A 72,089-nucleotide genomic window follows, 5' to 3' on the forward strand; every position below is an offset into this window, starting at 1 on the left:
ATAAAGTGAAGACTATTCGTTTGTCATGATGGTCACAGTATCGTGTTGTCCTTGTAAGTAATGACAAATTCAGTCGAAGATTGAAAAATAATTATTCTGCCCCAGTGTACGATACCAATAATATCTAGATTCAATCCATATTCCTTTATTTGAAAGCAAATTCAAGGGCATACCTACTTATTTATTTAAATCGATGGATTTTCGTGAAGAATCCAATATGATATCGTTAGTACGATGCCAAAGAAACAAAATGAAATGCGTAAACTACGTGAGTTTTATTACAGAAATCATATCATACCAAAATATCAATAAGTGATCAGTCGTAGTTTATAGCGCTAGTAAAATGATAAGTTTATCCGTAATTGACTTTCTGTAACTTTTTGATGAATTAGTAGATTATAGATCGTTATTAAGCGATTACAAGACTGTCATACTTCAGAATAGAAATTTTTCTGTTATATATAAATTTGTACACGCTGATAAGTTAATCTTCTTATACATAGAAGGGAACTAAAGGCCACCATGACGAAGGTTGATTACCGATCAGGTGTCAACGTTTAATAGAAATCGATCGCAAAATGAAATTTCTTCAGTGTTTACTTTTGCACATTCATTGTACTATCGCATATCATATCACAATCTGGCTATGATAATTAATATAATTGTTATTCTCTAACATAATAACAAATTTCTCCATTCATTTCTCAAATTGCAATTTCTTAGAAATAGTCAGTAATGGACGTGAATTGAAAAGACTATAATCTAATTATTAATTCATCAGTAATAAAACTGTCTGTAGCCCTTCGGGATATTATTCTTGATTAGTTTATTTTAGAATTAGGTATTTGTTATTGTGCTTCCTTAAATCAACTTCTATTCATTTGTGAGTGTTCTACAATTCGGTTTACCGCCATTCTCAAATACCGTTCAGGCGTTCAAGACGTGATTGTTGATTGTGTTATTTAAAGAATTTTTATTATCACAAGATAATTCGATAGGACTACTGGTTAAAAGATACAAGTATGGTTATGGTGCGCCATCGGTCTGAGTAGAATATGTCCTTTTGATACGGTAACGTGATATGATCCAACATGGACTTGGGACTTTTATAAATTCCGTTCTAGATTTCATTACTCATGCCTTTAGTTCTTTGCAAATACTTTGGAATACCGCATTGGTTAAAGCTAATCCATAGCAACAACTGACTCATTGGAGCTGTTCGAACCTGGCTTTGCATCGATGCAAGTTAGAGCTAGCTATAAATTCTTATGCTTACATCCTTAGTAGTGAAAATAGGATACTTTAAGCAAATTGTGTAATAAAATAACTCTAAAGTGATGAGGACAAGTTGATTACGCCAATTTAGTAAGTCAATGAATGCGATTTGGACATGACATGCAACATGCAGTAAAATGGTAACTAATAGAGACATACTATATAAGTTGTACCTAACCACGATGAAAATCAGTCTGTGAACTACTGTTTAGGCATGATAGCCAAAATGCTCAATAGAAATAATGACAGTTTGCCTATCATTGCAACTAAATGTTCAATTGTGAGGCAGATAATGTACCTATTTATGGGTTCCCTTGAGGTCTGATAATAAATAATTATAAGTAGAGGTGAAAGTCAGTAGCAATGCTGAGTCTGGTAAGCGCAGCGGCTATTGCCTTATTGAGTAGTATAGTCAGTTAAGTGCCATTGATAAATGGAAATCATTTGCTTGTGTTGGCAACTATTGCCAATTAATCATGGCTGCAATAGAGTCTGGCGGAAAGAGCACTCTCGTACGTTGTCATACGTCTAAAAGAGACTATTCAAAGAAATAGAGAGGGATATTTTCTTTCATTAGTTGCTGAATAAGTACATCAACCATGCAGTCAACGAAGCACATAGACGATGAGTATTATCACTATCTTGCTATTCTAGCATCCTATTCTGAATACGACCTAAATTACAGGTATGTATAATCTTATACTGCGTAATGCAAGACTGGATTATTTTATTTTTATTAGCCTGATAAAAAGTAAATAGAAAATGGTGTCACGAATTCGTAATAGCAGAGCGCATTGCATATCCTACGGTAACGACGGCAGTCTGATATACGGTAGTCATTGCCGTAGTCCATTGCTACAGAAGCGATCTTCCACGATCCATGGTAATCAGTCCAAGTTGATACTAGCCAGATATTGGATTAAGGTTAATGAATTGATGTACTGTCTATTATCTCATTAATATACACCTTAATTGACTTCAGGTAGTCATGTACTATCGTGGACAAGTCTGTAATCCTATCTAGTGTCATGTTATATCATGGAGTTAAGAATTGAAAATGATATAGTGTTGTGAATACCATGGTTGTATACAGGCTAATGCAGCAATAGAAAGAAAGAATAGAGTAAAGTGATCCAATGAAGGAACATTTTTCAGCATATTGACCCAAAGTCAAAATACAATCCGTTTAGCCTACTGTCAGCCACTACCGTCTCGGGATGAGTGCCTGTGAGCTGTCGTTTATTTCCATTCCATTGGTTCTGTTTGCTAAATTGGCATCACACTATCCTATCTTACAGCAATGATACTGGAGGTATGGTAGTTGCCGTCTTAAGACAACACAGTTATCCGATCAAGCATTTAAGCTTGTACGAGTCGTCATCCGAATCAGCATCAAGCAGGCGAGAATCATTGTTGCAGTCATGAGAAGAACCAAAACCCACTACTGTATCAGCTCATCACTGCTATTTGTTTGGAGTTGTGTTGCATAACTATTTCATCTGGTTATAAAAACAGTTTGATTGCAACGAGGGACTATTGAAAGACGGAAGAGAAACCACCACTCATTGCCAAAATGGCGAAGACGGAGTTGATTTACTATACAGTACTGTACAACTCAGGGATCGCTACGGCATAAAGTACTTTACTATGAACTTCTAGAACCAGTGTACAGTACAGTACAGTACAGTGTATGATAACAGTACTGTACAGTGAGTGTACACTGTGCACTGTACAGTCTCTTGGGCTCTTTCTGTTTTGACCGTTTAAGGACAAGGGTGGGCGTGACATCACCCGGCACGATCAATAAACATGATTGGTCACCTTGGTATCTTTCAAATTTAAAAATGAGTGCTCAGACATACAGACGCATGCAACATGGATACCACTGTACTGTACTGTACTGTACTGTACTGTACTACACTGACTGTCCATTGTACAATGTACAGTACAACACATTACAGTGTACAGTACAATGTACACTACAGCAATCCGAAATTGATTTTGGACAGGGATATTTTGAAAACGATTTTGGATTAAATCATCAATACTCTATCTGTCTCTTTTCAGTTTGGACAGAGATAGAGAAAAGTACAGAAATTCCATTAATAGACTGCAGCACTGTCTTGATGAATACGATATCACTTCATTAGCCTCACTAGAAGCTCAACATTCTCCTTTTCAATTTTTGGAAATGTCCAGTACAGAACCCTACAGTATACTGTATCCTCAGCGACTGTACAGAACAGTACAGTACTGTACTTTTAGTGTCCGTCCGTGCTACTTGACAAACGTCCGTACACGACTGTATACTGTATAGTGTATACTGTATAGTGTATATTCATGTATAAGCCCCTTCAACCGAACCGGCCAATCGATTACACTAGGCAAGCTCGGTTGAAAGCATCCCCACCGACGAATTCTCGCTATCGACTGCAATAAATTGTTGCAAAAACGAAAGGAGAAATGTAAGTTTGACTTTCTGTAATGAATTGAATGATTAGATTGATTCTTTTTTACTTGGGAGGGAAGTAGGAACGGTGAGAAAGGAGTTCTTGTCGAGCATAAATTATCGAATCCTCTCTTGTCTTGAAATCAATTTGCCAGTAGTGTAGAGCTAGACGATATAGAAAGAACATTATCGTGTCCAGTTGAAGAGAAGAGAATTTCACTGTAGTTACAGAAATTCATTGAAATGAGAAATGCAATACAGATCTTTTAAAACGGACGCGTTTACAGAAATTGTATTTTCATAATTTATCCACAGTATCTGTTATTTATTTTATCAGTAAAAATAGACTTGAATAACGGTGATACAGTTGATATACTGTCAACGGTCCAATACAAGTTATTTGCCATTTCTGTGACTGAAATCTCCCTTTGAAGATTTGCAAACAACACGACAGTAAACAGACGAAAGCCTGTTCCAGGATCTGTTTCTAGTCTTGACTAGTTCATGTTGTATAGTACATTACGGTTCTGATTAAATATTGCATATCGTAATAAGAGGATAATTGGAAACCACAGACTTGGCCATGAAACCATCGATCAGAACAGACCGCCTGACTCAATCTGTCATTGAATCGATTCCTTGATCCAATTTATAGAGTCAACATCCGTTGAAGCATGCATGATCGTCAATCTGTTTCTATGGCGATTTAATTTATACTGGCAATATTATTTTAAAATTGATTCTATGAAAACTTGGCTTAGATTCAGCCTGATAACACTGCCCTTCAACCGTTTACAACATCGTTATAGGCTAAATGAGAATGTAACGAGAGGATGACGACTGCATTTGCAAACTTCAAGTTATTTCAACTTTTAACAGTAGAGTGTCAAAGCCCACCGTTGTAACAGACGGTCATTGCAAAGATACTTACATAGAATGCTATCGTCGAATTAGCCCTTTAACCTTGATGATGATAGTAATCATGAAATATTCATTCAAAACAAATGTAAAATTTCCGAGTGTTATAGTCTAGTAACTATAGGTTTAATCCATTCAGTGAGTAAGCCTAGACTTTATATAAGACCACTTTCCTTTTCATTGAGTTGACAGCATGGTATAATCCAGTCTAGCCATAAAAACAACTCTGTATTACCCAAACGTCGATGTTTTTTATCTCTTTGAAATGGGAAAGCAAAGACCCCTTACGTTATTATTATTAATTATTGTTTATATTATATTATTTATTTGTAAAAGTGCCTACTGTTAATAATAATAATTACAGTGGCACCACAAAATAAAAGACGCAATCAACAAATGAATTCACTTAGAAATACACAACTTTAAAAAAATAGATAATTCACAGAAATGGATTGCAATCATTTCCATAAAGCAAATCCACCGTAAAGGTAGTAATGGTAACTAACGTCTTAAAACTCTTTTATATAGTTTATAGAAAATTCAATTCATTCAAAGATAAACCATTGATACGGCCATGGAGAGATCTGGGAATCGCCCAAGGTAAAAGTACATTGTTAACCAAGACACAAAGTATCAAGCATATTATACGTTGTATACGTAGAAATGCCAAGAAAATTACCAGCTGCTTTTTAAAGATTGAATCTAGACGTCATCATTATCCTATTGATTGTTCTAAACATATTGACGACGTTCCATTTTAGATGTGCTGATTACTATATACTGCCTTATAGCGACAATATTAGTCCACTTGAAATCATTTCGTACCATTGTATTATTACACAACTGATATCTAACCACTATAGAATTTAAAACTTCTCTCCACATAGCCTATAGCAACTGATTTATTATCAAATATGCGTCTTAACGTTTAATGGTTAAAAGGATTTCATATGTTGTTCTTATTTATTCAGTGCAGTATACGGAATCTGTATGAGTTGTACTGCAGTAGTTCACTTGATTAGTATAGCGATAATTTGTTGTTGATAGTATGTGCGTTATGCTAGAATAATTACCCAGTTATACCATAGTTCTTCGCTTTATGATATTGTCTATTTACGTGTCGCATATCAAATCCGCTAAAATCTTACTGTAAACTATAACTAGATGAATACCGTAATGATTAGCTATAATAATTAATTATTATTTACACCATATTCTCATATAATTAATTAACTTATCTACTTTCGTTTAAAACTAGATCTTCTGCTTTTACTACCGGCTATGGTACTTCTTCTATCGATCCCAGGAATGAAATGGTAGAATCTGAAGAGGTAAACATTACCATTGACAATGTAATAGTATTATCTAGAGAGTTTATGGCTTTAGTGTGCCGCTTCTGCATATTAAATAGAGCACTAATAGTGAAAGAAATTGATACTTATACTAATACTACTTATTATTTGCTGCTATTGTATCATATGAACACACATCTAAATTTAAACTTGAATCATACTTTCCAAAACATAATGCGTACCTTTAATTTATTAGTGAATAAATATTTGGTTGATCAATTATTTCCTCTAAAATCAGTCCCAATAAATCCACGATAATAACATGTGGATATCACAGTTGGAAACTGTTCTTTGCGCGTTATTGCTACCGAAACCATGCAGAATAAACAGACTACTTTAAATTACCGTTTCGATTAAAATTTGTATTTGTTCTGTTTATTTGTGTATATTTAATCACTATGATTGTAAAGTTCTAGCATTTACTGTTTGATTTTGATTGGAAACCAACAATAAAACGTTTTTACGAAAGTTAGCTCAGTTTCATTATAATAGAAGCTTATGATTACGCTATAATTATGTAAGCATTATATTACCGTAACTGATGCAGTAAAAATTTAGTTATCTAAATAGCATGTTATCAATTCATCCTTGTACTATAAATTATCGCCAGGAAGAAGACGTTATTCTATCCCCTGCCGAAGCTCAACGGATTGCCGACGAACTTGCTGTATGTCTCTTCGGACAGCATTTTAAATCGATAATCTGTGTATCTGCTTAGGAACGTATTCTTATTAGGATCATTTTACCTCCAATGTAACAGGGAATGGATGATATGGAAGCAAATTTATTCGGAAATTCATTAAAACGATCTTCTAACGTTGTCAATCAGCAGGTCAAACCTTCACTGAAAGGTAGTATTATTTGCAAGATTCAAACAAAGAACTTAACTATCTTTCCAATTAAAGTGTGGACATAAGTTTTAATCGTCTAAACTACTACATTTAGGATCCCCACCGAGAAAGTCACGTCACCAAGAATCATCTGAAATTAGTCCTTCACCTCCAGATGCATCTTCGCAAGACTTTGGAGGCAACACATTATGATTTCCTTAACTTTTGATATCATAATTTATATTATATTGTAAAGCAGTTTACATGTGACAAAATCATCATATTTACGTCATGTGTTATTCGTCATTGATAGATTTCGATGAAGACGATCCACTAGCAGGTCTTGGACTGTCTGACAGCGATGAAGAAGGTTTCAAAAGGAAGAAGCAGAAAAAAATCACTAAATCAACTAGAGCGAAAGTTCCGCCTGCAGAAAAAAATCAACCTGGTATGTGAGAAGCTGTTTGATTAACAATATGCTGTTTCGTATTTTTAAAAATATTTTCGATTATTTAAAGAAGTGCCTTCGGGAAAAAGTCAGGCGGAAGATAAGTCACAACATGCTGACGTCGAACAAGTCAAGCGTGAGGTAGTCACATCTTCGAAACCAAAATCAGCAAATAAACTAACTAAGAAAACTGCAGATTCTGATGATGACATTACATTTGAAGCTGGAGGGCTATTAGATGACATGGGGTTTAGTGATGGAGAAAGTAAACCTCGATCAAAACCTGAGATGAAAGTTACTGTTGATGATGACGAAGATTTACAACCAGCGTCGGCAACTTTAGATAAATTTATTGGTAAAAGTAAGCCTGATGATGCCAAGCCAGGGCGAAAATTAACCGCTTTAGATAAGCTATTAAAAAAAGTAGAAGATACTAGTAACGATCACGAGGAAGGTAGATATAGCCATGCCATTAGCAAATACCCGTGGTAAACTGTTTTTCTACTTGTTTGAATGCCATACTGATGCGATATTATTTGCTGATACTAGAGGATAACCTAGCATTTGGCGATTATGTTCCATCTGCAGGAAGAAATAGTGTGCGTCCATCAACGGCATCATCGACACAAAAATCCGTTAGATTTTCAGGTAGCCTTTTCAGACGAAACATTTATAGAAAATCAATTTCTTAATACCAGCAATTATAGAAACTGGGTTGTAAGTAATGCAAAAATTAAACGCTGCATTATTTGATAAGTCACGGCTTTTGGTCTGTTATTGTGTAAAAATCATGATAGATTAACTATCTTTTTTAACACCCAATCGATTAGTATGCGCTAATTTGTATGTACTGTACTATTACGCTAACCATGGTATGCAATTTCATCGTAATAGACAGACTAATCACAGCTATTGTTGATATTTTCTTATTTACGTAGATGAACTCGACCGTCCTAAATCAAGTCCTGCCGGGCGTGATCGTAAAGCCAGATTGAATTCCAGTAAGCAATCTTCCATTCAGTTTGATAATGAAGAAACAGAGTCTCAAAAATCGAACGATCCTTTCGAGGCTATGGAATCTTCTGGGGAAGATTGGCTCAGTCTAGAAGATAAAAGAATATCGCAGGTACGAAAAACGCCTGCTAATTTACCGAAATCTCAACCTCCTAATGCTTCAGTTAAGAAAACCAAAGAGAATAAAAGTCAGAAATCTGACGATTGGTTAGGACTTGATGACCATAACAATGGTCCTGCACCGGTGCCAAAGAAAGGTGCAGAGGGAGACAGAAGATCTGCTTCAAAATCTTCTCCGAGAACAGATAAAAGCAAGAAGCAATCTGCAGCTAACTGGCTAGGATTAGACAATGATAGCATTCCTATTCAAGAAAGTACAAATACTGATACATCACGATCGCCACCAAAAAGTCCTACTAGAAGAGGATCAGCTTCCGATTGGCTAGGATTTACAGATACTAATGAAGATAATTTTCAAGAAACTGCTACTGAAAGGATTCACTCACCGCCAAAAAGCCCATCGAGAAAGGCAGGATCAGAATTTTCCAAATCACAAGATGATGTAACAGAGAACTCAGCTCAGACTGATGAGATTAAGCCTCCGCAAAGTCGTAGAAAGAATCGTTTTCAAGATAATGAACGGAAGTCAGCAGAAGCAATCTTTGGCGGTGACGATGATGATGATATCTTTAAGTTAGGAAAGAAAGATATCAATAAACTACAGCAGCGCCCTGTAAAAAATCAACACTCAAGTAGCGAAGCAAAGGAAAGAAAGCAATCTGAGACCAGCGATCCTTCTCCTAGGTAACTATTCTTTGTTTAGAGCTATAATTAATATAGTCAATAAAGCGATAAAACGTAGTGAACTAAAAACATATACATCACATCTGTTGTAGCCGATTACAGTCAGAAGGTAGAAATAAAGAAATGAAACACTCTAGCAGGCAAACCTCAGACGATGTTACGCATGATGTTGACGATACTTTCGAGAATGATGGTGAATTTCGAGCGAATTTGTCAACTTCAAGGAGTAGTACGTCGAAAGAATTCGTTTCGCCGCCCACAGCTATAGGCAATCGGACCGATCGAGCTATAACAGAAAGAAATCAAACTAAAAGCTTTAATGAATCAGAACAACATACTGCATCAAAACCAGTAGAATATAGAGATCCAAGGATCATTGCTGGCCCTTTCACCGTAGGTTTCAAATCTTCTTGGGATGATTTGTGGAATTTTAGCTTCATTTTTATTGATTACTTGACGTAGTTTGATAATATATCGCGCTGTCATGATATTATAATAAATAGGAACAACTAGTACCAGCTGGTCATTACGTGACTGAAGATGAATGGAAAACGTTATATAATAAGTACTTGGAAGCCGAACGTGAAAGGCAAAAGATTTATTTAGAATCTATAGCCAAGCAAGGAGAATACGAATCTAAGGTATTAATTTGTTAGCGTTGCATGCCTAAGTAACAAACTCAAAAATTAGTTAAATTTTACTATCACTTTGATATTTTAGATGAAAAGATATGAAGTGGAATGCAAGCAACTGCGTGATACCATGGCAGCTTCTGAACAACGCCACCTTGATGAAATGGAAGCATTAGAAAGAACATATGAGTAAGAATTGCCTTCCTACAGTATAATAAATTATTATGATATACCGAAGGTGAGTTTCAATCATTACTAACGACTGGTACCCGAAATTTGTAAATATTTATTTAGAAACCGCATTAAAAATTTAGAAGAAAATTATCGACGAAGGGAAAACCGGTAAGAACTAATACTCTGGCTATATCTCAAGGACGTAGTTCTTAAGCTGCGTCAAATATGATTTTTCCCTTACAAGTAGCATGAATTTTATTTGGATTCTTTTCTCTTTCTAAACATTTTAAAATTTGCGGTCATTTTTTATAAATAGATTGAAAGACGATCTTAGTAGTCAAACAACTCAGTTTGTCGACAAAATCCGTTTACTGGAGACAGAGAAATCCGATTTAATGGTCAGTCATGGTCGAAAAATTGCCAACATAGAAGCTGCCAAAGTTACCGAAATTGAAGAAATTCGAAGGACTTACAGGTTAGGCAAATTTGTCCTTCTAATTCGAATGAAAAGAAGGTATAAATTCATGCGCATTGGAACATAATTCTGCCAATCGAGCATTCTATAATTAATTAACCATTGCTATACATAATTCAACAATTTACCGTGGGTTAGAGCAACCATGGATGAAGTACGCCAACAATTTAATCAAGAAAAAGACCAATGGCAAGCAGCAAGAACAGAAGAAATTTCTGCACTCATGGAAACTTACTCGCAGACCCAGTAATTACTAATGACTTGTTTCAAATGATGCACACCATTGAAGAAGACTACTTATCATATTTATTATTCCTATTTTGTGCTTAGGGCATTGAACGATTTAGTTCATCATGTCAAAACTACTGCATCTTCAGTTAATTCCTTACAAGGTAAAATGAAACAACAGCAGCAATATACGTTGACAGAGCGCGAACAATCAGCTAAAGAGAAAGATGAAGAACTGAAACGTAGGAAAAACTGATGTAGTAGTACAATATAATCTAGCCTAAAAAAGGTTAGTAAGATTCATTTACTAATATGTACGCATCATTCCAAAGGCCTGCAAGAAAAACTTATCGAACAACATACTGAGATTGATCGAGAAAGACTGAATTTACAAACTCTGATTGCCAAGATGGAAACGCATTATAAGGAACAAGTTAGACAAGTGCAAGAGGTCAGTGTCTAGTTTTGTAGTATTGTACATAATACGACATTTGGTGATGCTGATTCACGCACCACTTAATTTGCGCTGTCTTAATATTGTAGGAGAAGTGGAATATATCTCAAGAAGCTATGCGACTTAAAGCAAAGATAGAAGCTTATGAAGAAGATCACAGACAAACTTCTGAACGAATAGCGAAAGAAAGAATCGATGTTGAGAAAGCAAAAGTAAAAATATTTATAATGCACTACCACATTGCAAATAAGAGTGCATTCTTAGTATCTTGTTTATTTTAAGGATGCCTTAAATAAAGAGCAAAAGGAAATATTAGCTCAATGTTATGAAGAACGTCGCTTGTTAGCTGCAGAAAGAGCAGAATTATTACGAAATCAAAATTTATCTTCATATCGTCAACAAACGGAACAAAATAAAGCACTAAAGGTCGCCAATATGCAACATATAATAACATCTACAAAGAAAATATCGTCTATTCATCTTTCGATATCGTACAACAATAGTTAATACATTATCCAATTTATTTCGATAGACTGAAGCTGATATGGAAGTTTCCATTGTTGAGTTGGCTAAGAAAAAGGCGGAAGTCGAGGCCGAACGCGCTGGTTTACAGCGGGAAAGAGAACAACTGATGAAAGAGCAAAATGCTGTAGAGCTAAACAAACAAAATGTTGAAAAATTAAAGAATAACATTACGAAAATGGAGATAGATATCAGTAAAAGAGCACAAGAAGTTGAGCACTTGAGCAAGGTTGCGGTTATATTAATTTTCTAGTGTATTTTGCTTGAAAGCGACTTAGTTATATTAGGCTTTTAGGTATAGTATCGTTCGGTGATCATGTAGTTATTTTCTTGTGAACTACTAGATCGCTATTCAAATGCGTCATGAAAGTGAGAAAGCATTGCATGAGGCACTGATGATGCAAAGTGAGCTCGAGCAAAGAGCAAATACAATAGAGGTTTGGCAGCAAAATGCGGAATCTCAGGAAAGACAATTAGCGCAGGTATTCGTCATAAGTGAAGCCTATTTAATTTTTTCCTCCCATAAAAGTAAATTCAATCTTATCTTTAACTAGGAGCGCTATGCTATAGCCCAAGAATGGAGAAGTATCGATAACCTCAAGCATGAACTTCGAAGCAGGGATCATGAGGCAACTATGCACATTATCCATGATTCTTACAGTCAACGTACGCATGAACTATTAAGAATTATAAGTGATAGGAAATTATGAAATAAGTTATATAAGTAAAAGCATTAATGAAATCGGGTACTATTTATTTACCTGATCAAAATAGGTAAGAATTCATCTCTTGTTACGCAAACAAGTGACAACAAAAAAACTAATCGACAGTTTCCAGTTATTAACATGCGTCCCAAATTGAATTCCGTTAAACAAAGTGCCAAGATTTTATCAAATGTATTTCGACAAGTAAGTTTATACAATATAATGACCTGTGCGTTGTGGATACCTATTTATTTTCATTTATAAACCATATTTATAGCTATTTGTACTATATTTGCTAGTGCTTCTAATGCTTTATTGAATCTTTTTTTTAATGTAGGACGAGGAGGTGCTAGAAGATGAGAGAAACTTCCTTAATACAATTATGGACTCGAATTTGAATGTTCATTTATAAGCTGCAATACTAATCAAAAATGTTTTGAAAGATACGATTTAATTACCTTTGGATCTTTTGCTATCAAATAGAGAACATATAGTCCAATATAAACGATCACGAAATTGAATTATCGAAAACTTATAATTAAACTATGCTTTGGATGAGTTACGATATATATTATACTTGTACAGAAAATTTTAAAGTTTTATTTATGATAGCTACAACTTCTTGATAAAGAATGTAAATAATTGCTCGATTTATAATATAGTCATACCTGAAAATTTTTTTCCTTTTATTGGAATTCATTTAAAAACGAAACATATGTATACTGTATTTATGTTGATGACCTAAAACGTAGAGCTAAAAAGCGAATTATCTAGAACATATTTTTTGCAATCATTCATGAAAGGAAATAAACCTAAGTTAATGATTGTAATGCACCGTACATGCGTTTCGATTTTAGAAATTACGATCTGATTGCAATCGCTGAAACTAAATAGTAACATTTTAAATGATGTAACGCGTCTATTGTACTACACTACAACGGTAGTTATTAAACGTTAATGTAAATAAGTTTACGACCTATTTAGCTCCAAGAATAGGTAAAATTTTTCTACAGTGTATGGCAGTAATTTCATACCGCAATTCTTTCACAATCACGTCGGCAAATATGAGAAGATGAAAATATAAAAAGAAATTACTAAGATTGACTATAATGAATGTGCATGTTTTCAATGTACGAGAACTGCGACTGGCTATCGTAGCTGAGTAATTTCATTCGTTACAATAATTTACAAGTACACTTGATATTATAAATTTTATGTTAGCTGATCATTCCTCAGTAATTTAATAAGAAGATACTAATATACTACAGTCATCAGGAAAGGCTCAGTTGTACTATATATTTAGATCTAAATTCTGGTCGTGTTGGTAATAAACCTGCTTGTCATAAACATTATCTTACGAAGTAAGAATTTTTATGATACTAAAAGGTTAGAAATACGGCAGTTGGATAACTTTGTTACTTCTAATTTATACGTATACTTACTTTTACTAGATTAATGTAAACTGGTCACTTCACAGTAATTTACCAGGTAGCCAATGAAATAAAATACCAAAATCAATCATTAAGCCATATTCTGTTGTAATGTATGACAAACCTCAGTTTGTACACTATAAACTATGGTCTATGTTGGTAATGAATCTGTTTATTCTACATTATCTGACGATCTTAAAACTATTTATGACGCGAAGTAGCTAGAATTATCATAAATGATACTAGCAATAATATAAATACATTTGATCGAAATAGCTTTGTTAGCCATTTTTCATTCAGCTTTTCAAATTTAATAGAAGTTTTGGTCAATGTTGGATACTTTGTTTTCAAGTACTGTAATCTTTTCGTAATTAGAATATACATATAAAGCTTGAACATGCCAATCCTCAATAGAATCTCGGTTTTATTTTGCGCTCATGCAGAAATAAGAAGCATTAAATTTTACTCAAAGAGGGATAGCAGTATGCATAAGATCCCGGATTGTTTTAAAAGTAAATCCGAAATCCTTAGATTTAGATCTAAGCCAATACAGTACAGTACGTACTTTCTAGTCAACTTTCACAAGTTGAAGTTACATATGGTCTAGTCAAATTGTATAGTAATGCTATAATTATATGCTATAATTATACCGAATTATGGTAAACTCCATTTCCTTTTAGAGAGGTACAAATATAGTACTTTACCTGGCTAAGTTGGCTTACAAATTAACTTATCTGGCATTTGTTAACAAATCAAATTTATAATCACTACAGATACTGAATAAGTTATTATAAGCCTTCAGTTCGATATCATTTAAAGCAGACTACAATTTCAAAGTATCATTGATGCTAGTAATCATAATTTAATTGAAATCCACCGTAAATTTATTTAGTAACCTATAACTGCTTTACAAACAGCTGCAATAAATCACAGAGGAAATAATTGGTATTAAACTTAGTTAGCGGATCGGATCCTTCGTGTAAGCATTGCAAATCAAAGACTTGTGCTAACAATAGAGTTTATTTAATCTGTTAACCTAATAAACATATTTAATAAACAAACATATTTATCACTGCAATTTTTCATAATTATTAATTATTAGGACCTTACGTAGCCAGTCACCTTATGTCATTTCACTTTTAGTAGAAGAAATCACTTCATTAAATTAATATCAGTTTAATCACTTTCTATTGAATAATTATTCATCTTCAATTTTATTATCGATAAGGCCGTTGCATCTGAACCTTATTGGCACCAAATTAATTATTGTTCGTGATAAAAATTAACTTACAAATAGTGATTATTACCTTTCAAATAAGTTAAAAAGTTCTCGTCCAGATCTTTTAAAAGACAAAATTTTAAAATATTTCGCAATTCAATAATAGATAAGTCAGTCACTCACTTTATTAACATGCGTGCCCATTCATTTCTGTGTAGATTTTATGTAATATTTTGCAAAAAATTAATTAAGATTCATTTAAGCAAGAAAAAAAAATATCGACATGAGTTTGATCATCGGTTTTGAAAACAAACAATGATATTGCTCGTCGAATCTACATACGACAAATTAGATGGAGATTGGACTATCATATAAATATGTCAAAAAGCCATCACTATAGAGCCATCCACAGATCGTGATAAGCATAAGTCAATGTGATTAAGAAAGCCTTCGATGAATGCGCATGCTTTGCAATTTCTAGCACTAATAAAAAGTATCTTCACGTTTAATATCACAATTTTCGCCCTTTCATTTCCGCTTGCATAGTTTCCGATACAAAGTTAAACGCATTCCCTTTACTAGATTTGTTTAAAAAGTCAAAGCCACGCTTAGCGTCCTACAGAGAGGTGAAGTAACGCGATAACATTAATATTTAATATAATAATATAGAAAAATTTCACCTAAAATTTTACCTTGGCGCTTGTATAAGGGGTACTAATGGTCGTCCGCTTAGACGATAAAGGATCCAAAGTTAAGCTATCCAGATCGGAACTTTTCAATAACGACTTGTGAAATGCTACTTCTGAGTTACCGTCAGAATTTCTATTGGCAGTTTCAGAGTGAGACGATATTGTATCATTAGTTGAAATAAATTCTAAAGATTCTGTTGAATTTTTTACTACAGTGGAATTTTCGATAGCTTTTGAGGAAGTTCCTGCAACTGGACTAAAATTGATTAGTGATTCCATTGATGCCTCAGCTTGTGAGGTTGTCGTCTTAGTTGGATTTACTGTATCTTTTGTGAATAAATCATCTAAAGCTTTCGTAGAAGCTTCCGAATTACATTCTACGGAGTCATTCGATGAAGTCTGTTGTATTGAGCCAAAGTCAATTAGTGGTTCCGAGGTCGTTTTAGAATTTATATCATTAATGTCACTTGATGGCTTAGAAAGAAACATCCCAATAAATAGACCGTCAGAAGTACCTTTACTAATGGCATCAGAAGTCTCAGTAACTTTCACTTGCAATGATTCATCAGTAGTAGAGATTAAATTCGCTTCATCCTGATTTTCTAATGTTGATACGGATTGTATTCTTTCAGCAATATTGGGCTTTCGCTGAGATTCTTGGATTAATGCCTCAACCTAAACAAAGACATCACACAATTATAGCAAAATAGATGCATAATTTATTCTATATTGCAGTTAAGTACTCACTTTCGATACTCTGCTACGAAGACCAACATTACTTGAGGTCGATAACAGTTCTATTTGATTACTCAATAACTGAATGTCTCCAAGTGACCAAAAATCGCTTTTTTTCAATGCCCTTTCAATCACACATAAAGCTTTCTATTGTGGGATTTGATGAAACAGTAAACATTAATATTTTTCAAGTCTAAAATAAATAAAATTTATAGATTAATAATATATAATATAGCAACATATTAATCGCACTGACTTGTTGAATACCGACAGGTTCCTTTAGCTTTTCACATAGTAATAAAAGAATTCTGTGATGATCAAGATAATTGCACCTAACGAATGCAAGATACGGGCTTCAGTGCTGAGACTCTTAAAGCTATTATTAAAGCAATAGACTTAGTCAACCTTTTCATAAAACTGTCTAGCATTGCAGTGGTTGGCGCAGACCGAACACCAACAGGAACAGTGATATCATCAACAAGCGCTTTTTCATAGTTTATTGCGTCGCCCGTTTGGCTATTGATATCACCGCATAGACTAACATTAGCATTCTCCAAATTTTTCGTCCTTGCAGGCAATGGTTTAGGTAAAGTAGTTGACTGTGGATTCATGAATTGTCTTGCAGTGTCACTTTCATAAGAAATAGAACAAAGACGACAATATTGAGCAATATCTCATAACTAGAGATTATACGTACATTTAGCATTTAGAGTCTATAAACAATAGCATATTCAAGTTCATGGTACCCTTTTTTAATTAGGTCAATTTTTGTCGCGTGATCATCCCAACCTCCACCAGGTCTGCCAGTAACCCGATCTAACATCAACATGATATTATAAATCGATACTTGTACGAGCAATGGTAATTATAGTTATTCATGCCCATAATTTAATAAGGGTAGCTGTAATTGGCAAATAGCTCAAGTTGCAACTGACAATGGATGCATCGTCCTTTAAAATGCTGCAGAAAACTTAGTTAGTTAAGTAAGGTTACCAGCAACGGTTTCAGAATGAAAATTCCGAACAGGCAATGGTTGTTCCTCCTCTAACTTATCAGGTTTAGAATTGATGGCAAAGCTCGATTGAGGACTAGGTTTTGATGAGTCGTCACCAACTTGTTTGGCTAGCACAGGATTACAAATATCAAAGTACGCTCTACATTGTGCCACTGCTGTAAAATGTCTCTAAGAACATTTATTACCGGAGCTAGTATTCTTAAATTTACCTTTCAGGTGTTTTTCTTTATCAGAAACATCAAAGAGAATACGAATATTTTCCTACATATCAAGGCCATATTAATGTTAAAATTGAATTGGATAGCAGCACTCTTCATTACGACATGACTTCAAACTCTACCATTGAATTATAGATTTGTTCGTATCTATATGATCATACATTAGCTAACTGTCTGACTTGTTCGTAAGGAGCATTGCCATGGAGAGGATCTGGAGATCCGCTAAACGCTATGAAACAGTGATTCGAACATTCATGTTGGACATGAGTATCATATGTCATTGACGTAAGTAGCATTGTACTCACTGGTGGTTTTTCTAATAATGTCACTCCTTTTCCTTAAATTAGTTAAGAATTCTCCATTTCCGTTCACCAAAAGATGACGAATTAATCTTAAAACCTTTGATATTTTTTGCAACAAGATGATACTTTGTCATATTTATTGCGATACTTTCTGTAGAAGATTTGAATAGCATTGGCGTTATGATAAAGTAGATAAAATGACTCTTTACTGACCTTAAGTTTGATATGATAAGAAGACTTCATCAATCTGTCCATTAAGAAATCTAAAAGATATTTACATGTATTGCTAGATTCAAAGGACATTTCTAGTTTTAACAATATTTCAGGCAATGAAGTTAGGGTAAAATATAATTGAAAAGTTGAGGGAAAATGCTTGATACTTTAAATAGTATGTTTTAAATGGTGTTCACAAGTATTTTGCTGAAAGACAGTCACCTAACAGTGATGATCAGTAGTCTATCTCTAACATTAAAGCAACTACCATACTGTAAGTGATTCTTATTCGGCATGAAAGCTGCATTCTATACGTATAAGAATTGATTTTTTGGGGATTATTCATATCAACACTCTCCAACTTGGATAGGCTAGGCAATAAATTATGACTGTTGTCAGAAAATTATCATCGCTTTGAGTCAAAGGATACTAGTAATTTCTTCGAATAAATAACCAGGTGTAGCCGTTGCATCATCCGACGTCGCTTTCATTAAAGTCGGCATCTATACAGTAGGATAATAATATTACTGTAAGTTAATCATCCAATCGGTGAAAAAATGAATTGCTCACTCATCCTGATATTGGAAAATCCATTGCAAGGAATGAGGACTACAATGCTACTACTGTTCTACTGGCAATAATGCTCCTTCATCTCCATTGCCTCTACTGTACACTCCTATAGTAAGTCATCCATCGCATGACCAATCTCATCGTCAATATTACCTTACTCGTAAAGGAAATCTTGTCGAAAAGGTTCGTGAACGTAATACTAGACGACATTTTTCTTTGGTATTCGTCAATTCCTGTCCAATGACTATCAATCCAAGAATAAATTCATTTGAAGATGGCGATAGGAATACCTGGTTGCTTTTCTAGCGCCGATTTCGTTTGAATCATCCAAGTAGGCTTGGAGATCAACAACAGCAGTCTGGCTTACAGTACTGTACACTGTAAATTACGTATTGTACATTGTAAAGTACGTATTGTAGACTGTAGACGTCCAGTACTGTACAATTAGTGTACATCATACTGTACGTCGTACGACGTCCGTATGTCCGTCGTACAGTACCAAAAATAATTGAATATTGATAATAATAATAATAATAATAATGATAATAACTGTATTGGTCTACAGTACAGTATATCTCTCCCTCTCGAACTCTTACTTCTTTCTTAAATACTGTACTCTCTGGTACTTATGCTGCAACTCATACTATATTCTTGACTGTTCTCATCAGAAAGCCTGTTCACTTATCTTCTTTCCAAAAAATGCTTTTTTTTTGGAGCGTTAGGTCGCTAGAGGGTTGAACTTTTTATGCATGTTGATGCAAGCACAGTCAGCCGTGTACTGTACTGTGTACTGTATTGCACAATGTACAGTGTACAGTACTAAGGCTTCCCTGTACTGTAGGAGTTGGGAATCCATGCGACCGTACCTTACTGTACAATGTCTCTATCAATTCTAAATTTCTATACTATTCCACCACCGACTGTGCGATAGACGTAGACCAACTTTCAACACGTTGATGAACAGCTTTTTGCAGAAAGTCGGAGGGCGTTGAGGTAGTACCTACTGTGGGAACTCCACTTGCAGAACTGCGATTATTGCTCATCCTTTTGCGCTGTGCTGCTCTCAACTTAAATATGCAACAGGAAAAGCTTCTTCCGTGCGCAGCCTTGCAGAGACGCAAAGCATGAACTGTTTTGTGGCAAAACTGAAAACAGAATTGGTGGTTCTATACTGTTTAGTACGTTGACATTTCGTTGCAAGCATACAATCAAAAAGTCGACGCGTACGTCGTAGGCTGGAAATTGGCATACCTCAACGAGCAAAAATCAAACGACTATCTTTATTATACTACAACTATTTCAACAGCAGTCAGCAGACTTGCCAAGGTTGTGCAGCATCGCAAAGTGTGACTCTTCCACTAAAGTCATTACAGTACTTGTTTCTACCAATAATTAATCAATCATACGCTAAGGCACGAAAGGCAGAGTTATGACGGTAAATCAACCCAAGTCAAGATTTGAGCAAGGTTGGCAGCGCGTTAAAGAAATGTGGGATGAAAATGAACCTGCTCTAGAAGTCGAATATTTACCAACCATAGCTTTTTCAAGTTCCTTTACTGCTTTCATACTTGCTGGATTAGTAGGAGCACAGCAAACGGCTGAAAATTTTAGAGCAAATAGTAAATTTAGGATGTTTCCCAGTAAAGTGCAGGCTCTGCGTGAGATGCATTCTCATGCTTTGCTGGGATTTGTGCGAAGTGGAAGTAAAGCTGGTTGGCGAGCTTGTATTTTTGCAGTTACTTTTACTTTATTATCGGGAAGTCTGAATGCTTATTTCAATAAAATTCATGTATTAAATTATACTGCTGCTGGCTCTTTTACGGGCGCATTGCTCAAACTTAGGCAAGGACCTCGTGGCATAGTTGTAGGGCTTTTTGCAGGTTCAGTAATAAGTTTGCCAGTTGGATTATGTGCACAAGGCTTACATTCTGTGTTACCCCAAAGTTATTACGATTCTTTAAAGGAAGATAAGCTAAAACGAAAGAAAGAACGGGAAGAAGATTGGCAGTCGCGACTGTCTGCCCTCAGTCGAATGATTGACTCTATGAAATCCGATCCATTATTGGATGATAATGCATCGGATGCGAGCAATGAGACGAACAGCCAAGAGGCAGAAACACTTCCTACCATCAAAGATCAAAGTGACAAGTCAAAGAAGGAATAACTGGATTTGCATGCAGCTGTAGCTCGACGATACAAGTGTCGAGCACGCGTTATTCGAAGATCAAGATTCGTCTAATATGGATTACTAAGTTATTATGTATTACAAGTATTCTTGGCCAATGTTAGCAAGTTGAATATCGCACGATACGGATTTTAGATTATCAAGTCACCATGGCTAACCATAATATAATATATCATACTTGTATAGCTGGCCTCCTCCAATTGAAACCAATTATTGAGAAAGCTCTTGGCAAGATTTCGTATCAACAAAGACAAAAGTGAGATGATTCTTGCATAATTCTATCATTTGAATTTTATTTTATCACAAGTTGATTAGAAATGGAAATTTTAAACTTGGCCTTGTTTCGCTGATACAGTATACGGTACTGGCAAAATTTTCTGATGTAATACTCTTTAATGAATGGATATTATTAATGTGCATGTATATAACATAGCATACAGTACGTATACATACTCGTACTTATACCGACTGAAAATTGTCTACTTTTATGAATATTTTACCATGTTCAACTACTGCAGTATTCAACAAATGCTCAATAATGGTTCGTTTTTTATGAGTACGTGTATATCAACCTTTCAAAATTCAGTAAAAGAAACTGCTGATAATCCTATATCAAGGCTACGAAATGATAACTGACAGACTAATTACTGTGCCATAGCATGAATTGTGCGTATGCAACATGAGCTGTCTGCCGATTCATCAAATGAATTAAAGTGATCATATCACAGAGGTGAGATTACGAAGCGCTCGTCTCTACGCATATTTAAAGTCAAAACGATACACTGAGGAGTGGAATGCTATAAATCATATCAAATCCTTAACATTTTCCACCTAAAAACGCAGTTTTGGATTTGATTGCAGTACAGGACAGTGTTAACCTTATGCCAACAACTATCTGATCGACCAATATTGCGTATTGCAGATTGCATGGATATTACAGTACTGTACTTGTCTAACCCGCAATTCCACCATGCTTTGGCCTCAAGAACCCTAGCTAGTAGCTAATGCATATAAAGTTAACTGTTTCAGAATTGTCCTAAAATGGCCACTTGACATCAACAGCTTGTATTAAGAGAGCCTGCTGCGTGTCATAGACTACTTTGAGTTTCTAGTTCTCTGCTAGTAGTTGTTTCAATAGTCCATGTTTGTCATCATCCAATGACGCCAACCTTGGCGAGTACAGTAAATCATATCAATGTGTAGAATTAGCGAGTAATCAGCATGATTCGATTGAATTAGCTACTGTACTGCACAAAGATAGACTAGTAGAAAAAATCATGGTTTCCATCTCGTAGTCCATGGTACAATATCCATTTGCGTTGTATAAATATCAATGATAGTTATGCTTAGCCGTGTACACTGTACAGTAGAGACCCTTAGTCTGTAAGGGCATCTACTGTAGTGTACAGTAATTCGAGTCAACGTTTACATACAGTAATGTAATTGTATTACAAGCATTCTTTTAAAGTTGACGAGGTGAAAAATATCGACTACCTGAAAGGAAGACTTCCTCTCTAGTAGTCCTTGCCTCGACTTGAGTATAGTATGCCTAATCTTGAAAGTGAATAGCGAATACGAGTACTATCTAATGTGATCTTGCATGGTACATTACTACCGCTGACTAGCGATGTTGATATGAAGGCCGGCTATTCTTGCTGGCCATTTGATTTTCAACGTTACATCTACATTGTCCATCGTACAATACTCTACAGAGGCTTCAAATTGGCTGGCAGATTGATTTCGCACAATATGGCGTAAGTTATTGCTGTAGCGTCTAGCAAGATGGCCACAAAATTAGTAGCTCGACGGTAAATTGTTGTCAGCTCCGTGTCCTTGTTGAAAGTACAGTAGAGTACAGTACGATCTGAATAATTTCTATAGCACCCTGAAAAAATAAAATAGTGTTCGTTCAATGAAGCCAAAACTACGGTTATATATTAATATTATACAGGAATTTCAACGGAATACAACTCTGATTTTTGAATAACGAAAGGGTACTATCGAAAATAAAATAAAATAAAATAATATAATTAACCCTTGCATGATCAGATGGTGCTGTATACTACATTGTACAATATCTGTCCGTCTCTCTCTTTCAGCAGTCCCGAACTGTACAGTACTGTGCAGTGTACACTGTACACTGTACACTGTAAAGTACAGTACAGTCTGCATCGCGCCGATGCGATGAAGTTTGATCCTGCCACCTGCGCCGGTGCAGTAAAATTTTCTTCTAGTCCCTGACAGGACGGTACAGACTAGAGACCAGCATATTCGATCCTGCCACCTGCGCCGGTGCAGTAAAGTTTTCTTGTAGTCCCTACATCACAGCATAGTCCATCCTGCCACTTGCGCCGGTGCAGTAAAGTTTCTTGTCGTCACTACAGCACAGCATATTCGATCCTGCCACCTGCGCCGGTGCAGTGAAGTTTCTTGTAGTCGCTGACAGGACAGTACTGTAGTCTGTGTGTTGTGAAGTTTCTTGTACAGTGTACAGTACATTTTGGAAGTATGGACTGTACTGCACTGGAATCGATGCAAGTGTGCGCGTCGCTATCACATACTTTTCTATTGCCTCGAACGCCTGTTTCAGCACATATACTATAATCTTCCTCAACGCGATTGCGCAGTTTTTTTTTACGGTACTCTACTTGACTGTGGTCTGAGCCTGACGAAACAGTACGACATTTTTTCCTTAGGCAATATGGCGTCTAAAGCACGACGAGTTTTTGACTGGGCTAAGATAGCCGAAAATTTACCTACTGCGATCCGAGCGGAAATGAATGCTTTTCGATCACGCAATGAAAGCATCAAAGCAACGTATGTACAGAGAAATAATTCGTTTTGAAAGTGAATAGACACCATGCGTGCCATCATCATGTTTCTTCACCTCTAGTTGAAAAATGGTTGACTAGCGTGCTTGCTTTCAAACCCAGTGTTCTCTTCAGGATAATCTTTTCTATTAAAAGTACTCGTTTGAAATAGGATAATAATGTTGATTGCGTTTATTAAGAAGAAATAGTATCTTTTGATGAGTCATTAGGATGAGATGGCATGATATTGGCTTAAGACAGTAGTCATATTGGGTGCTTTGAAACCTCCATTAACATGGCCGGTATTACTTGAATCTATTTGTTAACAGGCTATCTGCAGTACCAGAAAAGCGCCAAAATATCGATTGGCAACACTACAAGAATAATATTGCCGCTTCTGGTTATGTAGAAAAGTTCATGAAAGGGGTAAATGCGCTATCAATAATAACCAAATCACTACTCTAACATCCAATTGTCATTCATTTTGCGATCGCATGACACTCTCCACTAGCTTACCAGACAATTTTGTAATGAAATAGTTGGTTGTCTATTTTCAATGCGAACAACATCATCACATACTATATGTACAGCACTATAGAATTCAATCAACATTCGGCTTATTCATTCATCATCTTTCTATTATAGTACGAAGCTGTACAAGTTCCTTTTCCTAAAGATACTGATACTGCTAGAATTGACGCTATGCAGAAGCAAATGGTAGGACAGGATCGATACTGCACAAATTATTACTGTTGTCAAGAGGCCTAATAGCTTAGTCAACCAATGGCAATCATAACTGTGTAATTAGTGACTAGTGGATCTTTTTTGAATCAGGTGTAATACTCCTTTTTATGTGTAATAGGAAAGTGAAATTGAAGGAATCGTTAAAGAATCAAAGCAAGCTGCACTCAGATTAGATAGTGAGGTAATGTATCAGTGGATAGGATATGCTAGCATGTGATAGCTCGATAATAGCAGTATTAATAAAAGTTTCTTGGGCATCTCATCACGCTTGCAATCAAGAAACGGTAGAGAATTACTTGCATCATTGGAGCGATTGCAGATTTGATGCGTAGCAACGTAATTTCAGATTGTAATCCCTCACGATCGAGTAATCTATATTTTATATCTTTACTTACAGTTGTCCAAGATCAAGGCTGAAAAGTCATATGAAGAAACTACGGTTAGTTATAAATTAAACTTAAAACTATTATACCAGATAATAGGATGCTACAGATGAAACATTTACATAATGATGCCTTGCCATGATTTTATTTTACAATATTCAAATTATACTGCAACATGTTGATAAATAAATATAATGTTATAAACACATTTTTACTCGTCTTTACGCAATTATAGATTGATGAATACCTCGCAAATCATCCACAGTTAAGGAGGCAGTGTGAAGAAGATTTAAAAAATTTCAAATATGATTAAATCGATTGATAACTAGCTGGCTTCGCTTCAAATGTTTTTGTGTATTGAGAATTTATAACTTAGGCAACTTTTTAAATGGAATATCGAGGACGCTTCATCTATTTGAATAACTAAATAAAATAAAATAATTGCATAACATCGTAACAGAGGATACATTTCTACGAAAAGCAGTTCTTAATATCTTCACTGTTTCACTAACACCGTCAGATAGCGCTGACGGATTACAATTAAAAAAGAGATTATCATCCTGTATATACGGGCTTTACATTTGATCTGGTTTCAGACGAAATTTTTAATTTTTATAACTTGATTTAGTCGACTGCAGCAATGATAGAGTAAATTGCGTAATGCCAATTCAAATCCTGGAATTGCACTAGCATATAACAATGGATTCAAACTACATCTACTGATGCCAATTAGCTGACAAATTAGAAATTGACTTTGATACTTTAGATAGCATGAATCATGATATAAGCGTGGATTGAAATGTACAATTAAGTAATAAATACGCCCTGGTGAAGACATGACAAAAAATACAATCACAAGAATTAGCAGCTTTCTGATCAATTTTTTTTGTGCTTCAGCAAAAGTAGTGTAAGTTATGGATTTCTTAATGATAATTCGGCTTTGAAGATTACGCATTATTTTGGAATATATGGTAACTACCACAATAAGAGGCAGGACATATATCATTACATATCGAGTTACAAAATAAATTTGCGCCAATTCTATGGAAAAAAAGGGTTGATTATTACTATCGAAGTGTAAAAAACATATTGATGACATTTTGCAAGTCCTATTTCGTATTTTCATAAGTTGAATAGTTCTATGCGCAAATACAGTATACGTTATAACAGGAGAAGAATAACCCAACGCTACCAGAAGTATAAATACTAATATTAGACATTTACGCCGCTCTTTTGAATTTGGATTGACATTTTTTAACAGAACCCAATAGCGATCAAGTGCAATCATCACCATTGTGACCGCAGTGCCAGTATTGAGTAAGATAGGGAAGCTACTGCAAAAGTAGCATAAAGGTCGACCAGATAACATAGGGGTTAATGATGCGGTCAATTCAATTGGCCAAGAAAATAAAAGCAATAAAATATCGTACAGTGCCAGGTTACCGATTAAACGGTAGACAAGATCTGAGGTTCCATATTTCCTCTTCTTGATGATGATCAATAAAACAGTGATATTTCCTATTAAACCTGTAAAGAATATGATTGCTGCAGAAACAATTATTGATACATTTAATGCAGATTTACTATCGGGACAGGTTGATGTTACGGGCATCTCGGTATTCATTTTTTCCAATGTTTGTAGTAGATTACTCGATCTGTGTTGCTTGGATTAACTCCTTTATACTTTATTATCCATGAAGTACAACTTACCAGTACCTTCTATAATTGTCTACTATAACAATGATGGATGATGTTGAGCAAGGGTTGATTTTATGGGCAGGTGCAGCTGTAGTTATTAATTTACGATCAATCAGGGTTTTATATATTCTAAAATTAAGCTAGTGAATAACAATTAATCCATACTTGTACGATCCTTATTGTTATTTATAGAATTGCTAAAGGAACCAGCTAATTGACGTCCTAACTAGAAATTTTATGCCCTATTCTGCAATGGTAATTAATGCTTAAATTAATTATTGTAAGGGGTTAATTAATAGAAGAAAGTCAAGCCGCTGGTATCATATTCAACTAATTGAAATAAAATATGATCGAAATTATCATTGCTGAGAACCGATAATAATATATAATTAATTAGAATACTCGTATCATCGACAATTAAAATTACGCGTATTTAAGTCAACTGGGAAGACTATGGCTTCTACTTGTTTTTGCTACTTTTCAAGATGGTACTCATACAATAATTGTATTACTGTACAATAACGATGCATTAACAGTATCAATAAAAATAAAACTTTCCATCGAAAATAAAAGACCTATTGTGATTAAACCTATGCTTATAAATAAATATATTTACCGTAATCATTACAAAGCACTAAATGCGTTCAACTTTGACCAATTCTATTAGTTTCTAAGTAACTTATTTATCACAATAGAAGAATACTAAAAAGGTTCAAAGAAGAGAGTTCAAAGGGAAATTCACGTCAAGTACTTTTCCTTTGCAAATAATAATCATAGAGCTGAATAATCGAATCTCCAAAGTACACGCTAATCAGTCGAATGCACGCATACTTAAAGAAAATTAGACACTTTCCTATGGTCTATCAATTAACGTTGAAATTTTATCATAGTTATAAAGTTAAGAATAGACAACCAAAAAGATTTTCCCATAAATTTTAAAGGTCGTTATTACGTATAAATATTTCGAGAACGATATCATAACTCATCAACAGAAACAACAAAATGAGTCACAGATGTATTATAAGGTTATTAGAGGCTACTTAAGTCAAAGAAATAGATATCCCTAACTAGGATAATTATAATTATAATAGATAATGCTTGTTTAGTATATAATAAAAAGGCACTAATCTTAGCTGCATCCCTTTTCTGCAGTAATGTGGACGTCAGTAATCGATACTTTTATTCCGCCTTTGACTTTATCATTTAATCAGCACTGGTAATATACGGAAAAGTAGCTCAATGGGCTATTTCATCATCGCCTAAAGGAGACATGTCACAGAGGCTATCGTATCTGTACATGATTTAAACACATTTACTATTTAAAAATATCTATGATTCTACAGTAAATTCACTTATATGCAAAACAAATGGTTATAAAAATTGTTTGATAATTATTCGGTAATTATTTTGAACAGAATTTTGTTTATTACTTCGATTGAGGAATAAGAAAATTGTAAGGGTAAGCCGTATGGAATTAATTATGAGTTCAATCAATCTTTAGATTACTGTATATTTGATAGATATAATAACCAAAAGATACCTTTTACTCGTACTGAATAAGTGAAGCAATTCCAGTTATTTAGACATTTAATGTTTTCTTGTTGAAACCAACTAAGCCACTTGCTGATAACTAATTAGAGAATAGAAACAGATTACTTTATTGAGCCAATATAATGCTATATTACAGGCGATAAAGACACTTACGTTGATATCTGAACCAGAAATAATGTGATATTAATTAAAATTACATAATACTGCTATTAATTTATACTACAACATTGCACTGCCACAATCAAATAACGAGATTAGTGGCATGTATTTAATACTAAGAAAGAATAGCAGAGGATAACAAATTTTACATAAATTGCTTAGAAAAATAAATAGAATAGAAATATAACATGTCTGGACCAAAAGATAACATCTTATGTGGTATTAAATTAAATTTATTAATACGCTCTATTGGACAATTTCTAAAATGAGGATATTTTTTAAAGTAGGACATTCAGCATATCATAACATGCTTTACGACATCTTTTTAGCCTTATAATTTAGCGTAAAGACCTACATTACTTCAATAGATTATTTAATGGCAACTAGATATGACTATTTCTTCAGTAGCTTAAGAAGAAGTACAGCGGCTTAACTGAAAGTAAACTCTGCCATGGAAACAATTCAATTCGGCTAAATAAGAGTAGGTAAAATTAAACTGTACTTACTAAATTGATCTCTAAATGTAAGTCAGCCTTAGCAGGGGATTCTTCTACCTTATTAGCTAAATGAGTTAGCTTTAATTTCGTACAAGGCTCAACAATTTGATCATTTCTATTTTTAATACCAAAATAAAGGCATTTTGGCTTATAATCCCAGCCATACATAGCAATCATCACCTGTCTACATTCTGGAATAGAAGCTGAGTATATAAAAGGATTGACAGCACTTCTGCTAATCAACAATAATTGGCATATTAGGAATAGAAATGAATTAATTGCATGTGTCTGGATATTAAAAAAAGATGGACTATTTATCATAACATAATAATAAATATGTTCTGGAGTCAAGGAAAGAAAATATATGACGATTAATATTGAAGGCAATTTAATCAATTTACGGTCTTCCTCAATGTTATATCCAATTGTGGTATTATCTTTCGTAGGCAATAATTCACCTGTTTTGAAAGTACTTAATTTATACATCAATATCACAATCGAAAGAGGGATAACGCATAAGATATTGTATCTTAATAGAAAATAAATTTGCCACGGAGCTGAAGTTGAATAATTATGACTGCCATATTCGATCCAGCACTTAGCATTTACTTTAAACTTTGATGATCCCAACATGAGAGCGCTTGTTTTGTCTTCTGAGGTAAATGCTATGTCTGGACAAGCGAGAGCTAAAGCTAAAATAAAAATAACTCCTAGCTTGGAAATGTTACGCCAACATGAAGAATTTGATTTCGCTGAATTTATAGCCACATGATAGCGATCAAAAGCCATCCAAATTATCGTTAAGGCAGCCTGAGCACTAAATAGAATTGGAAAGCTATTGCTAATGTAGCATAAAATAGTGCCAAAAGGCCAAGAGAGAGCAAATTTGACCAGTTGTATGGGCCAGTAAAATAAAAGTAGGCATATATCACACAAGGCCAGATTTCCAATAAAGTAGTAAACGGAATCTCTCATTTTGGTTTTTCTGTGTTTAATAACGAGGAATAACGTGATCATATTCCCTATCAACCCAAAGACTATAATGAAAAGAGGAAAGACATACACTATCCATTGCATTACAATTGACCAGCCATGATAACCTTGTAAACTAGGCCATAAATGATCATTTTGATAAGCATGATAGTAATTAATCATACTGATAATGGATTTGTAAAGAGCCTTTATGAAAGAGTATCAAATTAAAATTGATCGACGAAAAAGAAAGATTCCAATAAAAACGGAGCTATAACCGTTAGTTTCTTATCTTTATATTTGTGCTGTCGATAAGATATCACTATAACTTGACTACTTGAAAATAAAATAATCCTAGAAATTCATAAACATTGATATACTAGCATTCATTTCTAAGCGTAAATGGGCGTTTAGCTCTCATTGTAAGTAAGAAGATCAATTATATCCATTCTCATTGTAAGCAAGAAAATCAACTATATCAATTCTCTATTTATTGTCTGTTCACCAAAAGAAACCAATTCCTGCTCTATATATCGTATAAGATGCTTTGATACATAGCTAAAAGAGACGTTTTAGCCCTCATTGAGAGCAAGAAGATCAGTTACATCCATTCTCATTGCAAGCAAGATCGGTTATATCCATTCTTTATTTATTGTCTGTTCACCAAAATAAAACCAACTTTTGCTTTGTACGTCATATAGGATACTTTGATAAATAGAACAAATATAGAAAGTAAAAAATGGTTGACTTTAATTTAAAGACAATAATACCAACAATTATCTGACAACTAATTGTAATCAATTCCTGAGGAAGTAGGAAACTTCTATGCAACAATAAATTGCCTCTTAAATTACCCTACTAAGCTGTCTTGCATTTCATGATGGTATTAATGCTAGAGATATGAAAGTTTTAAATCTATAGTCATTTACTGTAAATGATTAGGCGTGATCAGGGAACAAAGATCTTAGTAGTGCCAACCATTTACAGAACCTATCTTTAATTTCAGTTTAAAGATTCTATCAATTCTTTTTTCTTGACCTATACAGGCATGTACACCTGCTAATATGCTCATTTCTTCTTGTTCAGAACTTAACCTTCCTCGTAAAATTCTTTACATCAATAAACTAAACTTTATTCATTGCAGCTGCTACAGTAAATAAAGAGTATATATGATTCATCGTAAGCAGTTTCTTACGTAATGCCAAGACAATCATTTATTGCAGTTCGACTTTTTCTACAAGACACGTACTATAATACATGACAAATACGATGTAGAACATTGCTCATACTTTAGCAAGGATATAGGTAGATAAAATAGCCACAAAACCAAATACAACTTCTATACACTTATAATTACAAATATTCGCTATAGCTTCCTTAGACTTTCATGTAATCTTCCATTAACGTTTTTCTTCCTTGAAAGTATACCGCTTAGAAAGTAAGCTATCACTAAATGATTTTTAAATTTTGCTATTATTCCATACCTCATGATCTATTTTTTTATCATCTGTTTTGAAATCTCTAGTACATTTCATGCTCAGACTTTATGATTATTTTTTTCGATTGTCGAATATTGCTAGCAAACGGCTTCGCAAAATAAGTATACACAATCTACGTAAGTACCGAATTGAACTAGACATGTAGTCAATGAAGTAAACCATAACTAATTTAGCCAATGTTACCAACTAATCCACTTTCAGTCCAGGCTGAATTTATAATACACATCAAGGACTTTTCGTTGCTGTTATAAAAACTCATCAACGCGGCCTTACTTACCAATTTTACTAATTTTTATTTTATTCATATTGACGCATTCATGATAAACTTATATGATCATACCATTGACCAATTCTAATTACGGGTAATAGTAAAACATCGAAGATAAGGAAATATGTAATAATCTGATTAAAATACGCTAGAACCTTCAACTTGAGATAAATTTACGCAAAGTCCTGTATAAAGTATACGAGTGTGCTGCTATTTTGTCGTAGAAGATTTACTATTCTGCTTTGTATATCACATTCATCACCTGAGTAGTGTTAACAAAAGTACTTTGAAATAGTCCGCAAAGGCAACTTAGTCTTGCTCTCCTATATTGCAGTTAGTTACGTATGTACAGACAGATTCTCGAATCTAGTGGATATTATACTCCGTTACTCATATTTAACCATCTTTAATCTACTACTTCACATACCAGTTACATAATATAGTAAGGATAGAATACTACAACCATGAATTGGAGAAATCGCCCTATCCTAAGTTAGATTTCATTATCGGTTGAATACCTTGAACTTAGCTAAATTTTGTTTTCTGATAAAGATAAATTGATCATATCGGGCTGATCGCTTTTCCGTTTGATATATGAACAGGTAAAAATAGATCGCAACGATTGCTTACACTCTGGAAAAAAGTGAGCATAGATAACGGGATTTGCGATGCATTTACTAACAGTAATAAGCTGACAAATCAAGTAGGTAATCTGGTAACGGCGATAATAGCCTAAGCGATATCGAAGGTATCCAAAATTATAGACAAAATAGAAAATGTATTCCGGAGTCCAAAAGAGTAGCAATGTAATCATTAGAATTAATGTCATTTTTGCCCATTTTTTGTGTATCGTTATATCACCATAGGTAACTGTTATTGCAGAATTTGTAGCTGTATCGTCAATCTTGATATTTCTTTTAATTTGATAATAAAGTATTACTACGATGATCAAAGGGATAACATAAAGTGTTACGTAGAGAGAGATACAATAAATATGGTATGGATCTTGAAAATTACTATAATGGCGACCGATATAGACGAAGCAAACACGAACAGCATCATCATAATACGCTACTGGCCCGATAAATAAGCCATAGGCATATGTATAAGCTGTGAAAAGGAGGTCGGGAAAAGTGGCAGCTAGTGCTGTAAAAAAGATGGCTGCTAAAATAATTCTTTTACATGTTGTAGAAGGACTTGGATTAGCTGATTTGACAATAACTCGATATTGATGGATAGCCATAGCAACAACAGTTAGAGATGGACCGGCATTGCATAGGACAGGTAAGAGATTGAAAAAATAGCAAAGAAACGATCCAAACGGCCACGGAATCGATTTTCGGACTAATGCTAACGGCCAGTAGAGTACAAGTAATACGATATCATAAATGACCAAACTAGTAACCAAGTAAAAAAAGAGATCTCGGACGTTATGTAATCCTTTCTTGATTAACGAAACTAAGATAGTGATATTTGTTATAATACCCAAAGATAAAATGATTGCTGATGGAATATAAGCCACAAGCTGCATGGCTAAAGGTGAAATATCTTTAAAATCATCTGTAATGGGATTTCGCTCGCTGTTGTTCATATTTTGATTAGTCTTTGCAATATCCAAACGTGGAAATATCAATTATGCAATAACTTATTTAAAACACCAATCAAATATGCTAATGGCAGGATGAAGGACGTAAGAAACAATTATTTTACGAGTGTGAGTAAGTAACTTGGATATTTGTTAAGCTTTCCTCAGATATTTTCGTATGTTCGCAGTCCAGCAAAAGCAAATTCAATTTTCTGTCCCTTAGAGAAGATAAAATTCTACTTTCAAGAATATCAACATCGTAGTTGTAACGATTGCATCAAGAGGTGTTTTAAACCCAGATAAGAGTTAATTAAATATTAGCCCTAATCTAGACAACCAATTTTATATTGATGATTTCCAACAAAGAATACGATTTAGGCCTCGGATAAATATTGTAGATCATCGTACCTTAATTATACCTGAAACGAAATAAAAGCAATGCGGAAGTAATAAAGGATTCGACGCCAAGAAATTAGCATGACAATCTTTTTCAGCGACAACAAAGGCTCGGATTTTTTCAGGATTTATGTCAATAAATAGTACTTATTACCATTAAGTTCTTTGCATATGAGAAAAAATCAGCTAGATATAAATTAGAAGGCAATTTACAAAATTATTTTTACAAAGATACCGGTTTAATTTGGTAGTTTAGCGACTTAGTCCTTAACGTTGTATTGCAGAATCTTGAATTTTAAGAAAACACGATCATCACAATATTTTATAATTGTTTGGATTCTCACACGGCTAGAGATTTTTTCCTTACAAGAATAAGCAGGATCGTTTATATAGAATCTGTTAAACAAAATAGGTCATACTAGCATGAGGGATAAGACTTAGTGCTTAATAGTCTAATAATTCGTGATCGTAACCAACGAAAAAATCGAACCAAATTAACCAAATTCGGCCTAAAAAACTTATGAGATCCTAATCGTATTTCGATATTTTAGCGATAGTAGTAAAAGTATGTTATACATATGAAGATGTCCCCATAATTATCTATTACTTTTTGTAGCAGCACTACAGAAAACTCGGATTTAAATAGCTAAACTATTTTTCAAAATTCGGTCTAAAAATTGTGGAATCCTACATTTCCATCTTTTATCGATATTGTTACAAGTCCATAAGCACAGGAAGATATAGTGAGAATCCGCTATTTTTTATAACAATACTACAGAAAACGTGGATTTAGATAGCTAAATTATCTATAGAATAAAAGCAATGCTTACCGAAAGTTATTGCACAACCCGTAATTTCTTTAATTATTCTCTGACTTTAGCTTACTCTAGTTTTCATAACAGTTCACCATTTCTCAAACAGAAAATAGACTATTCTTAAAGGATCCATTCAGCGATAATTACTCTTTATTGTGAATGAAGTTCGTAATTCGCCAACACAAAACTTGAGTTATTACGATAGTGCAAATCACTATGGCGATACATCATAACCTACACCTTAATTACCTTTGAAAACACTCGAACAGCAGTTCTATACAACTTTTCTAAAACACAATCAAATACTCCTCTACAATATTCTATTCAGCAGTTTGAAATCAGGGTAGGAAACTACTCACAAATACAATTTTATATTGTCACCAGCTACTGACTTTTCCGTACTTAGTATAAACAGAACAGGTGCACCATTTAATTACGCCAGCCATAGTCTACAAATTAATTTATCAAGCACAAACGACTATTCTTTCTCATATAGAGCTTTACTTATATTACTGTCATGCACTTTAAAAAAATATTATTTTACGAATTTAGTTAAAATTACTACTCTCTTTGAGATAGATTCAATCTCTGCCGGATATTTTAATATTTCTGAAGCTTTTAGTTTGTATATGTTGCCGTATTACTTTTAAGAACATCTATATAAATCAGTCAATTAATTTCTGCCTCATTAAGGAATGGACATAAGTTAAAAGAAGTAAATGGATACTGAGTTTGTAAATGTTATAATAAATGTAATAAGATATCTATACAGGAAGGTAAGCTTGATATGATCACTAGAGTATAATACTTAAAAATAACAATATTAGCTTCTCAAATGAATGATTCACGGGAATGGAGTTACATAGGTGACATTTGGAGGCCATTTTATTAATTTTTGGCACTATTTATGTACAAAAATATCATTATATTAATTACTGATTAACATATCACAACTTTATCTTATGTTCTTTTAAGACTTTTTTCTTTTAATCTATTTTATATTCATAGAAAGAGAAAATTTGAGACATAAGACTACTAAATTCGTCTTGAAGATGTAATTTGGATTTAATTTTTATTTCTAATTTCAGTTTTTTTTCGAACAATCCAGTTTCTGCTTTTAAGATACTCGAACTAGAGCTCTAACTCTACCACAATAAATGCTAGCAATACGATATTATACTCATCAAGATGGTCTTAGTCCTAATATATTTTCATGATCGTAAAATTTCACAAATAAATAAACTTAACAATATAATAACTAGATGCTTATTTTGGTCTAGTTTTCAGCATATTCCATCGTTATACCATATCGTATTTTTCTAATTTTTCAAATAAATATAATCGATGCGACTAGCATCAATAACGTTGTTGTTAATTAAACGTTCTAAACCTAACAATAAATCATAATTGCTCTCGTTCACCTCAATTTCTATTGAATTTTGCATTATGCCATTTAGCATGTTCTAGCCTATCCGTAAAATCGAACTATTTTCAGAAGCAATTACATAATTTCTAGTCCGAGTAGAACACCTTAAAGCTAACTACACAATAAAATTGCGATAATATTAGCTTTATTACCTACTATTTTAATATCCTACACTTCTATTTTACTAATCTACTGAGTGAAAAATACCAATCGTTCCTAAGAACATCCAGCCATAAATGTGTTATTTCCAGCTCTAATGAAATATTTTAAAGTTAGCAATACCATACTATGGTGATTATGATGTTAGCCTTGACTGCAGAGTACCATCTGATCATTTTTAGTAATAAATGCGTTAACACGCCTATCATAGGTAAGCTAAAATAGATTGGAATTTTGATATACAGGCACTAAAGCACTAAAATAGCTTACTAAAGGAATATGTAAGCTGATATACTCGATTGTTGCTAAGGAGAACTAGTCAAAGTTAATGACAAGTACTTACCACTGATCCTATTAGGGTCAATATGCGGTATTGACATCTTCAGTCCCTTCCTATCTACTCCTTATTATCTTTTTCAACAGCAGATAATAAAGGAGCAACTTCATTTGGTCGCAATGGCTGAACTACCAAATCTGATGAGGGCGATCCAAAACATTGCTTTAACAAATAAATTAATGGATGCTTAATGTAGGGGCAAAAATATGCATAAATGACAGGATTAATAGCACACTTGCTAATGCCCATTAACTTTGAAATTAGTCGAAGGAGATAGAATACATAGTGCTGATTAACAGTCATTCCTGCGCCATAGACATCTCTAAAATTACAAATAAATAATGGAGTCCATACGATTACATGCGTTATCATCAAGACTAAAACCATTTGAATCATTTTCTTGTGTGAATCTATCATTTCTTTCTCATCCACTGATTCTGGCTGAGAGAAATGATGCTTGGTTTTTGCGAATATTATGATCACTATAATCAATGGCAGTATGTAAAGTAAGACATATCCACAGGTATAATAGATTTGCTCCGAACGCCTTAATATAATAGTGTTATTATGGAACTGAAACTGTGGTAAAGCTAAATGACAGCTTAAACCGAGTATTGCAGTACTCGTGGATCCACTATACAGTGAAAATGGAACATAATTAAAATCTACATCTGTAAATATAATCGATGGTAATGAGAAAGCCAAAGCAATTATGGCTATAATGATGACGGTTGCCAATTTCCATTCACTTTTAACATTAGAAATGGTAACTTTTACTGCGATTTGATAACGATCAATAGCCATGGCAACAATGGTTAATGCTGAAGCTGCATTAAAATAAACCGTAAAGCCATTGCAGATATGACACAAGATTTCGCCGAAATACCAATGGTTGAAGATTTGATTGAGCTCATAGGGCCAATATAGTAAGAGAGTTAAGATGTCATAGAGTGCTAAACTAGCAAGTAAGCAGTGAAATTTATCCAAGGTTTTATATTTTCTGTTCCTGAATATAATAATCAGGACATATATATTGGCAATCCACCCTGAGGATAGAATGATAACCGAAGATATGGCTGCGGTTAATTGCATCGCTAAAAGCGATATTATAGATTGCCCCAATGAAGGCATGATGGCAACATAGGCTAAAAATAGGTCCTACTTCTGCTACTAAACTGAATAAAGTGAAGGTATGTGCGCAGTTTATATAGTAATGGTTGCAAACCTTTGAACTGTATTTTAGAACCAGTTCGCTATATTGTATCTTGTTCACACAAGCAAACTACCAGTACTAACGTATTTTCAATCTTTTATATATGTAGTATCCTGGTTCTGCTACATCAGAATTATCTAAAATTGGAATATCAACGATTATTTCTCATCTGAATTTATATTCTGGCTGACTCAGAACAATGAAGTATTTACATGCAGCACAATACTTTACGGTATTCAAAGGAACATCTTTTTAAGTCTAAGACATTAAAAATTAATAGTGGTGCGGTAAAATAAGAAATAATATAATTGATAATTAGTCATGAACACTAAATAATTAATTTCAAACTAGGTAAACATGAAACCGATTGGCAATTGGTTAGTATTGACGAATACATAAGAACAATATTCGTATGTAATATACACTGGCCTGAATGCTTTTAGTTTCATAACAACGAATCGTTTCTGTTGAAATTCTAGCAAATAAAAAGTAAGAAATTTTTAAATTAAAGTATTACAAATACATTTTGCAATTGCATAAAATTGATTAAAACAAATCAATTAATTTCCAAACCTATCGTGTAAGGTATTAATAATTAAGCATATTTTCAAACTGAAATATAGATCACTGCAATAGGAAAAATCCTAAGCCTGATCCATTTATACTGAGAAATATTTATTTAAACAGAAAAAGTAAAAAAATCTCGCATTGAAATAGTAGAAAGTATTAGATTTATTTGTCACTTTAATAACCAACACTTGATTAACAAATACCCATAAAAGTTGGTTTATTGTATTGATAAAAATAGAGGCTTAGACGATACAAATTGAATAATCTTAATTTTTGATATATTTTTAATTCATGGTTTTACCCTCCAGATTACATATCGTATCAAAAGGAAATTATCAATTAGAATATTAAATAATTGTACTAGTGTTTCTATGGAATCAATATCGTATTGTTCTCTAGCATGCTGGCACGTAGCATGAGGTATTTAAAAATTTTCTCTATCTTTAGTTAATTCACTCTATTTTTACGATGTTGTGTAGCTCTTTGCAAACTCATCATAAGGTATTTTAGTCATCATTCGATTAAAAAGATTGCAGAATTAATAATATCTCAGATTCAGTAAACTCATAATAGCTAACTGTCATTAGCTGCATAAAGCCATCAATATAACAAAGTGTAAGCTATTAGTTAAATAAATTTTTCTTTTTTTCGTATCTTATTCTCACTCAATTAATGCTATATATTTAAATACTACGATTTGCTATTCATTATTTAATGTTGTCCTATAGAGTTATATTGCATACTATAAATGGTATAATACGATAAGTAGTGTAGGCCAGTAAATGCAGGAAGTTGATCAATTAATATTGTAGTTATATATGCCATCACCTGTTCTGTTAAGATGCTGCTGCTCACATACATACGTGTGAACACATGATGGTTCCTCTTGAACTGTTTAAATAATATCATCTAATTTCCGTAGCTTGAATACGTGTGTCAAATCAGAAGCAAAACGGAAGCAGATAAGATATACAAGCGGCCAATTTTCTCGAGTATTTATTGCATATAACATTAGATTTAGCGTTCATAGCACGATTAGGACATTACAGCAGCTTATATTATAAACTCTGCTTGTATGCCGCTTTCAATATCATATCCAGGGCTGAACAAAAACTCTCAAAAGTTAATCATTGAGCTGAAAAGATACCTATTTATTTATTACAGCAGACATCATTAGTAATGGATGATTAATTCAGTAAAGCGTTTAATTACAAGTAAATCACAGTTAAAAATGTATAGAAATTTTATCCAAAGTATCAATGCACAAATGCATATTGTATCTAATTCATTCAGAAGTATAATTGATTATAAAATATTATCCTATTCATAACAAAATTAGAAATCATTAGTCTTATCTCTAATTTATTACATTTCACATATCATACACTGTAAGTCTACAGCCATAAATGACGATACTACAGTATTCGATTTATATGCAAGGCTAATTAGGAAAGTATACAATTTACTTGTGTACGTTTATATCATAGACTACACTTCTAATACCCAACTAAAGACTGGTGAAATTGTAATAATATATAAATATGAATTCTAAATTTTGGAAATTTGGGTAGGAAATCACAATGATCAGATTTGTATTATGATTACAGTATTAACTGATTGATTCTGCTTTGATAAATTATCATGATGTGACTCACTAATACGATATTTTGGAATAATACCTGACTTTACCATCCAGTAATTATGGTCTACTGCTTTAATTTTCATAATTTTCATAAGTACACAATATTTTGCCTTTATATCCGGAACAAAGCTGCATTAGCTGGCATTTTTAAAATGTCAAAAACGTCTATATTTATTCGATAGTTGCATTAGCGGTTCATAAAATGCAAATGTTCTAAAAATATTTCTTTATTAATAATATTGATTTTAAATTTTAGGTGTTATTTTCGTCTCCAGATGATGTCACAACTCACAACAATGTAATATTGTTCAAAGATTCTAAAAACGTGAAAATTTTACGTTCTACCGATCGCATTATTTATAACATATCGTAAGGCTAGTTATAGAAGTAGAAAATTTTCATAAAGCTTGGAGGCCATGTTGGGAAGAAGTTGTATCGGGATTGTTATGTTTTTATGCAATTAGTTCTCCTCCGTGAGTAAGATTTGTAACTGACTTTATTATTAAAATTTCTGAGTATTTATAGATATTCCAGCTTACACCTTTTGCCTTTTGCGTCGTTGCCTTTTACACATACATCTAATTACTAACTATTATAGCTACCGTTTACTTTACAACATATGCATATCTATAATAAATTATCAGTCCGCCTTGTACAATATAATCATGTACGGTAATACAAGCCTACATACAGGTCATCAGATTATTAGTGCTTATATAGATGATATTCTAATCATATACTTAACAATCTATGTAATAGCTTACGTAACATATATGGTAATTTCTAACACTATGTAGTAAAGGACTAAAATAGAGTCCTTTATAGCTTTTAGTATGTAACTAGTATTATTTTACTATAGAAAATACCTATGAAGTGATAGTGTCTTTAAGTTTTACCCTGCCAAATCATCATGTCGCCATCTTTTCTTCTTCATTATTTTACAAGGTATTATAGAGATTACTATAGAAATAGCCCTAGAGCAATTGCCTAATCTAAAGAAAGGGCGTTTGATAGTCTATTCAAATTATAAACGAATTTGACTTGGTAACAAAACCCTATCCATAGAGAAAGGGGATTTATAACGTGACAGTAAAGTACTGTAATGTAGTCTATAATCGTAGAATTACCGTACTGCTTGAAGCTAAAATATCAACTGTCAATACTAAGCGATACTAATGTCAGAAAAGTAGTCGTAATAGTCTTATAAAATTTCATGATAAGCGATTACTGTGATCTTTATAAAATCCGGAATTTTGGGATTCGGATTCCAGAACCGGTCGAATTTATCTGTTATAATTTATCTGTTTTAATTTATCTGTTTTAATTTATCTGTTATAATTTTTCTGTTTTAATTTTTGGATTTTAGTTTATGGAAAATATCGTAAGAGTTGATTTTTGAAATTTGAACTTTTTGTTATGAATTTCAAACTTTGGAATTTTATTACGTGACATTAGGAAAGTTTAGTTAGGAAAATAGAAAATAAGATGGAAATTGGCAGAGGTTGTGTTCATTGTTAAGTAGTTGGACTTATTTGTATGACTAAATCTTGATATTTAAAGGTTAATTTTTAGACTTTTATAATGTATTAACGATAGAAATTATGTTAGAAGTGAAGTTTGATGTATTTTATAGTTAACTTGTTGGTTTTATAGTGTTTTGTAAAGGAATCATAGGGCAAATTGTGTCTGAACTTTGAATGATTTTTGTTTTCTTAAATGGTGCAATGTAGTTTTGTAAAATGGATCTTAAGAGCGATTGGTTAATAAATGTTTAGTTTTAAATACTTCTGACGGCTCCATGAAGCCTATAAATGATAGTGTAATTACAAAATTTTAGAGGGAGAGTAGAAGAAGAATTTATTTGAAGAACTTGTAGAATTTAAAAGGCCTTCGGGGTCGAATTGTCGTAAGTTAAAACGTTCTTCTTTTTGAAAAGTTGTTTGGTTGTTGACAGTTTTTAAGTCTGTCACTTATTTTATTAATACTTAAAGCTAAGTATTTTTAAGGTTGTTCGGTTTATACTTATCTCTATTCTTTTTTTGTAATAAATTGTTGTTCGATAGTTTCCCCAAATTTTATTTGGTGTCAAATTTTCGTTAAGTCGACCGGAGTGCAACGAAAGTAGAATCAAAGTTTGTTAAAGTTTTGTAGCTTGATCTCTACACTTTTCATTTCATTACAACTATTTACAACAGGGATCAGATTCTGTATCTTTAACTAAATACAGATATTTGACTCCATTGCAGATATTTTCGCCTGATCTCTATTTTAAGCTCAGCAACAATCTCTAGCAACTTTCTTTTACAGTCATATACGCCGCTTCCTGATATCAGCGGTTGGCTCGTATAATTAATTGATTAGATATGCAGCTTTTTTAAAATTAACTTAATGATAGAGGATTTTAAATGCTGAAGTTTATTCCAACTTTACGTATTAAAAGGAAACACTTACAATCGTGAAAGAACTTTAAAACTTAATTTATATTGCAATAGTAGCTACTTTTCCGAAAAAACTACCGAGAATTTTTTACAGGATCATTTATTTACACAATTGCAAAAAGACCCATTTATCGATAGGAACTTTGAATATTGAGTTAGAATTTTAATCGCAATACAAATAAAATCTGTCACTGTTTTAGATCTGTTTGACGAATTTTCAGAAAGTTGCCATTATGCTCTGATAGACTACATTTTTTTACTATAGTTCTAAAATAGGAATTCGTACGATAACGACTGAATTTTATTTGAAAAAGAAATAAAGTTAATATTACGATCAGCTATTTAGGAGAAAGTGTTGTGAAGGCACGAAAATTAAGAAAAGATTGTGTCATACAGTAGGGATATTATACTATATGCAATTACGTATTAGATTCATAAGCTGAATAATACGAAAGGCTACATAATATGTGATATCAAAATTAAATTCATACTCGAAATAAAGAGATCTAGTCACTATAAAGGGGTATAATTTAGTTAAGTTGATGGAGATGCTAGTAAGGCCTGGCCCAATAAAATTGCAATAGAAAGGATATAAAAATTGGAAAAAAGAGAAAAACTTTCTCTGTATGATCGAATTACGGGACAGAAATACACATGGAGAATATTGTTCACTGTTTATAATTATAATCAATTCATCATGACTACAAAATAAAAGTAAGCGGAATATATGCAAAATTTCAATACAAATCGTAAGAACCTATTATCTAATTATACTACGAATACAGCTCTACATTCCATATCGAGGCTATTTGTTTGTTGAAATATAGTCGTACAGTACAAACTGTGGCCAGTAAATGACATGACAAGATCGAATCTCTATAGAAGAGGAAAATTTACCAATACCGTTAGAATTTTATGCTACCATTTATCGGTACCAGACTGCGCTATCAAGATGCTAAGCGACTTAATCTCTTGCATTACTTGGTTACTGAAAATGTTACACAAGTTACATAATATGTTAAAGTAGCTATAAAATTGCTCTTCAAAAAACTGGAAATTGTCCATAGCAACATTAATACAAAAAGATTTATTATAATTTCAAATATGATAATACTTTTATTGTAAATTAGCTGACTATACGCGTTCATAATGAACGGGAGAAACTACTCCTTTCTGACATATAATTAGTAAATCGACCTCGTGTGAACATCGCTACCCTGTAAATTAACGAAGACATTAATTCGAAATAAAAGGTTAGTATATCTAGCAAATTACTCATTTAGAAAATTACGGAGATGCCCTTGTGTCATGTAACCTAGTATTTACCTTAAGAGGTATTTCGGAGCTTATAGCCATATACTGTAGCAGAAGATTCTATTCTAGGGTGGAGACAACGATATACAGGACAGTAGGATGTCAAGTTACGGTTACAGTCACGGTCAGAAGTAAAACTAGAGCTATAATTCATATATTAGGATATAGTTAGTTCATTGTACCAGGGACTACTAGAGTTGTCCATGATCGTACAGTACTCCAACTAGTAGAAATATCGTCTGCGTAAAATACTGTAGTCATTTCCATATTGGATTAATGATGGTCCATTATAAAATGTTGTTACTACTAATAATAATAATCTGAATATGTGTAAAGTATGGTTGAATGTTACCATGCTGATTCTAGCTGCTAATACTACAAAAATTACATAAACTGGCAACTTAGATTATTCTAGCATTTCTTTCTGCAAATCTATGGTAGTCGTATTCGGCTAGAGTAGGGCTGTGCGATGTGCATATATTATTTTTGTAAAAGATCTTTAATAAAGTTCGAATCTCCTATAAATTTTAGAATTTGGATAAGATCGGTTATATCACACCTTGTATAACTTCAAATTTAATGTCCTACTAATGCAGATTGTACATCGTCCTACGGCTATATCTTACATGAACGAATCCTTCATTTCGATGTCATTACTATTAATAGAGCATGAAAATTGCAGCTCTACTTGGTCACTATTTATTAATTATTAGTACATCTATAGTTACATAATTCAATCAACGAAATATTCTTAGCAAAAGATTTCAAGAAGAATATCCGCTAAAGAATATCACATAAATGCAGATCTAATGTAGCATAACACCATACAAAATAATTTTTTTTATTATTTCATAAACGTTTTCTATTTGTCAGTTGCAATAGTTTAATTCTAAATGCATGATTATATTTGCAACCGCAGTGTAAAGCTAATCTTTTATATCAGATAATGTACTACCGATTATTCTGATGCCAAAAGTACTTTTCGTTGGACGATGTAATTCATAATATGAACACAACTATCTTCAATATATAATTGCACTGAAACTATCATCAGTAAACGTAATATTTCTGTATATCCTTACAGCTGTGTGTGGAAACTTCAAAGTGGATTAATCTATTCTTGATTACATTTTGTTGACATTGTATATTTTGCATGCAACCCATTTATAGCTAAAAGACTAGAAAGAGAGATATTATTCGATCAGCATTCAACGACTAACAAATATCACAATAACGTTTCAAACTAAAATAGAAATTATCTTATTCATTACCACTCATAAAGCAATTATTTTGAACTGCATATTATGTTCTATATGCGCATATAATCTCTATGCAACTATTACTAGTAAACGTAATTTTTCTGTATGAACGTAGCATTAAGTACAGGAATCTAGAAGTACATTAATCTATTCTTAATCACAATATCTTGACAAGGTATTTTTGCATAGCACATATCAGCTGCCATCATTCGATTGCAGTTAAAAGACCAGAAAGCGAGACATAAGTTTAGCACCCTACAGTTAGCATAAATATCCAAATATAGTTCCATACGAAAATAGAAATCTTATTTGCTGTCACTCATAGAGTGCTAATTTATCTTAAAGGGTAGAATTTATTACACCTGCATTGTAATAAGGAATAAGATAAATTCTGTGAGTTAATAAAGTTTCAGGTTTGGCAACACTTGATATGTTAGTGCGAGATCATTAGAGAGAAAATAAATGCGGTATAATAAGTCATCTGATTGATTTCCATACAAGATATTTGTAGTGTATTTAGAATATCCTGTAACTATAGTCTACTCTTAAATATAGACATGTTGTATTGCTCTTATATTTAGACATATCTACAGTCCGCTTACTTCACATTCATATATAGGCTACTGTATTTAGTTATTATAGCACTCGCTGTTTGCTACGATCATCAGTTATGTTGTAACCTGTTATAGTATATGTTGTATCTAATTCTACAATCCTATTCTCTGCATGTGCTCTATCTTTAAACTATAAATACCGCCGTTTTCCACTTCAGAAATTGTTCTTTTCTTGGTTATTCTTCACACGTTACTCACGACAGCTTGCACGCTGGTCTACCGTAACTACCTCACTGTACTTACTTTACTACTTAAAATAAAGTATAACTTTTATACAACTTTTGGTGTACTAATTGTAAATGGCAACTAAATCTCAATCCTCCGATATATCGAACCCTCCATCACTATATTAAAAGTCTTTTCATACGTGGCAATTGTTGACATACAGTATGAGTTAAAGGAGAGTTCTCGTATTAATTTCAGTATATATTATCGTACTTCTGTTTAGAAATTGCTCAAGATTGCAACATCAGAAGGCATAGCTTATCTATAGTTTTTATTATCTCCTGGTATGCTGATAAAACAGATCCAAATGAGTTCATAATAAATAACTTTTGTAAAAATGTCCGTCCATCAGATAATTGTTAATTTGGTCCAAATACAGGTAGTACAAATATTCATACACACAGGAGAATAGCGAGATGCGAACAATAACTTTATGAAATTAGTTTCACAAAGGGCTAACAGTGGCGGGCTCTTAGTTTAGTTTCCAAATGCTGGCTGTGTTATTTCATATTCTAAAAAACAAATTCTGGAACGCAATAAGGTTTCTTCGTATTTTCAAATTGGCATCACTATGTGTCACACACCACTAGTGACAAAGTAGTCTACACACGCCAATCCTTGCGTAGAATGCCACTTACTAACTTAAAGAGGCGAGATTAGCTATATCACCAAATAATTCAGTTCCAACAACCGAATACTATGGTATAATTATAGCGTCACAGATGATGTAGACGAGATAGTCAGAGATTTACTATCATTTATTACTGAAGGAATCTTGGCACCCAAGATTATAGTCTTTACAATTAAATATCAATTGAAAAACTAGTTGACTATCTAACCGACTAACGAACTAAAAAGGCATCTTCATTAAACAAATTATATGAAGAAATGACAATTAATAAAACGTCAATCCACACAAGCAATATTTAATATTACTCAATAATTAGGACGAGCTTACGCATCGTAACACTATGATACAATGCTTCGTAATGTAGAATGATAAATAGGAAATGCTGATATTGAATAACAGAGAAAAGGCGATAGAGTATCAGACAGCAAAAGAAACAAGAAATTAATACGTAAACAAAATACATGGGCGAGTATGTCCATTCTCGTCATAGTTTTCCGTTCTTATAAACTATTAACGTAAGTAAATTCATACTAACAATCTTCTTTAATCTACTATACAGGAAAGTTTTTAAGAGTTTGTTACAACAAATTACTTATGTACCTTTCGTTTCCTAAGGCTAACACAGTAGATATGGGACAAAATTTGTTTTCCTTCTGGTACAAAGCAAGCATAGATCCAAGAATTTATCACACTCTTGCTAATTGAAATTAATTGCAAAATAAGTTGAATCAATTTTTCGCTATTACTAATAAAGTTGTTAGAATGATGAGAATAATATATCCAATAGTAAATAAATTCCGGTGTTGACAGTAACAAAAATATCACTACTAAAATTAAAAATAATCGAATCATTTCTTTTTGCTGGCGGACATGAAGTTGATTGGCTGTATCATTAATGTCTCTTGATTGTTGAGATAACTTGTACAAGACTCGAGAGTACAACCCTATTATTATTGCCGTAGGAAATGCATATACCGCAGCGTAAATGGTCGAGTAGTAAATTAGCCAAGACTTTGGTATTGTTAAATCATTACTAGAACTAGGGGGAGAAATATAGCATAAAGATTTGCCATAAGAAGACGACAAGTATTTTGTAAATATAATTGAAGGAGAAGAAAGACCAATAGCGATCAAAAAGATAGTTGTTGACAAGAATAGTTTTCGACTGGTAGATGGATTAGGGTTTGGTTCTCTTAAAATAACGCAATAGTTACTAATCGCTATAAAAACCATGGTGACACCAAAACCTGCATTAAATAGTATTGGAAAGCTATTGCAAATATAGCACCAAAAAGATCCGAAAGGCCAAAAAATGAACATTTTAATTAATTGAATAGGCCAATAAAGTGTTAATACGAAGATATCATATAATATTAAATTCGCAATGAAAGAGTACACCAGAGCCTTCGTGTTTTTACTCCTGTTTTTGATAATTGTCACTAAAATAACGATATTATTGATCAATCCCAAAACGAGAATGATTGCTGACGGTATAAACGCTACTAGTTGCATGGTTGCCGCTGAGACTCCCATGATGTACAGTAGACGTCTTCAATAGCTTCTAGAGATATGCAATTGCCAAAATCAAGTAATTTCAGGGATTGATAAATTGATAAAACGTTGATTCACATTAAACACCGTAACAACCGATTGGTATGGTCATTGATGACCACCAGAACGAAGTCAATGATGGCTTAGCGTTAACAGCAAAGATTTCAAAAAGTGTTGTACGGATAACACTACTGGATGTTGATGTTATCGTTAGAATAATTTCGTTTATGGCGGTCTAGGATATCGTATAAACTGTCTAAATTCGGTCAATACATATTTAAAATGATGCTTATTATAAAGTGATGCGCCAATAGCACTTCGAGAGTTCCATTTACAGAATACAATCATCGATTATCTTATACTGCCAACTACGATAGTAGACTAGATAATAATTTAAAGACGACAAACGGGCATTGAATGTCATGGAAACCGCCAAGGAATGAATAGATTAGCATACTTTCGATGAAAATAACCGACGTGCTGATTAATAGACAATTGTCGATGTTGGCATTAAATTTGCAAGTTATTTATGTCGTGGCGGTTGCAAAACAATAGATGCCAATTAACTATAGATTATTATTGACTGTTGTAATTCATAAATTTTCATGAGCTGCAAAGAAAGTGATGAATAGTTACGTTGTGTTGGAGTATATCAACAGCGATTGCAATGAATCGAAAATCATTGGTAATTTATTTTGATCGTTCATATTATTCGATGACAATCACTATCTAGTAAGTTAAGCTAAGGTATGCTGTAGCATTCTCTCTACACCAACACCAAATAACTTTATACAATTACCTATTTAGAAAGATAATTAATTAGTCAGTTTGAACAGGAAAAATGTTGCGCAGTAGAGTGTTAACGACTTACACTAATTCTTTGTGTAGTATAGACGTATTCACGCTTAAGAATTTTCACCCTGTTTGAATATTTTTCACAGCATCTATTTATTCTGCACCCTTAAGCTAAGGTATGCCGTATCATTCTATCTACATCAACATCAAATAACTTTATACAATTACCTATTTAGAAAGATAACTAGTTAGTCTGCACTGGCAAAAAATGTTGCACAGTAGAGTGTTAACCACTTACACTAATTCTTTATGTATTATACTTATAGACGTATTCACGCTCGAGAATTTTCACCCTGTTTGATTATTTTTCACAGCATCTATTTATTCTACACCCTTAAACTAAAGATATGCCGTATCATTCTCTCTACACCAGCATCAAATAACTCTACATAATTACCTATTTATAATTAGTCAGTCTGCACAGTCGAATCTGTTTCGATCTACTTTACCTTTTAAAATTATAATTGAATAGGATAAAATCTGCAAACGATAAATATCTGTCAATAAGTGTCACGGGGTCACTTTACTAATGAATACTTATCTAACTTTTGTTCGATGATATACGTCGGTATTTTTTGAATATACTGTTATTTAGGATCATTATCTATAAGCTTACGCATTCTTTTATAAATGAATGCTCAATTTTAGAATACAATCTATCAGCTGATCATTAATTTTTTATATACATTTACTTTGAATTGATTGATTTTTGAATATAGTTTGGGATCAGCTTTGTGTAAAAGAGTCTCGTGATGTTACCGTTTGTCCTGATGACATGATAGGAGATATAGTTGTACTGAGATAAGTATCGGAAAGGATAAACCTGACATTAGGTTCGTAGCGTTGCATTTTCTGTAGTAGTTTTAATTTTTTGTCGTTACAAATTTAAGTAAGTAATAATGAGTATGAAATATATGTAATAATCTTCATTTTAGAAATAAAATGGAAAGCACCTACCTACAATCTAGGCTAATTACTTTATAGAATTAATTATGATAGCAGCAAATGAACAAATTATGTTTATACCTTAAATGACAACATGTTAGTGATATATCGATGACATCATTTTGTGGTTGATGGCAGTAAATATCCATCTAATGCAATAATGACTTGTACAAAATAGGTTAATATATACTGCCCAAAGCATAGAGATGCACAAGCCGCACGAACATATTTTTACATCCGTTACTATATGATGTTTCGTAGGGTGCTGTTCATTTTTCCATATAATTTCAACACAGTTCAGTTTTTCAGAGTATACATGTTATTAATGATAGAACCACCACATTTATGATGGTGTCCATTATTATGATAATTCCTCTGCAAAGAAACGTGATAGGGATGAGCTCCACGGTGATTGTTATGTCCACCAACAATTTTGTTATATGGATGTCTTATTCTTTTCTGAGCAGATATTCTAGCAGGAACTGTTAACAATCGAGGATAGATGTCAACTGTAATTTTAGCGTCAAAGAGTTAGTGGTAAAATTAGTCATTTTTCACTATTTCTTAATTTCATAGAAATCTACATTTTAATAAATGTTATTTGTTGGTATTTAGTAGGCATGAAATAGGAAATCTGCAATTCTTTGCAGCCTTCACAGCAATAGCAGAAGGTGGTAGTAATTTTATATTATGCTGATCCGAATTAGTAATATTTGTAAAACGATATGTCCAGAGTTATTTTTGGGAATTACTAAATAAAATTCATACCGTAAAGCATTACGTTACAATAGATTGTAAAATACACGTATAATGTCCATACTTTTGCTCTTTCTGCAGAAAATTTGTAGGCACAAACTGCCGTTGTTTCCTGTAATTATTATTCTCTGATTCTGGAAATTGTTGGTAATCAAACTGCTAGCGCACAGAGACGTGGGCAACATGATTCAAGTAAATATTTTGTGTGATCTTATATCAACATTACAATAACCTATAGAAATTTAATCGCTTTTACTAATAAATTTTAAAGTCAAGACTAGCACTAGCTAAAGCGTATCTTAATTCACTAGCTAATAGATGCTATAATTATTGAAGTCTTATTAGTAACACACTGACCTTTTCCGAACCTATTAACGGATTCAACTGGAAGTGGACCATCCGTCGTTTTGGAAATATTTATAATAACATTAATTCTTATATGAAAAAATTTATACGACTCTTCTGCTGTAGATATATCAATAAAAATTCAAATCAAATCCATGATACAAAATCACAGAAATAGCCATACTAAAATATGCTGCTACATTACAGTCTATTTCAATATTATTCCATCTATGAATATAACCGAAGTGATTAAAGTTATTTTGTATATGATATTTAGTAATAGAACGGTATTATGTTGTAGTTAATACGAAATATCTACTCGATTACTAAGCTGAGTCTTTAAAATTAGTTTTGGAATGCGGCAACGGGACGGCTAATATAATGTTCAAAGTATCATCACATTAATTTAGGTCACACCTTGATCAATCTGCACTTCTATTTTTATTAATTAAACATAATTTTGTAAAATCTTAGTACAGGTAGTAGATATGTATTCTTATTTTTGAGACACTAACGGTATTGTAAATTGTCGACTACATGTAAAACAGGAGTTATAGAAGATTTATTTCTAAGACATATTCTCCTGTACAATAATACCAATCTGGTAAATAGTCTGTAACATTTATAAGGCCATTTAAGCTTTCGTCAGTGTTTGCACTTTAATTTAATTTTGAGTTATTTTTCATCACTCCTATACTACCAATGTTTGCCTGCTACAAGAGTTAAAGCCAGCAAAAACGGTAAAATGATGGACATTTTCATTCTGTAGTATATGATATTAGAATAGTAAGGTAAGCTATAAGCAATTAAAAATTATCTTTACTTCAAATCCGTATTTTTAGTTTTAAATCCTTTAGAATAGATGCAGAAATAGCGTGATTAACCTATTCGCACGGTTACATTAAAAGACGAGTATTCCTGCTATAAAATAAAAATTAAAGGTCTATGTTTTTCAAATAAGAAATATACTGTGTTTAAATAAATCAGATACAAAATAATAGGTCACAGTCTATTGAAATAAGATAGGTTTGTAAATTTGCAGAGCTTACCTGAACGATGTATTCTTGAAAGCTACTAGTCCGAAATTAGAAAATCTTGTGCAATTTATACTATGATGATAACAATCATCAGAGTAATTATCTTATATTAAACACAAATTATAATTATAGTCTCTGAAATCGTTAGTGTTTGTCCATTTATCATGCATGTAAACTGAGTCAATATTTGATATTTCACTGTAGTTTGCTGTTTCGAAAATAATTTTAGATTTTAGTGATTCTATTCTTGAATACTCAAAGACAGCACGGCGTTTACAAGGAGTTACTGCATTAGAGATAATAATTTATAAAACAAAGCTGCTCCGAAAATTTACGTCTCATTGTAGTCAACGGATAGATTTAAAACCTTAAAGGCATTTATTGATAGTGTTCAAACATTTATTGACTTTATCCCGGTAGTATCATGAAGTATTATAATCTTTGACCTTTTGCACAATATTTATAACATTTCGTACGCATATAATATTTCAATGTGCTAATACATACGCAACAATTTTTTAACTAGCAGAATTTTCCCCATATCACTTTAATATTGAATTAATAAAACACTAGATTAAGAACTTTTTCCCTAGCCTGAAGTACACATCATAAGTTCTTGTATATTATATATATACATTACTATCAGTAGTCGAGCTTCTTTACAATTAGCAAATAGTATATCCTAGAGATTCTTCATAGAAAAAAGTGCAATCGATACCGATATTAGATGATAAACTGAGACACAATTTATTAGGTATTGCAACAATTTGACAAATTTTCCTTGTAATAAATAGTCATATCTCAATTTTCAAGCCTGCTTTCAGCAATTTCTGTCTACGTATTGCACTGGATAAGATAACATCTTTATTATAGATTTATACTAATCATATAGATGCTACATCGATACTCGAAAAGAAACGGAAAATTTCACTTTTCTATTTTAACAATTATAATTATGGGTAGAAGTCCATCGATGTGAAGTATTGTACCATAGAAATTATTTCTACTTTTCTGGCGAGGGTTAATAGCAGAACTTAATCAAAGTTGCCATATTTTTTAATTGGGAATTTAAGGTAACAATTTTACCAATAAATTAAATTTACAATCTACCACGATAGTGTGACAAATTGTAACCTATTCAGATTACAGATGATTTGCTCACTGTTGTGGTTAAATTAATCATATCGGTGGATGGACTACGATTACGATAGCACTTTAGCCTTATACTGCAGAAACCAAAAACAAAGAAAAAGCTTTCCTGAATTCTGGAATAAAATAAGAAGGGACTAATCGCAGATTTACGCACTGCAAATAACTGGCAAATTAGATATATATATAAATGTTTTCGATACAGCGCTGCATTCTGACCAAGATACTGAGAATACCATAAAACATAAAAGATATATTCCGGAGTCCAGCAAATTACTTGGATAATCAATAAATAAAAAATCATGTTCAAGAATTTCTTTTGCCTTTGGACATCAATTTCAATGGTTAAATTACTTGAAGTAGAATGATGCTGAAGATAAAAGTAAATACTGTAGTACAGGTAGGTACCGATGAAAAGTGGTAAAATGTACAAGATGGCGTAAAGGGTTAAGAAATAAATTTGCCAAGGTTGTAATTTAGAAAGCGCTTGATGAGGTAAATACACAAAACATGCTTTAATTGGCTTAGCTGTAAACGTCGAAGATCCCATCAATTGATTATGTACAGTTGTATAAGTGGTAAATATTATGTCTCGACAAGCAATACAAAGGCTTAACATAAAAATGGTGGTGTAAATAAGGATTTTTCGAAATTTGCTTTGGTTTGCATTGCTCGCTTTTACTTTGACTCTGTAACGATCCCCGAACATCAAAATCAAGGTTAAAGCAGCGCCGGCATTGCAAAGTATTGGAAAGGTATTGAAAAAGTAGCAGAAAAATGAACCAAAGGACCAAGGCGTCGATTTTTTATTAAATCAATTGGCCAAACCAAAATCAATATTAAAATATCGTAGACTGCATAAGCAGCTATCAAGGACCAGATAAAATTCTTCATTTTCCTGTGACGATACCTAATTATGGTAGATAGAATTACTGCATTGCCCGTCAAGCCTATGATTAAAATAACTGTTGTAGGAATAAATGCAGTTAATTGCATTACAAGCGGCGATATATCAGTAAAATTGTAGTTTATCTCCATTTGATTTGGTTACTCTTTGATAAAAAGAAGCATTACAGGACTTATACCGAAAAGTTAATAGGATGTAAATGAGTTTTTTAATTTTGACGAAACTTTAAAAGATATTTCAGAATTTCACCATTTATCCAATAAGTTATTATATAGAGCGGTGAGATATATCCGTGTGAATAAGTGAAGCTATTTTATCTTATAATAAAAATTAAGTTCTTTTTTACCAATATATAGCCAGAAATTCTTTATTTATCAAATTAATAAGGAAATGAACTATAAATATCGCCATTTAAAATGGAAATTATTTGATAAATTTCACGGAAAAGGCTATTATTCTCCAGGACTAAAGGATCGACTTTAGAAACCGATAGGAACGATATGCTACGTAACGTATATAAGCAAGCATCACTGAGTTGTGAGCAATTGCTCTTAATTATTACCGGTATTACAGTTTAGGTTTTTACTGTATTATCGGCTAAATATTTTAATGTCAAAAATATATTTGAAATAATATCCAGCACAATTATGAACGACAAGCCGGTATATTAAACTATCAGAAGTATTCCAATAGATATTAAGCTTTCCTTATGGTTGATATTTGTAATTTAGCTCGATTTTAAGGGAAACACATCTTGTTTAGTGATTTCGCAGATCTAAAATACAAAATTCGATAAATTCCTTATGAATATTTACCGTTAATAATACGCCATTTATGCAGCGTACTTAATGGAAAAATTTTTAGAATATAAACTTCAGTAAATTTCTCTCCAACATTAATAACTTTCATTTACTATAAAGCTTAATCCCATTGTTTCAATCTATTTATAAAAATTGCTAAATAACACACCGTATAGTCTAATCAAAAGTAAATGATTTTGGGAAGCTAATAGATTCATTGTTGTTGAGTCTGTTACGCCAGTTTTACTACAACTTATACTCGTATAATCCTTCCACTTAGGTAAAATAGCTCTAGCATGCCTTCGATTCTGTCAGACTATTGATAAAGGATGTTAATTTAGTCACTTCGCTAAGTTATAATCATTTCCATAGATACTTTGTATTGAATCTTATTAACACTTCCTAGAAATAGCAAGATTAGAAAGTTTATAAGATGAAGTTGCCGTAATTTTATGCCTGTGATAATAATCGTTCTGTATTGCACAAAGCTGGCAGAGTTGAGTAAAAAATCAAAGCTAGCTAAATTTTTGATCATCTTATTCACACCCTGAAATTCATTGGCTGATAAAACAAAACAGAACATACAAATAAGTTGTCTGTTGTCATTTTGATCAATACTTAGCCAATAAGCCATATATGTTATTTAGCCACACTTATTATTATTAGTTTATTTGTCAACATATTTTAGATTATTGTTACGATACACTTGAATTATTTACCAATCAAACATCTATAGCACCATAAACTCATAATAAAGTATTCTATAGTTGAGCATCGAGGATATAAGGTAGATTAACCTTACACAGCGACTTAAATAGCAAGCAAGAAATTTATTCAACAAGAACGTTGTAATAGATGTCGGTAGACGATATAAGTAATCATTTAAAGTAAAACTTCGGAAATTTATTTCCATATTGAAATATATACTAGCATTGGGAGAGTTTTTGAACAAATAGACATTAAAATATAGATAAAGCAACACTTCATGATAAGCAGGTGCAATCTAATCATAGGCTAATAATAATTTATTCATGATGTTGAACTTTCTGTTTATCCAACGGGCTGTATCTCAAAAATATACACTGAGTTAATCAATAAGAGCCATAATAATAAATACTCGTTATCAGATAATTTTAGTTATTATGGGACTGACCCTTATTATATATTGCAGGAATATAGATATATTGATTCCTTAATACGATAACTACCGCGCCACAATAACAAGAACTGTTACAACAGATACGTTTTGATGAGGCAGTTCTATGCTGCAGTCATTATTATATTCTTTCACATATAAAAGATAATTGAATATTTCTATATTTGCAACCTTACTTTTAAAAGAGCGTAATTAGTAATCCTATGATTTAATTATCTTCTACAAAAAGCGACAGCCATATTCTTCCAACATCCTAGTAATAGCTTTAATCATTCCATAATTTTATTCGAAAGAATGTGATAAAAACAGATCATCTATTTCTTCTTACTTATGCCTTTGACACCTTCATTGAGTAGAACTTAATTGCTTTGAAATATTACTTTTATTTAAAAATAGATCTAGTATTGTGCTGTTTCAAAAGTTAGAAGTACTAAAACTCAATTGAAAATGTAGCACGTACAATTTTTTCAATATGTTATGACGTTCTAAATTTAAACTTGTAGTGTAATTTCTCTTATAATTGATATCTAAAAAATATCTCCTATTTATAGAATGAATTTTAATTAACGTTTATTTTCGAAACTATTTCTAGAATCTAAGGACAACGGAAGGACTAGTATATGGTGAATACGTCGTAAACAATTTCATTTACTCGTGGACATAAATCTCAGCTAGGAATATCAGAGTATCAAGGAAAAATTTCTACTACTATTTCCTCACATTAATGGCTACTAGTATTTACATAGAAATTTCTAACACTTGATGAAGCGTATAGTGATAGAAATAAAAATTCGTCATTTAGAAATCATATATGATCAGAATTGAATTCTGATCAGGCCCGTAGGTATACAGGTACCGCAACACATCATTTCGGAAGAATATTTATTAGACAAAAACTTTACAAAATTAAATCAGGATTACCAGATTATTCCAATTGCTTTCATTATTACAGTTAATCTTCATATTAATACTTAATCAGATCATTGAAGTTATTATAGCAGGTATTACGGTAAAAATATAAAGTTAGAATCTAGAAAATGAAAGCGAAATATTTAAGAAAGATTGTCACAGAAAAAGGCTTCAATTGTAAATGGCTTTTACAGCATAGTGCGTGGTTAGATAGATGGAGAATTTAGAATTATATCAAAACAATAAATATATAATCTCATATAAGAGGATAAAGATCAGTGATATATGATGAGGTAAAGTATAATGTATATTAAGGAAGTGAACATACTACATCCAATAATTAGAATAGAAAGTAACTCATTCCATCGGCTTTTATCGGTGCTGTTGCTTTTAATTATCTTTTAGCAACGTTATTCACCGATTCAAGAAGAATTAATAAATAAGCTAAGAATAATTTTAATTAAACTAGGAATTGTTAGAGTTAGAATAAAACTCATAACCTAGCCATAAATCATATATAAAAGGCCTTGTAGGTAACTTTTTGCATCACTTGACGAAATATAACGTAAAAATTCAAGAATTATCGTTACTTGTGTTGACCTGAAGAGAGTCCTCTCCAATTACTGTAGAAATTTTTCAATACAAGATCGTTCATCAAGATGAAATTAATCTTACTGCTATGTACATATACTTTTTTAGCCCATATTCATTCAGTGGATATGAGTTATCTTAATGCCTCGGAACATGATCGCCTGGTGAGATTAGGCTATCAAGATCTTGGTAGATCTTGGTACGAAAAAAGAAACGCTGAATTTCATAAGGGTAGAAATGAACGGTTCCGTTTTGGCTTAGATTCAGAATCCTATTCAAACAACGGCTTTCTATTACATACATTAGGTAACAAAAAATCTACGCAGTATTTATGCATTGGGTAATAAACTAACTTCTTAATAACTCCACTAATCGACTGATTATCATTTAGCTGTTTATCTGAAATTAAAATTTATTCTATATGACTTTGTGAAAAATTTTTAACCAAAACGACACCTCAAAATTAATAGACATAACTGTAGAATAGCATGCTTTCTTTTAATGATAGCTTCAATAATAAGGCTTCTTGATTATACTTGCTTATTTATTGCTACCGAAAATGAAGCTATTAATGCTCCATTGTTAAGTACTAAAAGTGAGGAAGACTTTCTGAGCTATGATTTTCATATACGATCATTTCGCGCTACTGTATTTTCCCCTGCTTGCATAGTGTCCATACTTTCTATCATATGATATCCGCGTATCTGCGGCTATAGACTCCGTCAAAAGAAGTCATGATTGATGTAGAAATTCTGCTAGTTCGGAATCACCGTTTCACCTTTCTCGAATTTGCATTTGAAAATATGTTTTGGTTTCCAAGTAATACTATTCGATCAGATATCTTCGTTTCTTAATCATACGCGCACAAAGCAGTTATTTGGGTTTTGTGAAAGTATCAATCTAGCTAGACAAAATATAATTTTATGTGAACATTAATTGCTCTTTTAAAACGAATTATATTTCAGACTCCAGATATAATGGCAAAGTACGAAAAAGAACTTCTCATATCATAAGCAAGGAAAAACTGTTAGGAGAAACTCACAACGATGTTGCAAACCGAATACATAATAGGAATGCAGTTGCTTCAACATCATGGCAAAAATGGCCATTACCAATTCCGTACAGTTTTAATGGCATATGTAAGTGGGCCAAGGCTTTACATCTTTACTTGCATTCTGTTGTATTTTAAGTTCACGTTAGGCCCTATTTATTGTAAGAAAGCATTACTTTTTCATGTTCATGTCAGATTAGTCAATATATAATCTTTGATTTAGCAAATTAGTATTGCATAGTCAAGTTATTCCATGAATGCACAAATTAAATTTTACTCCTGTAATTTACCGCGAAAAAATTCTTACCTTACAGTGATATAAAGTTACTAAATGTAAGTGAAATTGATAAGGTTATAGAAATGTTATGCAGCAGCCTATTTTCATATGTATGCCGATACTAAGGCTACGGCTGATATATTACTCAAGTTGTTGATCTGTTGTTAGAATTGAACAGTACGAGCGAAATTTTCAAAGTTGATCTTGCAAACTACTGTAAACTAACTGATTGATTAGAATTTTTATTCTGAAATTAATCAATGCAATAAGACATAAGTATTCATTTATATCTATCAATAGTATTCTATGTAACCTGATTGATCAAAATTATACTTATATATAACATATATATAAGTTAATTTTGCCATTAAATACAGTTAAGTACCGTAGTGTTTGGCGCAGCCGTTGAACTTTACCACTGCAATGCGCTAAAATATAGCAATGATGTTATATATTTTACAGCTGCAAATGCTCAATTGTTAGTAACTCAAGCTATAGCAGATTTGGAAGCGAATACTTGCTTAAATTTTTCCCAAAGAACTAGCCAAGTCGACTATATTTCTTTTGAGATCGGATTTGGGTGAGTTGCTAATGATGCAAATTTACTTACGAGAAAGAAGATGAAAACAGAACGTAAATTTGATTCTATCTGTCGATCTATGACTCATTAATGCTTTAAAATTGCAAAAGTCATTTTGAAATATTAATGGCAACTGATAACCACACCAAGGCTTCAAAGTACATTAGTAATTCTAGTTAAGAGAGTTAAGAGTATGGAATAGTCTGGGTAAATCAATGAAGCAACCCTAAAATTCTCCGTGCATAATTATAGTTCGTTCAGGAAAAATTTAGGTATAAAAGATGTTTTTGGAAATAAGGTCAATTAAGTTACTAGTTAAAAAATATAGCATTGATTAATTTTTGTACCTTTGCTATTATTGGAGGTAGGTAGAAAGTCAATAAAATTTTCAATGGAATTATTCCGTTATTAAAAATTGATAATTCTGTAACCTAAATGTTTTATTACTTTTCCGTCTCGAGATATACTGCTTACAATTCTTTCTAATTCATTGCTTAATTTTGTATTAGAATTAATATTTATGAAATCGCATCTTAATTTTTCAGTTTAATATAAGTTAATGCATTATGTTGCTATTTGACTTCTAATGGCCATTTTTTTATTGGCAGTTGTTCTTCGGTAGTTGGGAGAATAGGTGGTAGGCAAGCTGTATCTCTTGACTCTAATTGTGAGAATATCGCAACTGTTAAGCATGAAATAGGCCATGCGATTGGCTTATATCACACCCATTCACGCCTGGACAGGAATAAATATATATCTATTAACGCGGATAATATTGATTCCAGTAAGTGGATAACGAGTTATGAAAATAGTATTCAATTTTCGAATATTACTTGTCAGTAGTAGGTAGAGAGTAAATTGATAATTTCCATCATCATCTGTATTATAATGACTAAAAATAAAACGTCTAAGATTATAAAAGTTTATACTCATGGCCATAAGGTATGATAATTAGGCTAGGATAAGCAAGATATTTGAAAATCTCTGAAAAATCGAGCTACTACTTGCAACAATTTGCTGACACACCATACTGCATGCAATGCAAGTTCAACCTTTAATGTACAGTTTAAATCTTTAGGCAATGTGAAGAATTTTCAGCCAGAGCTAACTGCAGTTACCTACAATTTGGAATACGACTATAATTCGGTCTTTCATTATGGAACCCATGACTACAGCTCGGATGGCACTGCTGTTATTACGCCTATTGCAAATGGAGCAAGCATAGGAAGTGCAACAGATTACTCATATTTAGATTATGTAGCCATTAACCTCTATTACGAATGCTATGGTAAAATAATAGCTAAATGTTGATTGTGTAATTGAACTTGTCTTATGAAGTAAGTGTCGATTAATGTAACTTTGCAGACAAAACTCCGTTATATTGGCCTATGGATGAAATCGTCGATAGCGAATTACTAGGCACGTTCAACGCTAAGAAAGTACTATCGTCACTGCCAGCTTCTAAATCGTCTAATTCAATTATTATTGGCTTAGAACCTGGCGCAACGTCTAGTTCGTTGAATTCCTTGAGGTTAAATATGCCGAAAGATGATTATTATATCGATTTAGGATCGTATCCCGATAAATGTGTTCAAGATCCAGCGAAATGTACAAGCGGTTTCTCTATGGCAATGTGGTTAAAAAATAACATAGGTGGTGATGAAACATCTTGTATCTTTACTACTTTAAGTCATTCTCCTGGATTAACAAGAGGCTACAGTATTGATACTGTAGGCGGTGGATACATGTCCTTTCGCTATGTAAATTCCTCCATAGACACGAGTATCTATTTTCCATTTCCTGCGAAAACATGGACCCATTTAGCTGTAACAATAAGCAGTACAGGATGTAAGTTGTTCAATTCTAATCAGAATCGATATACTAGTATCATCATATTAATCTCGAGCTCTAGATATGGATTCGATGTGATACTGCTAAAATCATGCGTTAAGAGTAGATCATTTCTGTTAGAAATAAATAACTAGACCAAAATGATGCATAAGTAGTCTGCAGTGTTGAATTCAATAGAGTAATATCATGAGTGTTGCATTGTAGAATTTATAACTATTTTAAAGATTGACATCATAGAAGCAAGTACTGAGTCAAAGTAAACATTCCATTATTCGTGCGTTTAAATTATAACTAAGTACGACACTTTTCTTAACGATTTAGAGCAAATTTGGATTTAACTTTATTCCTGTTGCCATCAAGCGTTAGAGTTTTAGATTACTTTAAATGCTAATATGACATAGCGATAATCTTGCTGGTTCCATCGTTCAATTTTTTATTTTGGGGTTTATCTTGTTTTATACGCTATCTATTCATTTGGTATATTTAGGATAATGCAATATTTAAAGCATCTAATGAAGGAAGACTTTGCTTGTTTAATTAATGTTAAATCAGTCGACAATGTACTCGATCACTTTAACAAAAGAATCTCATATATTTGTTTGCAAATTGGAAGTTATTCGACTTTAATTATATTAGTCCATCAAGTATTCGTTGCACTGTATAATGATATGACATGATGGTTGGAGAAAATATAGTCTGAGAAGTCAGTCAGAGACAATTTGTGATCATTCAATAGGTCTTTCCTGCTTTATGCGTCTATCGTAATTAGATTGGTTGAACATATGAGAAAATAATGTAGTCGACGAAGGTTCTATTTAATCGATTTACAGCTTCGATGTGGCATAATGTACATATACGATAAATTATGTTAGTTTATAGGTTATCACTATGTAGCTCTACTAGATTGAATGATACGAGTGGGTAAGAGAAATCTCGTAGACGTAGCTTAATTTTTTGTAGTTTCTTAATCAAAGCTCAAATAGTCCGAGTTTTCACAAGGCATAGCTGAAGTGTTTATTATACAGAAAGAACGATTCTGCTAGTCATTTCGTCGTTTAATCAAAGCTCAAATAGTCCGAGTTTTCACAAGGCATAACTGAAGTGTTTATTATACAGAAAGAACATTTTAAATAGTTCGACTTTTCACAAGGCTTAAGTGTTTACTTTTATTAAGAATGATTCAATTAGTCACTTGACAGAACAAAGAGATGGCAATATAATTTGACTGACTATGACAAGGGAGAAATAAAATAATAACAATGTAGAATTTTACGATATCAAACCTTAACAATTCTATGGCTACTGATGGCCCAAAGGCGAAATATCAGTCGCCATCTCTGACCCTCTTATAACTTTAAATATTGAATAATCATTAATTATTACGCCGCAGAAATATAAGCGAATCACGATACGCGAAAAGGGCTACCGTTATATTTCTCTATAGTGCTATAAGCCTAAACCTTTTTTTTGCCAATAACTAAGACTTGATTTGAACGGACCCTTATGAAAGTGATACTGCAAGATGTTGTGATATCTTTCTATCATGCCTTTCATTTCTCTCTTCTCGTGCATGGATCTGAAAGCTTATGATTAAGAATATTCATATGATGTCTATGTCTCATTTTTAATTTTTTTTTCCATTATTTTAGCGCTAAAATTATACTTAAATGGTAAAGACGTTACAAGTGACTCTTTGGTGTTTTTATCAGAGCAGCCTGGTGGCCCTTATGAGAATAAATTGGTAAATATCATTTTGGGTGCTCAATACACTGATGGAAACGGCTTCACAAACGAAATTTTGGACGTTAGCATCGGTAATTGTATTTTCAATGGAAACTAATCGTATCAATGAATTTGGCCAAAGTGCTGGCAAAAAATAAGTTTCTATATTGAATTCCAATAGTTTATAATGTTAGTGATATCGATTGCATCCATGATACTTACTGCGATATCGTCCTTGATGTAGATGATTTGGCTCTATATGAAACTGAGTTGACCGCGGACCAAGTTACAAACATCAAGAGTAACGGACCATATTATCAACAATCAGCAGCATCCGGTAGTTTGGGTTTAAAAGAAGCATTAACGACTCTTGCTGCCGATAATAACGATTTTCTTGCCTGGTAATTCTGATAGTCATTATAAACGATGGAAAATATCATAATTTGTGGGTGGGATCTACGCATAGTTATTAGCCTGTATCTCATATTTCTTCTTGTTGAAGGCTATCGAATAAGTAATAGCATCTACCATTCATGCTGAATCATGCGCTAAATTAAGTTTACTAAATAGTTTGTAATTTAGTAGTTGATTTGATTTAGCATTTATTCATGTTGAATTCCTACTCTATTGTATTATCCAATCTAAAGTGATCGTTATAAGCTTTGTATAGATATTTACACTTTAAAGTTATTTATGTAATTGAAGGTGAAATAGCTCAGTTGATAGGATAAAGGCATACGATTATTCTCTAGAGTAGAATGAACAATCCATGCTGGCCGGTTATTATTGATCTGATATTACTACTACTTGCTTTATCATTGATCTATGTAGTTTTTAATGATGCCTTAAGGTGTATTGCTATCCTTGCTGAGCATGACACATATTGACTTATTGATGTAGAAAAGCGCAATAAACTATAGATTGATCAATTAGCCTCATTCGTAAGAGTTTCAACAATCTTATTAATTTGGTATTTTAACCAGTTACAAGTGCAAATTGATCTTGCACTTCAATATAAGAATAGGAATGACAAATTCTATTTCGCCATCGTTCTTTGGAGTTGTAGTCCATAGTTACCCATTTTATCGACGGCTACAGTCATCGATTTGCGTCGCTATTGAGGGTTTGACTGCCCTGCTACTATGGCTGAATTCATCACGTCGCTCTTGGAGGGATGATTGCATGTAACATTTTGAGTGAGTTACTAATCTAAATCGGCTATTGCTCTTTCAAGTCTTTTGAAAGAAAGGCGATAGTGAAGTCAAATAATACACGATCTACAGTATTGGAGGAATTATGTTTCAGGTCGCTTCCGCAAAATACCTATTTCTTTTTTGACTATACAGTACAGTAACTAGCATCAATGGGCATGATGCAAATAGTGCTAGCAACATGCCTCTACTTTCTACTCGTCGCCATCTATCCTACGTTATTGGACTGACTGGAATTTTGTCAAGGCATGTTGGTAAATGAGTACGATAGTCGATTGAAGAAAATGTCCAATACTCCTGCTCAATGCTCATATCAAATTGCGGTATCTCTTTCAACGATCACTGCATTTTTTGTGGTAACATATTCGATGTTGGCCAATTTTGTACAATAGTAATCTACTGTATATTGTGTATAATTAATCCATTGCACCGTAAACACTAAGACAGAATTAGTGTAAGCACGACGAAATGCATGTGTTTTATCTTTTGAAAATTCATTTTTCTAGGTGTTTACTTTTCTACCTGCGTTTGTGATTACTGCACCAGTTGTAGTTAGGTAAAGCATGTCCTTTCACCGTCATGGAATCATAGTCCAGTACTGTGCTGTACTTTACTTTAGTAGGACTACGGTTTTCTTCAAGCCTTCATAACGGTACTCTGCCATGACTATGCATTTGGTCCACTCATGTAATCTGTTTTCTTCGATATGGTTGCATAGTCAAAACTACAAGTAAAACGGGATCCATTCGATGAGACGGATCTACTCTAGCTTTATTAATTAATTTATTATTGTTGCGAGAGATTCAAGACCCCAGCAGTACAGTATGTACTTTGACTGCCACAATGCTCTGCCATGACCATGCATTTGGTCCACTCATGTAATCTGTTTTCTTGCATGTGATTAAATAGTCAAAACTACAAGTAAAACGAGATCGCCTCCATTGGACGGATCTACTCTAGCTTTATTAAGTAATTAATTAATTTATTATTGTTGCGAGAGATTCAAGACCCCAGCAGTATGTACTTTGACTGTCATAGTGCTCCGCCATGACCATGCATTTGATCCACTCATGTAATCTGTTTTCTTGCATGTGATTAAATAGTCAAAACTATAAGGAAAACGAGATCGCCTCCATTGGAAGGATCTACTCTTGCTTTATTGATTTATTGTGTGAGCATGGTTGCGAGAGTTTCGAGATCCCAGCAGTACGTACTTTGACTGCCCTAGTACTCTGCCTTGACTATGCATTGGGCCCACTCATGGAATCTGTTTCTTGGATATGCTTGTATAGTCAAAAGGGCAAGTACAACGCTGCAAAAGACCAATGGTGATGAACCTTTCGACCAACAACGACGGCCTGTTGTGTTTTAAAAGCATGCATTTGCAATCAATCTAGTACAACTTGATGCAAAAATTGCAATATCGAAGGTGTGTCTGGGCAGGAAACTGGTCGACGATACACCAATTGGAATAGACATAGGAATGACGTAGTACAGTACAGTACGCCCCCAAGCTCAAGTAAAGAGTAAATACTGTACGTGATACTCGTCCATTGTCTCAACTGCACCGTGTCAAGTCTGTACAGTACGTAGGTGACGTCGCGAAAAGTGACTCGTCCATTCTCTCAACTGTACCGCGTTAAGTACAGTACATTGTACAGTACAGTACAGTACTGTACATGTGTACTGTAGGACAGTGTACTGTACAGTACTGTAGGTGACGTCGCGAAAAGTGACTCGTCCATTCTCTCAACTGTACCGCGTCGAGTACAGTACGTACACTGTACAGTACATGTGTAGGCGACGTCCCGAAAAGTGACTCGTCCATTCTCTCAACTGCTCCGTGTCAAGTATGTGCAGTAGGCCTGATCATTTTGCATAAATTACTTTGTACACTTCGTTGAATTTGAAGCTGTCCTACTAATACATTCGATCAGGGCTAACGTATGTACACTTAATTGTACAGTACAGTACATGTGTACACTGTACACACGTCCCGAAAAGTGACCGGTCCAATTCTCTCAACTGTACCGTGTCAAGTACAATACAGGACATGTGTAGCTGACGTCCCGATAAGTGACTCGTCCATACTACTGTACTGTACAGTACAGTATAGTCTCTCAACTGTACCGTGTCAAGTACTGTACTTGTGGAGGTGACGTCCCCCAAAGTGACTCTCCCTACCAAGTTCAGCGACGAGACAAATCAACAATCGCGCCTAGTGGAACTCACCAATGGCATTCTTGCCCATAGTAACTCGCCTTGGCCACTCTGGTGATTCAGCGCTAGGATAACCGTTATGATTCTTCTTTATTGATGAGGATGATGGTGGGCATGTCATTCATCTTGCGTGACGTCATTTGGACTAGCACGTACATGCGTCGCTGGTGACAGTACACAGTATCAGCGACAAGAGCAAGCGACGTGCAAAGGTGTCAAGGTTATTGGACGTCATTTGCATGACAGGCGTCACGTCATCCAGCGATTGACTGACTCTGTTGACGTCGTAGGGGAATGAGTTGTTGTTGTTGTTGGCGAGAGTTGGATCGATTCTTCCTCTACTTTCTCTCCTCTCCATCCTCCATGTAGTCATCGTTGTTAGTAAGTATTTGCTTTTCAAGCTTGGCTTGGGTTATCGAGTGCTTGTTGTACAAGGCTAAATTAAAGAGGCAACATCCTACGAGGACTTGGTGGACTACTGCATCAAGAGGAAAAAGTGCTTTACAACGGTTACAATGACTGCACAGGAGAAAATGGCCAGCCATGACAATGTCCTCAGTTGGACACCACATGAAGTAGCAGATTGGTTACAAGATCGTGGACACTGCGAGTATATTGATACATTTAAGAAGAATAAAATGGATGGCCGTGCTTTACTTGCCTTAAAGGAGAAAGATTTACGATTGCTAGATGGTTTAGCCACATGTTTAGGCGATTTAAAAAGGATCTGGTTGGATATCCAAGAGTTGAAAGGACACGTTCAACCTACCAATGGCCACCCATTCATTTCCAATCGGTTTGCTGCCAATGGCCATTGCAAATCCACTCCGACACAAGGAACGATTACAGTCAATGCTTTCCATCATGATTGCCAAGATGGTGCTTCCATGTCATGCTCTCAGTGTGGTACAACACTGTGGAATGACAGTGATGGCTATCGATCAGCACAAGCAAGTCCTTTCCATATTATTTCCGATCGTTGGAAAGCGTTGATTGCCGTAGCTTATGCTTTAGGATCCTTTCTCATCTCCGCCATTGTCATGACAATTGTTCATGAACGTGTACCCGACAAGAAACTTTACCCTCCTTTGCCGGATATTGTCTTGGATAATATCCCAGTCATCCCTTACTCTTTTGAATTGTGCGAGATCACCGGTAAGGCATTGATTGATTGAACATTGTTCCAACTTGATCCTTTCTCTCGTCTTGCTCATCTCATCAAACATTAATTAAAACACCTATTCTGCTGTATAAAATATCTTGTTTTATCCATCATACACGCCGCTCGAGACTCGACGATGAAAACCTTCTAAAAAATAATAATTACTTAAACTATTGAATCGCTGTCATCAGCATGCTTGAAAAAGTAACAAGTAAAATAGGATTGTTATTACAGCCCAATCAAGTTATGGGAGAATCATTGGACGATCATTCACTATTCACCATCAACAACAACGACTGTAGCTTAGCAGTTTCCCCCCCCCCCCACGGCTTTCAGCTCCATCTTGATTGCAGACTGTTTACTGTGCTATCCAATATGGAACGTTCATGATCTGTAATAGATACCCGTAGAAATGAAAAAATTAACCCTTACATACACGACATATTTCCCAAAGTAATGACTCTTTCCGAAATGCTTACCCGTGCCCCCTCCTCCCTGACCCAAATAACAACAACAAAGAAAATGCCAGTAAATACTCCAATTACTTCGTCTATCCAGTACATTCATGATGTTTTGTTCATTTCTGCCATTTCAAGTTTGTATAAGATGTCAGCCAAACTTGTTCCTACTTTTGATCGCTCTACCGACCAATTATAACGTCTGTAGGGTAGATTGGTTACTGTAGTTTTTTTTATTTGTACAACCAGCGAACTCCATCACTCAGATACATCAAGCATTCATGAACAGTAGTATCATTTATTCTAACCACATTATTCCGTTGGTTAATATTGTTTGCACTGATCGTGACATGAATGATTGAATTCAAAATTGCTTGATTTTATACAACACGATGGATTGATGAGATCGTTCATGAAGTTGAAATAGAGTGATAGAGCAGTCTACACTCAATCACTTAAACTTTACCAGTAATAGATTGGATCCATTTTACATCAACATTAATTGCCAGCATCACCTTAGGGTAGCACTATTGTGGACGCGCATTTCTTCCTTTATTGAGCAACTCTTTGTTCCTCAAGGTTAACATTTGAAACGTTGCTCTTTCGTTAATTCATTTTACTACAACGACCATGCTCCCTCCATTCTCACAAATAAATCGATTATCGATACTGTCAGTAAACGGTATACTGTAGAAACTATCGGTAGAAGATGTTGATTCAATTGTTCATGAATGGCCTTTTATTAACGACAATCGTTGATTCTTGTTCACGCTCAAATAATAAACATCTCCAGTGTGGATCTTTTTCTTTTTTAATCATGCTGACATGCACTGCCATGGTATACGGCTTGATTCGCTAAAATGCAACAGCCCAAATCCAATCAGACAGTTTCATGCATCGTATGTTATCTAGATCTTCGTGTCATGACAAGATTTAGATTCAAAGTATTCGTATATTGTAGTGTCAAAAATTGGTAACTTGCTTATAATTCTACCTTAGTTTAATCTGATTATTCATCACTTTATAAACTCAATGGATAATGTTTCAGCAGTAGCCTGATAGGTGCTTTCTATGTTCTTACTGTTGTCAATCGATAGCAATTTTGGCTATGCATGAGTTATTACCTATTGAAGGTTCCATAGATGATTTGCACGTACCTATAGTATGTTACAGTAGACGATTTCCGCTCCATCGCCATTCTTTCTTTATATTTCACAAGTTCTAGCTTTACTTCACTTCATTGTCACTTACCTTATCCCAAGATTTAAATCCTATACTATATTCGTATTTTGTCAATTTTATTTTATTGATGCTACTGTTACTAATCCACAGTACTACTCAAACATCCATCCTATTCACGACCATCATCAAGATGGAAAGATGGATCTCTGATCATAAACGCTATACAGTACCCTCACTCGTATACGCGAAGAATTACAGAATTGATTGCTGTCTATAATATAATACCGACTGGTTCTGTATCAAGTGCACAGTTTAGGATTAAACAGCTTTCCTGCTAATGACATGATCTTCTTTCTTTCCATTTTCTAGCTTTAAGCCTCTTCATCTTACTGGGAATCATTATCGTATTTCATAAACATCGCTTTGTTATTATACGAAGACTATGCGCCATTGCTGGCACTGTCTTTTTACTCCGTTGTGCCACTATGTTTGTTACCTCTTTATCCATACCTGGTCGCCATTTAGAATGCGATTCGAAGACAAATGGTGATTTCGCTTCCATTATGAATCGTGCTATACAAATATGGTCCGGTTTTGGCATGACTATTGCCGGAGTTCGAACTTGTGGCGATTACCTATTTAGTGGGCATACTGTCGCCGTTACTTTAAGTAACTTCTTTATCACAGAATATACACCTGATAGCTGGCATTTACTCCATTTTCTTACGTGGACTCTCAATCTATCTGGCATTTTCTTTATTTTAGCTGCACACGAACATTACTCTATAGACGTTTTAATTGGATATTATATTACTACACGTCTCTTTATCTATTATCATGCTTTAGCTAATTCACGTATTGCTCGCCAACGTCAACGAGGTAGAACATTTAGTTACTTACCCATGTTTGTAGTTTTTGAATACAATGTTGAGCCTGTCGCAAACGAATTTGAATGGCCAATTTCTTGGCCATCAAAGTGGAGGTTTGGCCTGAAATCCGATAATGAAAGCAAGTAAAATAAAACCCTGGAGTTTGCTAGCGTTATGCCTATTAAATTCCTATCTAAATGATGAAGAAATGAGCTTTATTATGACAACATGAACCACTTATTCTCGGTCAATGATAATTAGTAATTGGAAGTAGAACTTTTGAGCGTAAGAAAATGAACTTGAATTATTCCTTATAGACATCAAAAAGACGTTTTATTACAAGTATTTACATATGTTAAGCCCAAATTTGCTGTTTTGATAACATACATTTTTGTACAAGAAGATAGTAACAAGATATTTTTCGAAAATAACTCTGAAATAGGATAATTTCCACTTATTAAATAATTTAGATTACAAATCTAGTATCACTGTGCTATTGCTATCTTGTAAGCTTGATCCGAAGATATATTGACAAAAAGCCTTTATTACTTCCATGATAAATTATAATTTATGCACATCAGATTTAGTACGTATCGTAATCACTTTGTACTTAAAATTGGAATCGAATTATATTCAGCTATTAAATCATGAAGTTTATACGATGATGCTAAATTTGGGCTTTTAAATTCCGTCATTTCAACTAAGTTAACAATTATGCAATGAAAATGTTGCCCACAGATAATTTCATGAAGTAGAAATGTTTGGCATTATTGGTAGCAATTATCTCTCAGCTTGTACCGTTCTGGTATTTGCTTGACTAAAAATAAGCTAACGCATAGTTTTCGGTTTAATATTGAAATCATATGCAATCACAGTTTATGACTGTTGCAATAGTGAAAGATCTGCAATCTGTAAGTACCATAGATATATCGGATGTACAAATGCAGAAGCGAGGTGTCATAAATACCTATTTTCACTTCGATTATCAAGAAACATTAAGCAAAGATAAACTTATAGCGTTAACCTTTAAGAAATTGGCGTGTTAGACGTAATATGGAAAGAGGAGTAATCATTCAAATTTGCATGAAATATGATGGTACAGCGGGTGACGTAATCGGTTTAGCTACAGAAAACTGGATAGGCAGTTTGCCTCCAGCATTCTTCCCATCTCTTACGCTGAAAAGTTTTTAAATTTTTTCTGAATAGGTCTATTTTACGCTGCTGATCAGGAAATCCCTTTAACAATTCCTATAGTAATGTGTTGAAATTGCATTAAATTGATGACACGGTGAATACAAATTAAATCATTGAAACAGACCTGCATCTGCAGGCATAATTCTTGCTCGTTTTGAAATATCATTCCATTTTCTTCATGTTTGACGAGTTCATGCAAGCTGCAATTGTTGGTAAATATATTCTATAAGCATATAAATCAACTTATCCGTTCCCCTTAAAAAATTAGCATTGCCAATGAACTCGAGGTAGCTAAAAAAAAAGCACCCTCAGGCAATTACAACTCATCCGGGTATAACTAACCAATCAAAACTGATAGCACAAACTGGCAATCCGCAGCCAAACATATCGACAACCTACAGTAGACAAGAAGAAGGAATTAAGTTAACGTTGACAGACTACCAGTTGGAAATACGATAACTCTAGCATAAGAAAGTCACAGAAATGATCACCTTCATAGGCAGATCCAAACCGGAAGAAGATTTATGCAGACATACACCTAAATCGGCAGCACCTGTGTGTAGATAGCAACAATACTATCTAAGCATAACAGACCACGACAGTACACGAGTAACTGAAATGATTGTGATTATTATTGAGTATTCTCCAATTTGCATGTCTACTGTATGCCACATAAAATAGTATCTATTGCCATAACCATCCGAACTAACAGCGTAAATATGGAGTCTCATAATCAGCCAAATTAATTATATCAGCAAGGGTAAATCAAACCTAAGATCTTAGGATAGTCTTCTGCTTTCAACCAAGGGGTACATATGGATATGCATTTAAAAGATTTCTTTTGAATCAATTCTTGGTAATATTCTTTCAGTGGGCCTTTACCTATTCATTAAATTGTAGCTATTAGAACCAAAGCGAAATTGATTAAGTCAAAATTAATAACTGTTGTTTATGTACAGTAGTTTAGACCTGTTATTACGCAAATTAAGCGCGGGTACTTTTTGCTATTACGCAAATTGTTAACCAAATTTTCGTATCCTAATTCGCAAACGAAATAAAGTTTATTTTATCATGCGCCAATAACGTAGACTTTCCAAGTATAGGTTACTAGCAGAAAATTTTTGATGTACTAAGGTAGAAATGATACGATACAAGCACTACTACTTGTAAATAGTCTACCAAGTACCTTCTAGTGCATTCAATAGTATAGAAAAGTCTTCATCCTCTGAAATAGTTGAATATTTTATGAAT

At 33.4% G+C, this 72,089-nt stretch overlaps 9 protein-coding genes across 9 annotated transcripts in view; 4 read left to right on the forward strand and 5 right to left on the reverse strand.

Annotated features, from left to right (window-relative positions):
• Positions 1 to 15,439: 15,439 nt before the first annotated feature.
• TRIADDRAFT_62152 (uncharacterized protein) lies at positions 15,440 to 18,880 on the reverse strand (the record flags this gene model as incomplete). Its single annotated transcript, XM_002118082.1, has 13 exons — positions 15,440 to 15,544; positions 15,621 to 16,292; positions 16,365 to 16,499; positions 16,609 to 16,684; positions 16,758 to 16,982; positions 17,099 to 17,168; positions 17,346 to 17,474; positions 17,577 to 17,628; positions 17,747 to 17,814; positions 17,891 to 17,984; positions 18,101 to 18,192; positions 18,555 to 18,603; positions 18,824 to 18,880. The coding sequence occupies 13 exons, from the start codon at positions 18,878 to 18,880 to the stop codon at positions 15,440 to 15,442; spliced, it is 1,824 nt and encodes a 607-aa protein (XP_002118118.1).
• A 1,219-nt stretch (positions 18,881 to 20,099) lies between these two features.
• TRIADDRAFT_62153 (uncharacterized protein) lies at positions 20,100 to 20,834 on the forward strand (the record flags this gene model as incomplete). The annotated part of the gene is made up of 1 exon (XM_002118060.1): positions 20,100 to 20,834. One exon carries the CDS (start codon positions 20,100 to 20,102, stop codon positions 20,832 to 20,834), a length of 735 nt encoding a protein of 244 aa, XP_002118096.1.
• Positions 20,835 to 23,530: 2,696 nt separating this feature from the next.
• Positions 23,531 to 25,200, forward strand: TRIADDRAFT_36784 (expressed hypothetical protein). The gene is made up of 6 exons (XM_002118061.1): positions 23,531 to 23,672; positions 23,995 to 24,091; positions 24,311 to 24,382; positions 24,528 to 24,590; positions 24,807 to 24,848; positions 25,028 to 25,200. Exons 1-6 carry the CDS (start codon positions 23,557 to 23,559, stop codon positions 25,103 to 25,105), a joined length of 468 nt encoding a protein of 155 aa, XP_002118097.1. The 5' UTR covers positions 23,531 to 23,556; the 3' UTR covers positions 25,106 to 25,200.
• A 2,869-nt stretch (positions 25,201 to 28,069) lies between these two features.
• Positions 28,070 to 29,672, reverse strand: TRIADDRAFT_62155 (uncharacterized protein; the record flags this gene model as incomplete). Its single annotated transcript, XM_002118083.1, has 2 exons — positions 28,070 to 28,120; positions 28,707 to 29,672. The coding sequence occupies 2 exons, from the start codon at positions 29,670 to 29,672 to the stop codon at positions 28,070 to 28,072; spliced, it is 1,017 nt and encodes a 338-aa protein (XP_002118119.1).
• Positions 29,673 to 31,965: 2,293 nt separating this feature from the next.
• On the reverse strand, positions 31,966 to 33,027 carry TRIADDRAFT_62156 (uncharacterized protein; the record flags this gene model as incomplete). The annotated part of the gene is made up of 1 exon (XM_002118084.1): positions 31,966 to 33,027. The coding sequence occupies one exon, from the start codon at positions 33,025 to 33,027 to the stop codon at positions 31,966 to 31,968; it is 1,062 nt and encodes a 353-aa protein (XP_002118120.1).
• A 3,187-nt stretch (positions 33,028 to 36,214) lies between these two features.
• TRIADDRAFT_62157 (uncharacterized protein) lies at positions 36,215 to 37,285 on the reverse strand (the record flags this gene model as incomplete). The annotated part of the gene is made up of 1 exon (XM_002118085.1): positions 36,215 to 37,285. The coding sequence occupies one exon, from the start codon at positions 37,283 to 37,285 to the stop codon at positions 36,215 to 36,217; it is 1,071 nt and encodes a 356-aa protein (XP_002118121.1).
• A 22,386-nt stretch (positions 37,286 to 59,671) lies between these two features.
• TRIADDRAFT_33646 (uncharacterized protein) lies at positions 59,672 to 60,280 on the forward strand (the record flags this gene model as incomplete). The annotated part of the gene is made up of 2 exons (XM_002118062.1): positions 59,672 to 59,753; positions 60,048 to 60,280. Coding segments are annotated over 2 exons (315 nt in total), but the record flags the coding sequence as incomplete, so codon positions are not given.
• Positions 60,281 to 66,506: 6,226 nt separating this feature from the next.
• Positions 66,507 to 69,791, forward strand: TRIADDRAFT_51176 (uncharacterized protein; the record flags this gene model as incomplete). Its single annotated transcript, XM_002118063.1, has 3 exons — positions 66,507 to 66,879; positions 66,919 to 67,128; positions 69,145 to 69,791. 3 exons carry the CDS (start codon positions 66,507 to 66,509, stop codon positions 69,789 to 69,791), a joined length of 1,230 nt encoding a protein of 409 aa, XP_002118099.1.
• A 972-nt stretch (positions 69,792 to 70,763) lies between these two features.
• The window catches only part of TRIADDRAFT_33634 (uncharacterized protein), a gene marked incomplete at both ends in the record, with an annotated part of 3,737 nt that continues 2,411 nt past the window's right edge, over positions 70,764 to 72,089 (reverse strand). Inside the window, 7 exons of the mRNA XM_002118086.1 lie at positions 70,764 to 70,892; positions 70,963 to 71,038; positions 71,181 to 71,233; positions 71,330 to 71,391; positions 71,610 to 71,720; positions 71,808 to 71,876; positions 72,025 to 72,063. Of these exons, the coding sequence (XP_002118122.1) occupies positions 70,764 to 70,892; positions 70,963 to 71,038; positions 71,181 to 71,233; positions 71,330 to 71,391; positions 71,610 to 71,720; positions 71,808 to 71,876; positions 72,025 to 72,063 (539 nt within the window). The remainder of the gene's footprint in view (positions 70,893 to 70,962; positions 71,039 to 71,180; positions 71,234 to 71,329; positions 71,392 to 71,609; positions 71,721 to 71,807; positions 71,877 to 72,024; positions 72,064 to 72,089) is intronic.

The sequence above is a fragment of the Trichoplax adhaerens genome, genomic scaffold (genome assembly GCF_000150275.1).
Source record: "Trichoplax adhaerens TRIADscaffold_36 genomic scaffold, whole genome shotgun sequence".
NCBI classification, from domain to species: Eukaryota; Metazoa; Placozoa; class Uniplacotomia; order Trichoplacea; family Trichoplacidae; genus Trichoplax; species Trichoplax adhaerens.

Excerpts from the sequence above, each read along its gene's own strand:
- TRIADDRAFT_36784 (XM_002118061.1), top strand. The coding sequence starts at position 23,557 with ATGGCGTCTAAAGCACGACGAGTTTTTGACTGGGCTAAGATAGCCGAA. Across the intron at positions 24,092-24,310 it reads TAGAAAAGTTCATGAAAGGG|TACGAAGCTGTACAAGTTCC; the intron begins GTAAATGCGCTA and ends TTTCTATTATAG. Across the intron at positions 24,383-24,527 it reads ACGCTATGCAGAAGCAAATG|GAAAGTGAAATTGAAGGAAT; the intron begins GTAGGACAGGAT and ends TATGTGTAATAG.